The sequence below is a fragment of the Zingiber officinale genome, chromosome 8A (assembly GCF_018446385.1).
Source record: "Zingiber officinale cultivar Zhangliang chromosome 8A, Zo_v1.1, whole genome shotgun sequence".
In the NCBI taxonomy this organism is placed as follows: domain Eukaryota; kingdom Viridiplantae; phylum Streptophyta; class Magnoliopsida; order Zingiberales; family Zingiberaceae; genus Zingiber; species Zingiber officinale.
This window is the reverse complement of record NC_056000.1, coordinates 29,040,233-29,111,806: the sequence shown is the minus strand read 5'-3', so window position 1 is coordinate 29,111,806 and position 71,574 is coordinate 29,040,233. Positions and strand designations below refer to the sequence as shown.

Here is a 71,574-nt window from a genome sequence, read left to right as displayed (position 1 = left end):
TGAGCCGAGCACTGTTGATTTCAAAGGTGCCAGAGAGCTGCTGGGCGGCTAACTGCGAATCTGAATGAAGAGTTACCCGACTGGCTCCCACATGCCGTGCTGCCTGCAAGCCGGCTATGAGGGCCTCATACTCTGCTTCATTGTTTGTAGCTTTATAATCCAGCCGGACGGATAAGTGCATCTTTTCTTCTTGAGGGGAGAGCAACAGTATTCCAATCCCGCTTCCGAGCCGAGTGGATGATCCGTCCACAAATATTTTCCACATAGCTTTCGGCTCTGAATTCTGCACCTCAGTCACAAAATCTGCCAAGGACTGCACTTTGATTGTCGAGCGGGGCTGGTATTGGATGTCAAATTCACTTAACTCCGTCGTCCATTTGATGAGCCACCCAGACGCTTCTGGATTCAGTAATACACGCCCGAGCGGGCTATTGATTTTGACAATGATGGTATGCGCCAGGAAGTATGGACGAAGGCGCCGAGCGGCGAGGACCAGAGCGAAAGCCAGCTTCTCGAGCTCGGTGTAGCAAGATTCAGCGTCTTTTAAAATATGACTAAGAAAATACACAGGCTCTTCTCCGCTCGCCCTCACTAGTGCCGAGCCGATTGCTTGCTTTGTTGAAGACAAGTAGATACAAAGTGGCTCACCCGCAGCCGGCTTGGCTAATACCGGGAGAGAGTTCAGATATGCCTTCAAATCTTCGAACGCCCGATCACATTCTTCATCCCAGTGAAACTTAGTGGCCTTGCGCAAGATTTTGAAAAAAGGAAGGCTCCAGTCGGCGGTCTTAGATATGAATCTGGACAAAGCAGTTATCCGACCGGTCAAACGCTGCACTTCCCTCGTATTTTGCGGAGGCGGCATGTCTTGTAGAGCTTTCACCTTGCTGGGATTTGCTTCAATACCCCGCTCGGTCACTATGTAACCTAAGAAACACCCTCCTTTTTCTCCGAACAGGCACTTCTGGGGATTTAGCCTGACTCCATATTTCTGTAGCGTCCGGAAGGTTTCCTCCATGTCTTTGAAGAGATCGGCCGCTCGGACGGACTTGATAAGAATGTCGTCCACATAAACTTCCAGATTCCGCCCGATCTGCTCCTTGAACACTTTGTTCATCAAGCATTGATAAGTGGCTCCCGCGTTCTTTAATCCGAACGGCATCACATTATAGCAGTAGGTGCCGTCGGCCATCACGAAGCTAACTTTTTCTTGATCTTGCCGGGCGAGCGGCACTTGATGATATCCCTGATAGGCGTCAAGCATGCATATCAACTCGCAGCCGGCCGTAGAATCCACCAGTTGATCGATTTGGGGCAAGGGTAAAAGTCCTTTGGGCACGCCTTGTTAAGGTCCCGGAAATCGATGCACACTCTCCACTTGTTGCCGGACTTGGAAACTAGCACCACATTCGCCAGCCAGCTCGGGAACTGGACCTCGCGTATATGGTCGACCTCCAAGAGTTTCTCCACCTCTGCTCGGATGATGGCATTCTGCTCGGCGCTGAAGTCCCTTTTTCTTTGCTTTACTGGCCGAGCGTCTGGTCGGACGTGGAGCTCATGCTGCGCTATACTTGGTGAAATTTCGGGCAGCTCATGTGTCGACCAGACGAAGACATCATGGTTTCTTCGGAGGCATTGGATCACCTCCTCTTTCTGATTCGCCTCCAGATCGGATGCGATGAATGTCGTGGCCTCCGATCGGGTCGGGTGTATCTGCACTTCCTCTTTTTCTTCATAAACTAAAGAGGGAGGCTTTTCAGTTATAGCATTCACCTCGATCCGTGGCGACTTCCGAGCGGAATTTGCTTCTGCTCGGACCATTTCGACGTAGCATCTCCGAGCTGCCAGTTGATCTCCCCATACTTCTCCCACTTTGTCTTCGACGGGGAACTTGATCTTCTGGTGGAAGGTGGAGACGGCCGCCCGGAACTCGCTGAGCGCCGGTCGTCCCAAAATGACGTTGTATGATGAGGGAGAGTCGACCACCGCGAAGTTTGCTGTCCGCGTCCTCCTGAGCGGCTCTTCTCCCAGTGAGATAGCCATCCGGATTTGTCTGACCGGTAGGACTTCATTGCTCGTAAACCCGTAGATGGGGGTTGTGATGGGCAGCAGCTCGGCTAGGTCAATTTGTAGTTGATTGAACGCCTTTTTGAATATGATGTTGACCGAGCTTCCTGTGTCAATAAAAACGTGATGAATAGTGTAGTTGGCTATTACCGCTTTGATGAGCAGAGCGTCGTCGTGGGGCACTTCAACTCCTTCTAAGTCCCCGGGCCCAAAACTGATTTCGGGTCCACTCGCCCGCTCTCGGCTATGTTAGAGTGTATACTAAAAGCCTAGCTTTTGGTATAAACATTTATCTAGAAATAAGAATCACATTGGTCAAATGTCTACATTTATGATAAATGTAGTTGCTCAATTAATTTATATTGTAGATAACATGGTGTGTGGTGCCACACATAGAAGATCATGTTATCAGTTCCTTATAAATTATAAAAAGTAGCTCACGACCAAGATGGAAAGGAATAAACCATTGGAAGGTCGTAGTGTAATTAGGTATTAGTTTATCTTAACTATATAATTACACTAGTACACTTAGAGTGTATTGAGTAGGACCATTTGAGGTCGTTCCTTTTATACTAACTTTATAAAGGAACAAAGACCTCAGTTATTATGGAAGTGTGCTCTTAATCCTAATATAATAACAAGCACATATATTTGATATTTATTTCTTTAATTTGTCAATGGGTGAGATTTAGTTCGATAAATCAATAAGCTCGATAAGTTGGGAAATGATATCACTTATAGTGTGTGTTGTTGATTATAGAAAGAAATTGTGTCCTAGTGATCTAGGTTGAGAATATCCCCAAGAGGAGCTCATAAGGATTGTCATGTTAAACCCTGCAGGTGGACTTAGTCCGACATGACGATAAAGTTGAGTGGTACTACTCTTGAAGCTATATATTAATTAAGTGAGTTGTCAGTAACTTACTTAATTAGTGGACATTTGTTATCTTAAACACAGGGAGACTAACACACTCATAATAAGAAGGAGCCCAAAATGTAATTTGGGATTGGTGCGGTAGTTCAATAATAGTTCTTTGGTGGAATGAATTATTATTGATGAAATTAAGTTGTGTGTTCGGGGCGAACACGGGATGCTTAATTTCATCGGGAGACCAAAACAAATTCCTCCTCTCGGTCTCTATCGTAGCCTCTAGTATATAGAGATTTATACCTATCGCATACCCACCTTCTTACCCATCTAATGGGGCTGGCCAAGCTAGCTTGGAACCCAAGCTAGGGCCGGCCAAGATCAAGTGGATGAGTTATGTAGGTGGCCGGCCAAAGCTTGGGTCCCAAGCTTAGGTGGCCGGCCACTAGAATATTAGAAAGGATTTTTATTAAAATTATTTCTTATGTGGATATCATGATTTTAAAAGAGAGTTTAAAAATTAAAAATTTCCTTTTATAACTTTCTACAAAAGATTAAGAGAAGAGATTAATCTCTTTCCTTATTTGTAGTTTAAAAGGATGATTTTAATTTTTTGGTAAAAACTTTCCTTATTTGTAAATCATCTACATGTTTAAAAGAGAGTTTAAAATTTGAAATCTTTCCTTATTTGTTGATTAAAGGAGGATTTTAAATTTTAAGAAAACTTTCCTTTTTAACCATGTTCATGATTTAAAAGAGAGTTTAAAATTAAATATTCTCTTTTATAAGTTTCTATAAAAGATTAAGAAAAGATTTGATATCTTTCCTTATTTGTAGATTAAAAGAGATTTTAATTTTTAGAGATAACTTTCTTTTTATCCACATGTTTAAAAGAAAGATTTTAATTTATTAAATTTCCTTTTTATAAACCAATCATAAAGGGATAAAAATTATTGGAGAAATTTTATAAATTTCTGGAAGCAAATAAGGAAGTTTTAATTTGTGTTTAAAATTTTATTTGCTTGGAAATTTTATGGTGTGGCCGGCCAAATAAATTGGAGAAGAAAAATTATTTTTAATTAAAATAAATTTTTCCTTTTCATGGCAAAAGAATTAAGGAAGTTTTTATTAAATTTTCCTTATTTGCCAAGACCAAGGATTATAAAAGAGGGGGTAGAGGAGACTTCAAGGCTAAGGACTCTATTCTATTTTTCTCCCTCTTTTCCTTGGTGGTGTGGCCGGCCCTTTCTTCTTCTCTTCTTCTTCTCTTTGTGGCCGAACCTCTTCATGCTCATGGAGTTTTAATTGGTGGCCGGATCTAGCTTGAGGAAGAAAGAGAGAAAGCTTACATCCCTTGGAGCTTAGTTGGTGGAAAAGATCTTCATCTTTTGGAAGCTTTGTGCTTGGCCGAAATTTGAAGAAAGGAAAAGAAGGTGCTTTGGTGGTTTCTTATCTCGGAAGATCGTTGCCCACACAACGTCCGAGGTTAGAAGAGGAATACGGTAGAAGATCAAGAGGTCTTTCTAAAAGGTATAACTAGTAATTTTTCTTTCCGCATCATATTAGTTATTTTTGGAAATAATACCAAATACAAGAGGTATGCGATTCTAGTATTTCGAATATGTTTTTCGATGTTGTGTTCTTTTGTTTTTTTTCCCTTGTGATTTGATTGTTCTTTTCGGTTAACCTAAAGTTATTTTAGGAAATTAAATATTAGCTTACCATAAAAGGTTTTGTCTAGTCGGTGGTGGTTACTCCCATATCCAAGAAGGTCATGTGCCTCGCCACGTCAGTACTGGGAACCAATTATGAAAATTAATATTTAATGGAATTAATAACTTAAGGTGATTTGGGTCGAACGTGTTAAGTTCCGCAGGAGACCCAAGTCAAAACCTAAAAGAACGAATAGATTAAGTTTTGGATCAAACGTGTTAAGTTCCGTAAGCGATCCAAAATTTAATTTAAAAGAACACATGGTAGCTAGGAAAAGGTTCAGACCTTTGTACAAAATTTTTGTACAGTGGAACCTCTAGGTTTTCCAAGTAGCAACCAACAATTGGTATCAGAGCTAGGGTTTTGCCTCTGTGTATTTGGTATTAGTTTAATTATGCACATGACATACATAATTTAGGCAGGTTAATAGTAGGATATGCTAACTTTGTGGATGCAGGATCCAACTATTATGGCTTATAGTTATTATGTGTGTGATTGGACCCTTGGACATGTCAAGGGCATTTTAATGTGTGTGCATGATTGTATTATAAAATACAGCAGGAGCTGTATTTAGTTTTATTAGGGTTTTATTTTTGATCTAGTTACATGTACATTCCTTTTATAGAATATAGGATCGATGGATGTAAATTTTATTTTATATTCGATCTAGTTTACATGTACATTCCTTCGAGGAATATAGGATCAAAATGTAAAATTCTATTTATGTCGCGGATCGAATCTTGCAAAGCGTGAAACCTTCTAAGGACCAGAGGCGCAGCGGAACTAGGAGCAAGATGGATGCGACAGCTAGACTCGGTGGCAGTGGCCAAATATGGCAGCAGCTTGGGATGACAACACACGGAGGACAACAAGAGATAAAAGCCATAATAGTTGAAAATTAGATTTTCTATTTATTGCTTTTATATTGTGCTGTGTGTGCATGTTAGTTTACATATTTAGTAGGCTAGCATCGTTAAAATTCCTCATTGATAAATAACTAAGTGGGAGAGAGATTTTTAAGTAAATCTCATGGTCTCCATTACTGGTTTGTAAGTGATGCAAACAAGCTTGCGCGTTGGCTCTGAGTGCCTTCCTCCATAACGGATGAGCTTGTTTGTGGATCACTAGAACAGACTTCCATTTTTGGATGACTATAGGAAGTTAATTAAGAGCGTGTGATCTTCCCCAACGGAAGGGGCATAATCTTATTAATGAACTTAGTGTCAAGTAATGGTATACACTTAGACACATCTAATAGTACCCTCCCCATCGGAGTCACTGCTATTATTTGTGTGACCAAATGATACCAACTATTAATTTTATTTGTCAAAAAGTTAGGTTGACAAGATAATAAAATTAATGGCTTAAAATCCTCCTTTTACAAATGTTGAATTTGTATACGTCCACACTAACGTGGCATGCAAAATTCACGGTGTTTGAGGTGTTGGTGAATTTAAATAATATTGTTTGAGGAATCAATTTTTTTTTAAATTCAAAAGTATTTGACCAAATATTTGATCAAAGACAGATCAACTATTAATTTTATTCGTCATAAAGTAAAGTTGATGAGATAATAAAATTAATGAATAAAATCTCCTCTTCGATTTTGTATACGTCCACACTATCGTGACATACAAAATTCATGGGGATTTTTAAGGAGTTGATCTTGACCAAGTATTTTTATGATTCTTAGGATTTAAAATGTTTGTCAATCCCCTAGTAGTCATACTATAAGAAAGACTTAGTAATCCCAATTGTAATGATTGGAAATAGGACTTGGACATTAAGGTAGACTGTCTTCTTAGAACTAAGAACAATATAGGTGTATTTAATTCATTAGTTGAAACATGTTTAGTGGTGTTATCTACCATAACTTGGAGTGTAGATACAGATGCCATTAATCATGTCCGCAATTCATTGCATGGTTCCAGGAAACCCGGCAACTAAATGAAAATTAAAACACCGTCTACATGGGCACTACTGTAAAAATGGTAGTTGTTGCAGTGGGAGATGTTTATCTTTTGATAAGAACAAAACATGGATTTTTGAGTAATTGTCTTTACGCACCAAGTTTAAAAAGAACTAGTTTTCAGTTTCTAAATTATTCAAAGAACTTGATATTCTGCCTCTTTTAATAACAAAGTTGTTATTAAGAAAAATAGGGAAGTTATCTGTTCTGGTACGTTGGTTGGCAATTTATAAATTCAATAACTCTCACGATGCAACAAATGGAAATTAGTAACACATCTTCTAACTTTAAGAGAAAGTAACCTTCGAAAATGAACCAATTATATCTTTGGCTTCTAAGGCTAGGTTATATTAACTTGAGTAGGATTCATTGGTAGCTGATGAACTTTTGGGTTCATTAGTAGTGGAAATCTTTCCAACCTACGAGTCTTACTTGGAAGGAAAAATAACCAAGAAGCTTTTAAGTCTAAGGGGTATGGAGTCAAAGATATATTGGAATTGGTTCATTCTGATTTGTGTGATCCTATGAGCATCCATGCAAGAGGTTGTTTCAAATATTTCATCTATTTTATAGACAACTATTTGAGATACGGATATATTTACTTGATGTGCCGCAAGTCTAAGTGCTTTGATTAGTTCAAAGAGTACGAGGCTGATGTGGAGAAACGACAAAGTAAAAGTATCAAGACACTACAGTAAGATCGTAGTGGCAAGTACCTCTTGGGAGAATTTAGGAGTCATTTATCAGAAGTAGGGATTGAATCCCAACTAACTACACTTGGTACACTCCAACAGAATGGTGTAGGAAAAGGAAGGTATAGGACTCTTATGGAAATAAGTAGATTGATGAGTTATTAAGAATATTATCAAAATCATTTTAAGGATATACTCTGGAAACGGAAGTGAATATAGTACCTTCTAAAGTCAGAACTCTTTACTCATATAGAATTGCTGAATAGGCGTAAGCCTATTTCGAAGCATATTCGGATTCGGGTAGTCCAGCACATATGCAGAAGAGAGACAATGATAAGTTGGACAGGAATTCACTTGTTTGTGGGTTATCCTAGTGAAATGAAAGTAGGTTTATAGTCTTAAAAATTAGAAGGTCATTGTTAGCATCAATGACCGATTTTTAGAAAAGGACTATGTAATAAACATGTGCCCATAAGAAAATTTGTTCTTAAGGAAATAATAAAAGGCATGTCTAATCTAGTACCAACTGTACAAGATGAGATACCACAAGGAAACTGCAACACGTATCACAAATGATACACAATTGCAGAAAGTGCCTTGTCGTAGTGGGAGGGTTGTTAGTCAACCTAAAAAGATTCATGTTTTGGGAGAGTTTTTGGACTCGATCCCTGGAGGACATGAACCTGATCTCCGGACATATGACGAAACACTCTAAGATAAAGATGCAACATCTTGGCAAAGAGTAATGAATAACAGAATTAGAATATATGTATTCTAATAAAATCTGGAAGCTTGTAGAACCACCAAATGGTGTAAAAGCCTTTGGGTGTAAAAAGGTCTATAATAGGAAAAGAGAGATAGAAAGGAAGGTAGTAACTTTCAAAGCAAGGCTTGATGAAAAAGGAAACTTTTTCACTGGTAGTTATGCTTAAGTCTATCCGGATTCTTTTATCTATTTGGCAAGTGGATGTCAAGACAGCATTCCTTAATGGAAGTCTTGATGAAAGCATCCATATAAAGCAACCAGAAGGGTTCATTGCAAAGGGTTAAGAGCATCTTGTGTGCAAGCTCAATCAGTCTATGGACTGAGGCAAAGCTTCAAGGTCTTGGAACATCCGATTTATCAAAGTAATCCAGACCTATGGATTTATTGAGTAAACGGATAAGTCTTGTGTATACAAAAGGTGTGATGGAAACGTGGTGGTATTTCTTGTACTATACGTAGATAACATTTTTTGTAGTTGGAAACAATATCAAAATGTTGTCAGAAGTAAGGGTATGGTTGTCCAAATAATTCGATATAAAGGACTTGGGAGAATGTATATATTTTTGAGATCAAAATAATAAGGGATCGAAAGAAAAAAATATATTTTACTTATCCCAAGCTTGATACATCGGAAAATCCTTGCTCGTTTTAAGCATGCAAAACTCCTCGAAAGGTTTCTTACCTTTTAAGCATGGAGTGTCTTTATCTAAAGAGATGTCTCCGATGACATCAAAGGAGATTGAGGACATGTAGGCAGTTCTTTATGCTTCGGTAGTTAGACAACCTAATGTATGCTATGCACGAGATCAGAAATCTGTTTTGCCAAGGGCATAGTTAGCAGATATCAAAGTAACCCTAGACAAGGACATTGGATTGCAGTAAAGCATATATTAAAGTACCTTAGAGGCGCTAGAGATTATATGCTAGCTTACAAGGCAGTTATTTTGGTCCCTATGGGTTACATGGATTTTGACTTCCAATCGTATAGGGACAATAATAAGTCAACCTCGGGGTTTTGTGTTTACTTTAGGAGGTAAAGTCATAACTATGGAAAAGTGATAAGCATAGATGTTTTTCTGGACTCCACCATAGAAGCTTAGTATATGGCAAGCCTCTGAGGTAGCCATAAAAGCTGAATGACTCAATAACCTCAAGATAGACTTAGATATGATTTCTGGTTTGTCAAAAGATTATTACAATTTATTGTAATAATGTTGGTGCAGTAGCAAACTCGAAGAAACCATAAGTCTATAAGGCAAGTAAAACACAATAGAACACAAGTACCACCCAATACGAGAAATCGTATAAACGAGGAGAAGTTATTGCCACCTAGATTGCATCAGGTGATGACCTATAGATCTTTTCACTAAGGTCCTTAAGGCAAGAGCTTTTGATGGACATGTTGAAGGGTTGGGAATCAGATGTATGACAGCAGATATGGCAGCTTAGTCTTTTAGTATAAGTGGGAGATTGTTAGAGTGTATACTAAAAGCCTAGCTTTTGGTATAAACATTTATCTAGAAATAAGAATCACATTGGTCAAATGTCTACATTTATGATAAATGTAGTTGCTCAATTAATTTATATTGTAGATAACATGGTGTGTGGTGCCACACATAGAAGATCATGTTATCAGTTCCTTATAAATTATAAACAGTAGCTCACGACCAAGATGGAAAGGAATAAACCATTGGAAGGTCGTAGTGTAATTAGGTATTAGTTTATCTTAACTATATAATTACACTAGTACACTTAGAGTGTATTGAGTAGGACCATTTGAGGTCGTTCCTTTTATACTGACTTTATAAAGGAACAAAGACCCCAGTTATTATGGAAGTGTGTGCTCTTAATCCTAATATAATAACAAGCACATATATTTGATATTTATTTCTTTAATTTGTCAATGGGTGAGATTTAGTTCGTTAAATCAATAAGCCCGATAAGTTGGGAAATGATATCACTTATAGTGTGTGTTGTTGATTATAGAAAGAAACTGTGTCCTAGTGATCTAGGTTGAGAATGTCCCCAAGAGGAGCTCATAAGGATTGTCATGTTAAACCCTGCAGGTGGACTTAGTCCGACATGACGATAAAGTTGAGTGGTACTACTCTTGAAGCTATATATTAATTAAGTGAGTTGTCAGTAACTTACTTAATTAGTGGACATTTGTTATCTTAAACACAGGGACACTAACACACTCATAATAAGAAGGAGCCCAAAATATAATTTGGGATTGGTGCGGTAGTTCAATAATAGTTCTTTAGTGGAATGAATTATTATTGATGAAATTAAGTTGTGTGTTCGGGGCGAACACGGGATGCTTAATTTCATCGGGAGACCAAAACCAATTCCTCCTCTCGGTCCCTATCGTAGCCTCTAGTATATAAACATTTATACCCACCGCATACCCACTTTCTTACCCATCTAATGGGGCCGGCCAAGCTAGCTTGGAACCCAAGCTAGGGCCGGCCAAGATCAAGTGGATGAGTTATGTAGGTGGCCGGCCAAAGCTTGGGTCCCAAGCTTAGGTGGCCGGCCACTAGAATATTAAAAAGGATTTTTATTAAAATTATTTCTTATGTGGATATCATGATTTTAAAAGAGAGTTTAAAAATTAAAAATTTCCTTTTATAACTTTCTACAAAAGATTAAGAGAAGAGATTAATCTCTTTCCTTATTTGTAGTTTAAAAGGATGGTTTTAATTTTTTGGTAAAAACTTTCCTTATTTGTAAATCATCTACATGTTTAAAAGAGAGTTTAAAATTTGAAATCTTTCCTTATTTGTTGATTAAAGGAGGATTTTAAATTTTAAGAAAACTTTCCTTTTTAACCATGTTCATGATTTAAAAGAGAGTTTAAAATTAAATATTCTCTTTTATAAGTTTCTACAAAAGATTAAGAAAAGATTTGATATCTTTCCTTATTTGTAGATTAAAAGAGATTTTAATTTTTAGAGATAACTTTCTTTTTATCCACATGTTTAAAAGAAATATTTTAATTTATTAAATTTCCTTTTTATAAACCAATCATGAAGGGATAAAAATTATTGGAGAAATTTTATAAATTTCCGGAAGCAAATAAGGAAGTTTTAATTTGTGTTTAAAATTTTATTTGCTTGGAAATTTTATGGTGTGGCCGGCCAAATAAATTGGAGAAGAAAAATTATTTTTAATTAAAATAAATTTTTCCTTTTCATGGCAAAAGAATTAAGGAAGTTTTTATTAAATTTTCCTTATTTGCCAAGACCAAGGATTATAAAAGAGGGGGTAGAGGAGGCTTCAAGGCTAAGGACTCTATTCTATTTTTCTCCCTCTTTTCCTTGGTGGTGTGGCCGGCCCTTTCTTCTTCTCTTCTTCTTCTCTTTGTGGCCGAACCTCTTCATGCTCATGGAGTTTTAATTGGTGGTCGGATCTAGCTTGAGGAAGAAGGAGACAAAGCTTACATCCCTTGGAGCTTGGTTGGTGGAAAAGATCTTCATCTTTTGGAAGCTTTGTGCTTGGCCGAAATTTGAAGAAAGGAAAAGAAGGTGCTTTGGTGGTTTCTCATCTCGGAAGATCGTTGCCCACACAACGTCCGAGGTTAGAAGAGGAATACGGTAGAAGATCAAGAGATCTTTCTAAAAGGTATAACTAGTAATTTTTCTTTCCGCATCATACTAGTTATTTTTAGAAATAATACCAAATACAAGAGGCATGCGATTCTAGTATTTCGAATATGTTTTTCGATGTTGTGTTCTTTTATTTTTTTTTCCCTTGTGATTTGATTGTTCTTTTCGGTTAACCTAAAGTTATTTTAGGAAATTAAATATTAGCTTACCATAAAAGGTTTTGTCTAGTCGGTGGTGGTTGCTCCCATATCCAAGAAGGTCATGTGCCTCGTCACGTCAGTACTGGGAACCAATTATGGAAATTAATATTTAATGGAATTAATAACTTAAGGTGATTTGGGTCGAACGTGTTAAGTTCTGCAGGAGACCCAAGTCAAAACCTAAAAGAACGAATAGATTAAGTTTTGGATCAAACGTGTTAAGTTCCGTAAGCGATCCAAAATTTAATTTAAAATAACACATGGTAGCTAGGAAAAGGTTCAGACCTTTGTACAAAATTTTTGTACAGTGGAACCTCTAGGTTTTCCGAGTAGCAACCAACAGGCTGCAGCCGATTGCATGGATCTGGAGCTGCCGGACGCTTGCTTTTCTTGCTCGGTTGGAGTCTCCTCCGGTCGGCCCACCAGCTATGATGTTGATCTCGCCTCGGGAAGTATTGCTTCTATTTTCTTCTTCCCAGGCGGAAGGTCGGGGACGTTCCCTAGACATTCGGAGATTCTCCCGCCTCAGAGAGCGATGCCGCTCGGGAGTCTGTTGTTGTCTCCTGTCGGCTACCGTCTAATCGGCTTCACGAGGCCTCTGCCGCCTGTCAGCTGATGGCGACCGACGACCGACGCCTCTGGGAACGGGGTGGGAGATTAGGGGAAGACTGCGGCAATCCTTGGTGTTATGTGTGTCCGTCCGGTGGAAGGAGCAGAACATTGGGGTTCATCTCTTCTTTGTCCTGGGCCGCTCGGCTGCTACTTCTTGGACATGAGGTCTTGGATGAGCTCGAATTGCTTCGGCCCGTGGTCCTCTGGGTGGCTGATGAGCAGCGTGCGACTTCCGTTCGGCAGGGGGAGCCCGCTCGGCTGGAGTTTCTTTTTTCCGGGCTGCTTGCGCTTCCTCCACGTTGATGTATTCGTTGGCCCGGTGTAGCATTTGGTCGTAGTCTCGAGGCGGCTTCCGAATCAGCGATCGGAAGAAATCTCCATCCACAAGGCCTTGTGTAAAGGCATTTATCATGGTCTCCGAGGTGGCCGTTGGAATGTCCATGGCCACTCTGTTGAACCGCTGGATGTAAGCTCGGAGCGATTTGCGGGCTTCCTGTTTGATGGCAAACAAACTAACACTGGTTTTTTGATAGCGCCGACTGCTTGCGAAATGGTGGAGGAAGGCCGTTCGGAAGTCTTTGAACCTTGAGATAGATCCGTCCGACAATCTCCGAAACCACCGTTGAGCCGACCCAGAGAGGGTGGTGAGGAAAACCCGACACTTCACCCCATCTGTGTATTGATGCAGGGTTGCCGTGTTATCAAACTTGCTCAAATGATCATCCGGATCGGTGGTTCCATTATATTCGCCGATCGTAGAGGCACATAGTGCTTGGGCAGAGGGTCTCGTAGAATAGCCTCTGAAAATTGGTGATTAATCCGCTCGGGCGATGCGTCCGCTCGGGGGGCCTTTCCTTTTCTGTCTTCTCGTCTAGGCATTTCATCCGAAGAAGATCCCCGATCTCTATTAGTTGCTGCGGCTTCGGGGGTGCGGAATAGGGCCCGATGAAATGCAACGGTGGCCTGTGGTGCTTCCGCTCGGCCACCAGACGCTGACGTTGCTTGCTACTCCGGCCGCTCGGCTGTTGCTTTCTGTTTCTGCTCCACAAGCTTGGCGGCCCTCAACTCGATCAGAGCGTCGAGTTCCTCCGTGGAAAGCGTCACCGTGTGTTGTCGTCCAGCCTCGTCCATTGTTTCCGTTCGGATGCAGGAGCGTTCCCACAGACGGCGCCAAATTGATCCTGTCCAAATGCTGAATCAACGGACGCTGGACACGTGGCGCTCTCCGGTTGCTGACGTGGGTCTTCGACTGGTTGCACGAACCTCCGGCGAACCTGCACAGAAGTCGGGCCGGGAAGGGGTTCCCGGCGGCGACCCTCCGACGCTCAAGTCAGGTAAGCTAGCAGTGAAAAAAGTGGCTCCAAAGTTGTTGAACGCGTACCTCCGGCGAAGTATAAGGCTTCTTATATAGGGCGGTGAAAGAGCTCACGCACTCCTATCGATGCAAACACGTGTCCTTAACCCATACCTCGGTATGTGTTTGTCAGAAAGCTTACCTGACACCATACTGCTACAGTCCAAGCGCGCTCTCGATGGGATAGCAGAACACCTCGTCGCCAGATTAGGAGTATGACCTAGTCATAGGACTTGACCGCTGTCATAAGATATAAATTGTCCTTTCCCTACCCCATGACGAGGTGTCCGTCCGGCCGGCTGGACGGGGCGTCCGGCCGGCACTCATCTTACACCAGGCCGGACGGCAATCACATCCCGTCCGGCTCTTCGTATGCCTCGGTATGCTGAGTAGATCCTTGGTAAGGTGCTGTGGGGACTGCTAGAAGTATGTCACCTTCTTCGGCCTTCCGCTCGGCCCTTCGCTACTGTTCAATTGAGCGCCGGAACACCAACAGAAGTCGGGGCGCCTCTTGCCATCTGTTATTCACCGGTCGGCCGGCCGGGAGGTCGGCCCATCCTTCTCCGGTCGGCCACCTGGCCTTTTGACTCCCACGTGACATTGACCCCTCAGAATGAGGGTCCCTGTTCTAACCGCCAGATCACATCATAATCCTCAAACTAAGTATTACTTCTCCATTCATTTTACATTCTCTATTCCCCATTTCTATGCCATTCAACTAAATACCCCTTACTTTTTTTTTTTTATCAAAATTAAAATATTATAACATAATATTGATCTTATTGATAGAGATAAAGTAATTATATTTGTAATAGTAGTGAACTATAACTATTATAAAATAATGTTATTAGTATTTATCAGAAGTATATGTTATAGGAATTAGGAATATAAAAATATAAATTTTGAAAATAAAATATACCTACGTGTGATAGGTTGCTGTTTTAATAATAAATATAAACAATATGTTCTTTTATTGATTCTAATAAAAAATTTTATAAAAAAACTTTTGATTTTTAATTTTTTTAATCCTCTATCTACCTGACCATTTGACAGCATCCGCTCAAACAAGCGACATGTGAAAATATAACGATGATAAATTTTCTAAATTAAAAGTAGAAATTTTCTTTTCTCAGAATTTATTAACAATTTTTATTGATAGGAGGAGAAGATTATATAGTTGTTTAATTTATTTTTTTTATTATAATTATATTTTTAATATAATATTAATTTTAATATATTTATTTAATGATAATAGTTTAATAAAAAAAAAAGAAAAATTATTAATGTTAAAGATATTCGATTTGAATACCCAGAGTATGGAATCCAATCTGAACCATAAAAATTTAAAAAAAAAAAAAAACTCTTCTAAATTTTGATTTAAAATTTTTGTTTTTTAGTTTTGTTTAATCCTCTACCATCTGGCAGCATACGCTCAAACAAGCCGCACGACTGTGAAAGTACAGCCATGATAATTTTTACCAAATTTAAAGTAGGATTTTTCTTTTCTAAAAAATTATTAACGATTTTTATTGATGAGGAGAAGATTATATAGTTGTTTAATTTATTTTTTAAATTATAATTATATTTTTTAATATAATATTAATTTTAATATGTTTTTAATGATAATAATTGAATGAAAAGAAGTAAAATTATTAGTATTAAAGATATTTGATTTTTTTAATGGATATGTGTATGAGATGAATATCCAGTAAATATGAATACCAAGGACGAACCCGTACGTCTCTTCAGCATTTAACCGACCGCGGAAGAGACGAACCTGCTCGCCATTAAAGAGTACGAATTGTTTTTCATAACAAAGGGAAAAGGTGATGAGAAAAGAGAAGAAACCAAAGAGAGCACGAAACAGGGGCGTCGAAGAGGAAAACTAGGAGAGGCCAAGGGCAACCAAAACAGAGGAAGAAGTAGAGATGGCAATCGGACCGTAGTAGGATTTGTAGCAGCTATATTGTCCTCAAGCAAGAGCATATAGAAAAAAAAAATTGCAAGTTTATATATGAACCTTACTAACAAAACAATAGGAGAATAGGAATGACTTACAATGCAAACCCGATATTTGTTGTCTTGTTTATACTAATTTATAATGAAATCAAGTAGCAATCACGGAATGCACAAATGTGACAACAAATACAGAGAACTGAGACGCAGAGGCTAGACACATTACACAACCATGCACTCAAAGCTCAGAACAGTAATGTCATCGGATTTGCCCAACACAATCTTTCTAAATACTTTGCAATAATGAGAAAGAATGGAATCACACACCTATTTACTACTGGACTGTTTTATTTGTCAACTTGTGTGGAAGTGGGTTTCGGCGCCTCCAGTTTAGCAGTGTCTGTAGAGGTTCTCATTTTGGAGTCCAATGCTTCCACATCAGATATGCATGAATCACAATTTGCTATCACAGAAGGAATAGATGTCTCCAGTGGTGTAGCATTTATGGTAGCTTCACTAGTATTAGTTTCAGATAACTCAATTGAAGGCTCTACACTTCGTTGAGGTTCTGCTTCCTTTATATAGGCCTGATATACTTCAGTAGGTTCTTCTGTTGCACGTGATTCTTCTTCCACTTCAACTTTAGATACCTCAGTAGGTTGATCTTCTGCCATACATGAAACTTCTTTCATTTGGGCTTTCGATTTCTCAGGAAGTTTTTCTTCTAGATCAGTAGGTTCTTCAGTTTTAGTTGATTCTGCTTCCTTTGTTTTGGCATTAACAACCACTGTACTTTCTCCTTTAATTTCATGGGGTTCTGCTTCCTTAGTTTCTGGTTTAGATGCCTCAGTAGGCTCTTCTCCTGTGTCTTGTGGTTTGGGTTTGCTCATTCCAGCATTAGCTACCTCAGTAGATTGTTTTTCTGCTTCATGTGGTACTGCTTCCTTCATGTCGAATTTAGATGCTTCATTAGGTTGTTCTTCCTTTTCATGTGGTTCCACCACCTTATTTTCTAGTTTGGATAACTCGGTAGGGTGTTCTCCTGTGTTATATGGTTCAGTTTCACTCTTTTCAGCTTTAGATACCTCAGTAGATCGTTCTTCTGTTGAATGTGGTATCACTTCCTTGGTGCCAACTTTAGATACTTCATTAGGTTGCTGTGTTTCATGCAGTTCTGCCTCCTTGATTGCAACTTTAGATAATTCAGTAGATTGTTTGTCCTTCATGTCAACTTTAGATGCTTCAATAGGTACTTCTTCCTTTTCATGTGGTTCCACCACCTTATTTTCTGGTTTAGATAATTCAGTGGGTTGTTCTCCTGTGTTATATGGTTCAAGTTCACTCTTTCCAGATTTAGATACCTCAGTAGATCGTTCTTCTGTTGAATGCGGTATCCCTTCCTTGGTGTTAACTTCAGATACTTCGTTAGGTTGTTCTGTTTCATGCAGTTTTGCCTCCTTGATTGCAGCTTTAGATAATTCAGTAGATTGTCTGTCCTTCGTGTCAACTTTAGATGCTGCATTAGGTCGTTCTTCCTTTTCAAGTGGTTCCACCACCTTATTTTCTGGTTTAGATAACTCAATAGGTTGTTCTCCCGAGTTATATGGTTCAACTTCACTCTTTCCAACTTTAGATACCTCAGTAGATTGTTCTTCTGTTGAATGTGGTATCACTTCCTTGGTGTCAACTTTAGATACTTCATTAGGATGTTGTGTTTCATGTAGTTCTGCCTCCTTGATTGCAGCTTTAGATAATTCAGTAGATTGTTTGTCTGATTCATGTGGTTCTGCTTCCTTTGCAAATTTAGATGCCTCGATATGTTGCTCTTCTGTTTCACATGGTCTTGCTTCCTTGAGTTCAGTATCACATATCTCACTAGGCTGTTCTCCAGTTTCATGAGATTCAACTTCCATAATTTTGAGCTGTTCTCCAGTTTCATGAGATTCAACTTCCCTCATTTCAAGCTGTTCTCCAGTTTCATGAGATTCAACTTCCATAATTTTGAGCTGTTCTCCAGTTTCATGAGATTCAACTTCCCTCATTTCAAGCTGTTCTCCAGTTTCATGAGACTCAAGTTCCTTTTCATGCAGCCCAACTTCCTCCATCTCAGGTTTGAATACCTCAATATGTTCTTTGATATCATGTGATTGTTCTCTGTTTGTTTCACGTATAGTCTTAGCAAGTTGTTCCTTCTTCATTTCAAGCTGTTCTCCAGTTTCATGAGACTCAACTTCCTTCAGTTCGAGCTGTTCTCCTGTTTCATGCAGCCGAACTTTCTTCATCTCAGATTTCAATACCTCAACATGCTCTTTGGATTCATGTGATTGTTCTTCGTTTGTTTCAGGTATAATCTTAGCAGGTTGTTTTGTTTCCTGCTTTTTTGCTTCAGTCATTTCAAGATCAGATACCTTAGTAGGTACTTCTGTCTCAAGTACGACTGTTTTCTCAATTGCCCTCAACTCGACCACTTCTCCTGTTTCATGCAGCCCATCTTTCTTCATCTCAGGTTTCAATACCTCAACATGTTCTTTGGATTCATGTGATTGTTCTTCGTTTGTGTCAGTTATAATCTTAGCAGGTTGTTCTGTTTCTTGCTTTGTTGCTTCAGTCATTTCCAGATCAGATACCTTAGTAGGTACTTCTGTCTCAAGTATTACTGTTTTCTCAATTGCCCTCAACTCGACCACTTCTCCTGTTTCATGCACCCCAACTTTCTTCATCTCAGGTTTCAATACCTCAACATGTTCTTTGGATTCATGTGATTGTTCTTCGTTTGTGTCAGGTATAATCTTAGCAGGTTGTTCTGTTTCTTGCTTTGTTGCTTCAGTCATTTCCAGATCAGATACCTTAGTAGGTACTTCTGTCTCAAGTATTACTGTTTTCTCGATTGCCCTCAACTCGACCACTTCTTCCTTTGCTACTAAAGGTTCTGGTATATGAGGCTCTGATGCAACACTTGTATTGGCTACAGTGCCAGAGCGTTTGATCGTCTCTTCAATCTAAAGATAAGATTCAATTAGTATTAGGTTTCAACTAGGTTATAAGAACATTGTTCGATAACCACATTGAACATTTCATCCTGCAGGTATAAATTTTGACATATAGTGAATCAAGACTTGGTCCATCCAATTTCTAACAAAAGTGAGATTTAGATAAAAATATCTCTAATTGGAAAGCATTTACAATTAGATGGAATAAACTATAGCAAGATAGCTAAAATTTTCTGCGAACTATAGCCTGCACTTGTAATCACACTATTCTCATAAAGGTAGTAAATGTTCATGGTTATAAAAACTGTGCTTTAGTTTATGATGGTCGTAATATATCTCATACCCCATTATGAATGTATTGCCTTTCCATTGACCAAAAAGAGAACAGAAGAATTGTAAAAGTTTGTCAGTCAACATGCCTTTAGATACTCAAAAGTTCCAGGTGCAGAATAGCAATAGTACAGTCTTTCATTTCTTGGCTTCTAGGTGACAGCAGGTAGTAGGATATAGAGAAACCTAAGTAATCAGGAGGGGGCATGATAAGTTCTTTGCTAAGCATGTATCAAGTGCTGGATTACTTGAGTAGGATAGAAGGGAGTTAGAAGTAGAACAAACTTTAGCGTTGTACATGATGGCAAAGTTCAGCACAATTAACATATTCAATAAGAAACATCTATATGACAAACAACAATAGCTGATAGGTGGGCGCAAGAAGTGTTTAGAAAGAAAAAAGTCAATGAGTAGCATTTAAAATAACAAATGAAGCACCAGAAAGCAAGCAGTAAAATGATGGTCAGCAGCCTTTTAGACAAAAAAAAATAAAATGGTGAAATCTTTACAACCCTAAATAAATAAAAAAAACCTCTAATTTTGCATGGTCACACTTAAAGTTTAGAGGACAGCCTGGAGCAATAAACACAACTAGAGCAAATAACACCATTGTTATTCTTTGACGGATATTTATGAGTTGGTAAGAGATTATAAGAGCTATACCAATATTTGTTTACTGCAGGAATAAGCTCATTGGGTCATATAAGAATGAACATAGAAGACTAGCTAAATGCAATTATCTGCATTCAAGCTCAAATAACAATAAGCCTGAACCATAGAATTTTAGGAAAGGAAATCCCACATTTTAACTACTACTTGGATCTATGTAATCAATCTAACTAAAATCCTTGCCCAATATTTGTAGGCCCTTTAACCTTCCAAAAGATTGAAAATAAGAGAGTTCACACGAACAATAGATTATTAATGAATTAAATAGCACTAGAGAAAAAAGTAGAGTGTGGTATACTCATTGGCTCTAGAGTAAATTTTGTGAATCTGTGTACGCTAATAATGACATGTAATATGGTGAGCATTTATTTTAGTACTTGTATTTAAAAGTATAAAATCATGCAACTATGTAAACTCTTACATATAAATTCTGTTAAAATCTCCTATGCCAATTATCAAGAAACATCTTATCATTTTTTACTGAATCAGTTAATGTTGTCCTATTGCTGGGTTTATATGCTCATATGGAATATTATATTCCAGTAATGTTGGAGGAAAATAAAGGAGAAGAAAACTGACTTGTATTTCTTCCGGTATGCAATGAAAGTTCCAAATATGAACTTAAGAATCTTCACCTCAAATCTGTGCTGTTGTCTCCTAGTGACAGGATAGTATCCATCAAGTGGACCGTTTTACACCACAGATATAAATGCTATGTCACCCAAACATACAGATCCAGAAACATACCAAATGATTCAGTGGTTTTGCTTCCAGTTTCAAACGTGATTAAAAAAATGCCCAGCACAAATATGCAAACTATTATTTTCTTAGTATTATGTGAAGTTCTTATTTACTTTCCTGAAGAGTGTGGATTGAGATAGTAAAATATTAAGAACAATATTTAGCAGAACAGTGGATATGCCATAAAACTTTGAAACTTGGAAGTTGGTATCCTTCTCGAGTTCAATTGTTTCATTTGTTAGAATAGAAGCAGAAAAAACAGCTACAAAGCAATTAAAACAAAATAAAACCTTGATGGATATCCATCAAAGCAAAAGAAAGTTAAGATAAATAGGCATGCTCCTCCATTTGGATCATATACCCTTCATAGTTTTACCAATTCCATGATTTTTTTTTTACTTGACGAAGAAATCTACAATGAACAGGGGTCAAGCTACTTTCCGATCATATTATTGTATCCAAAAGCAGTGCGAACCAATAATTCACAAGCATGTGATCTTGCCTAACAAATAAATGCAAGGGCTGACACCAAAATAATTCGCATTTGTCTTTTGTTTTCACAATGTCAGCGGAGTTATTTGCCAACCGGTGGCATTGGGAGGGAAACACAAAGGGATCGAAGTTCGCACACAAATCGACCATTTTTTTCCCCACAATAAATGCGCCGAAATGGTGATCTAAAGAGAAATAATAATAATAATAATAATAAAAGAATGAACAGAACAGAACACGCCAAAAGGCCGCAACCTTTTTTTCGTCCTTTTCGGCCGAAAAAGGAGGCTCTGACAGAGTAGGTGTAACGCACCTTGAACAAATGGTCGAGGGTTTTCCGGCGATTCTCGTCGAGCACCGATCTTGACTTGACCTTCTCGTCCCGGAAGGCATCGTCCTCCGCCTTGGAATCCGGCAAGGGCACCGGCGCCGAATCGTCCGCCTCCGCCCTGGGCTTCGTCGCGCACGCTCCCATGATTCCGCCTCCCTTCGTCGCCTTACGATCGCTCTCCTGCTCTAGTGCTCTGCTACGCCGAGCGAGACTGTGAGACAGAGGGATTAAAGTATAATTTAAGCGAATGTTGGAGTGGCGCGAGCCGCGAGTTAATCCCGCTGTCTCCAGCGTTCGGTCTCTCCAGCGCATCATATTATTATACGCATTATGATGCAGCAACATTATTCCTACTTTATTTTTATTTACCCGCTAACGACACACGCTTTCTTCCCCTGGTGGCCATTGGCCACGCGGGGTCGGTGGCGGAGGATCGGGCTCGGTATACCTAGCCAAAGGTGCAAGGTCCTTTTTTTTTAATGTGGTAATTAATTTTCATTTTTTTAAAACTGGAATGGAGAAATAAGGAAAAGGAAGAATAAAAGAGGAGAGATATTAAGGCGGAGATAAGAAAGATTTTATTAGTTTTTAGAGAGGTTTTGGTAAGAAAATTGAGGGAACTACATATTTTATTTTTATTTTAAATTCACTATCAACCTCTAAATTGAGAGAAAAAGATAAGGAAATAAAGAATAAGTGATAGATTGGTAGTCTGTTGAATTGTTTTATTTAACTCTTTCAAAAAGTTAAATGATATGGATGATTTTATTGGAAAAAATTATATCAAGTAAGGAAAATAAATAAATCAATTCTTCACTAAATTTGGATGCAAAGAAGGTAATTTGATCTCATTTCATTCTTTTAATATTTTCTAGAATTATGTGAAAATTAAGAAAATAGCAATATAATATTTATTTAAATATTACTTAATGACCAATTAAGTAGGAAGATTTTTTTAAAAAATTATTTAATAATTAATTTGGTCTTATTGTCTCTGTTGTCTCTTGACATTTTCCTTTGTCTCTTGAGCTCGTATGATTCATTTTCTACAATTGCACTTGCATGACACACCCCCAAGGTGCAAGCAACATCCTCATAGAGGGACCCCATGTGATTTGCCTTTGTAGCTTGATCGCATCGACAAGTAGTAAAGAGAGCTTTTACCTTCGACGACTTGTCCAGACATCCTCCTTTTGCCCCGAAATTGCGGAGGCGAGCGCAAGAAAGGTCAAGGTTGTTAGGCCAAGATGGTGGTCACATCAGTTGAGTTTCATTCTAACAAATTCCACAATTCATCATGAGCTAGGTCACCATCGAGCACGCGATGAAAGATGAGAAGGCGGAGCTGAAGAAGAAACATGAGGTCACTAATGAAACACAAGTTGATATTGTTGTTGGCTCTTTAAAATGTTTAGTGGTGGCTTGAAAAAGTGCCCTCCCCTACTACATGTAAAGGCATTCTTCAATGTTTAGTGGTGGCTTGAAAAAGTGTTCTCCCCTACTACATAATTCTTCAATGCCATTCCTTGTATAAAAATATTCCAAATGAATATTTGTTTACCATAAAACAAGAGGAAAACAACAATAGAAAGTCGATAAAGTATTTCAACAATAAAAACAGTTAGAACGACGAACCTCTACAACATTCACTATTTTGAACTAACCCATAGCAATTAGGTTGTAGGCTATTTGTTTGTTTCTATATCTATCTGTTCCCAAATTTGTTTTAACAATCGGCTTACAACAGTCTGTTTCTATATCAATGATCGCACAAGTATCAGTTCATCCAAAAGAACATACAACTTGACCACAAAGAACAAGGTTATTAATTCTTTACACAATCAAAGAACAAGGTTATTAACTCTTTTGTTACAGCAGTCATAAGATTTAGATCTGATATATGCACCAAAACTAAAAGATAAAATGGAACTCTAATCCTAGATCCAAGGGCAACAAAAGTGCAAAACTAACAGAAACCATACCTAAGCTTTGATAGGAAAGGAAAACAATTCAATATAGAGGAAGAGAAAAATTTTAAGATACTTCAGTTACAAGGCCATTGGGAAGAAGTTGAAGTTCGAATTTTCAGAAAAGAGTTTCATTGCTATTATAACAAGCCTACTGGTACTTTTACTAGAAAAAAAGTACCCTCAAAGCTTGGCTACAAGTAAATGACTCGAATCACCTATGCTTACCTTATTGGTGGTGCACAATTTCAGTGTCCAAGGAACTTAGCTAGGTCCTCTTTAACATGAGATCCATTTCTATCTCCTTTTGCCTTAACTCAAGGGACATACGTTCATTCTCAAGTTTCATTCGTTCATTTTCCATCCTCATCTTGTTTAGTTCTCTGTCTTTCTTCTTACTAAACCTTTGCCACTTGTAGCGTTGCTTCTCAAGTTCCAGCATCTCAGCTTGAATTTGCAACCGCTTCTCTTCGAGCTGAAGAGAATAAGAATTATCCCATTGTTGTTGTCCTAGTGTGGATTTAGATCCATCTGGCAACACCTGGTTCATATCGACTGCCAAACCTTGAGGTTGGAGGCCTCTACCACAACCGTGTGAAGCTGATGGGTTTCCAAAAACTGCTGCCTCATGGTCCACCCCAAGCTTCATCCTCTTTGGAAAGCATGATACGTCACCACGCACTGCATTATGTTCCTCAGCATCTCCTTCCTCATCATCACTATCAGAACTTTGATCATCTTCATCGACATCTTCGTGTGAGCCCCTCCTTGTGTCGTGCTCATCTCTACTTCGTAGCGCCAGCTGGAGTGAATGTTGAAGTGCTGGGTCAGCGGGTAAATTCAATCGGTTACAATTATGATACGAGCACATCTCCTCATAGAAAAGATGTTTTGAGCTCAAAATCTTCCTTACATCTTCCTTCATCTTTTCAGAAAGGTTATTCATACGGTTCAATAATGCTGGATTCTCAACAACCTTGCAAGATGTGCCCCTGCCAAGAATATCGGTGAGTCTCTTGTACCTTTTATTTAGATCATTGAACTTATCTTCGCATTGTTGAGGCGAAACATAACAACCTCTCTCGGCCATCACTTTTGATATGGCCTTCCACTTCCCCTTTTTCTGTAAGATTGCATACTTCCTCCTCCCTCCACACTCAGAAGTAGCATCTTCGCCTATGTAAGAAACAGCAGTTATTAAAAGCTTCACCATCCTATCAGTCCACTTCATGCGGTGCCATGGGGATCCCTTCCTCCCTTTCCCAGCCTCTTGATGGCCGTCGCCGGCATCGTCATTGAAGCTAGGTTCGTCATCATCGCTCACGGAGGTCTTGTTATGCTGTCCTTTACTGTAATCCATGACAGAAGCCCCTGTTCGATGATCAGATCCTTGCAGGTGATTGCCTGACATCGGGAAATCATCATGCATAGACTGGTGGATCATTGAGCTTTGATGGTTATGCATGTTTCCTTGCAAACCTAGCATACCATAGGAAACTCCTGGGATCATGCTTCCAGCAGGCAAATTCCCCTCCATTTTGTGACTTGAGAAACAGAATCGCCCAACCAAAATATTTTATTTCCTCTCTCTAATACAAGTCAGTGACTTTTCCTTGCAAAAAAGCTACGATTCTTCACAATATTCAGACCTGAAAAGGAACCCCATCAAAATCCCACGTTTCTCGCAGTTTCTACACCAAATCAACCAACTACCTCGGAAAATAACACCAAAACAAAAAACAAAAAAAATCAAATTCGCAACCTCGGTTCCCAGAAATAGGGACCAAAACCCTAGGATGAGAAACAACAAGCACACTAAATTGCAAAAAAAAAAAAAGAACTTTATGCAACACATAGCACGAATTCAGCCTCGACTATTACCGAATCCACGTCCGAGCTCAGGAACCAACTCCGATGCGAAATCCCCAGACCTGACTCCAGATCACAAGCAATGGGAACCGGAGGAGAGTCAAACTTATCTGGACTCAGCGAGGTGACATATCGAAGCCTCCGCCATGCGATCGAGCCAATATCGTGATTGCGATCCGCCGCAGTAGAGAACCGGAATCGAAAGAGAGGCGGCTAATAATTGAAGGGGGAAAGGAGGATGCAGTGTATTTGGAAGATGGAAGCGATAAAAAAACTGACGTCAAAAGGCCAAACAAAAGAAAACCGATACCCAGACAATTACCAACCCACTCAGTACGAATGAAATAAATATTCATGGGTGCGCGTACCACAAAAGCGTATTGTATCGTAGTGAGAAATGGTATATGTTGCTTGTAAAGGCGTGAGTCTAAATTTTTTGTTCTTGAAATAGAAAAAATCTTTCTCTCTTTTTTCTTTTCTTTTGTTTTTTTAGACAACTGCCATTTATTATTATAATTTACTCCTAAAATTTTTAAATTCCGCCCCATAATAATTATACCAAAAATGATTACACTCGTTCATCTCCATATGATTACACTCACTGAGGTGTTTCCTCACCTTTCATCTCTAGATTATATAAAATAGCATAAATAATAAGATCAATTTATAATTAATCATTACTAACTATCAAATAGTTAGGGGTGAATTTTTTTTTTTTTCCTAAGAATTAATCCCTATCTTATTTTTCTAAGGAGATTTTTTCCTAAACCCTAAACCGCCTCTCAGTAATGATTTTAGTTATAAGGGTAGATTATGAGGAATTAACAATATAAGATTTATCTCATCATATATTTAATATCTATCTATTTATATGTACCTATCTCTATATCTATAAAGTCGATACTAGGAGGAGAATGGTAAGAATAGATTAACATATAATAAATTTAGGGGTTAGATAAAAATTTTCAAAGTTGATGAGGAAAATAAGTCTACATGGTCCGTGTTATATTTTAAGTTGGACAAAAATAGAAAATGTATCATTTTTACTGGAATCATCAAAGTGCCCCTTTTATTAATCATCAACTTACTACCATTGGCCAACAACGGTAGCATGTCTTCACAATTTCTCATAGAAAGATTGAGTCCTAATTTTGATAAACTAATGGATATTTTTTTTTAATAAACGGTTGATACAAAATACTAAACTGATAGATTGTTCATTATGAGTACTTTCCGATTTTACCATAGTGGCTAATAAAAATTTTCTATATAATCATCGGAGTAAGCTAAATACTTGGTGTCAACTAGAATAAAGCATCTCATTTTATTTCCATTTTTGATAATCAAATTTTCTCTTAATAGATAAATTTCTTTTAATGAACGGTTGACATAAAAACACTAGATTGATAGACTGTCTATTATGAGTGCTTCCCGATTTTATTATAATGACTGATGAAAAACTTTTATATGATCATCAGAGTAAGTTTAATGCTTGGTTCCAACTAAAAGAAAGCATCTCATTTCATTTCCATTTTTGGCAATAGAATTTTCTTTTATATATATATATATATATATATATATATATATATATATATATATATATATATATATATATATATATATATATATATATATATATATATATATATGTGTGTGTGTGTATATACACAGACATCGATATCGATCATAGCTCTCATTGAATTCGGGTGCTCGGACTCGATGAGAACTGCTCATGATCGCCCATAGACAAAATGTCAAGGGTACCAACCCCCTATATATATATAAAATTTATGTATCAGTTACCATTCATAGCTAATGTAATAGTTATGATTTATAATTATTATAATATAATATTGAATTTGACTTGTGTAAATATTATAGTAATCATAACTAGATGCACATGTATTATCTAATAACATATTATATTTTTTTTAATATTTGAATTATCCAATTATTTGTAAGTACTCATATTAATTTAATATTATCAACTAAGTTAAGTTATATCATATATATTTGATCATTGTGTCTAAATATACAGGAGTTTAGAAATATAAGTAGTCGAGCGAAAAATACAGCGGACGAGAAAGATGACATGGGAATCGAGTTAATAGGCTTGGTGCATCTGAAGGACGAGAAGCTACGGAAGAGTACATTGGTGAAGTGAGAAGGATGCGCATGACGCTTCTGAGGGATGAGAAGTCGGAGCGGAAGACTACTCGAGGAGAAAGCTGAAGTTGGGTTCGGGTGAGCTCAATTTTAGAAGGTTGAAAGATCACCCAAGCGACCGGAGATGAAGCTAGTGACTGGAGAAGGCACCGGACGGTCAACATGTGATTGATCCTGGTGCCTGGACCACCAAGGGGTCGAACAGGCACCTCGTCGCAGAGTCATTATTGTGGATCACCTTCGGGTCCACCCCAGTAATAGTCCAGGCGTTCGGAGATGGTCCATGCATCCAAACATGAAAAACTCTATCGTCTAGTCGTTGCGTAGAGATAGAGTTTGCCCAACTGGGGGCGCCCAGGGAGGGTCCAGCGCCCGAAGATGCCACGTCAGCAAACAACTAATTTTAACTAGTGGACTATAAATAGAACTCTGATCTTCTTCATTCATAATAACACTTTTTGTACTCAAATTTCTTACTCTATTTCAAGTTATGTGCTTTCAACACTATGTACGAGGCTTTTACACCTCCAACTTATGTTGAAGAATGATTCTACTAGTTGAGCTTCATCTTACTTTGGATTAGCAACCTCCCTAGTTGCAAACCAAGTAAATCCTTTTTTTCCTACTTTCTTTTATGCAATTTAGTTATTTTTATTAAAGTGTTTGCCTTATCTAAAGTCAAAAGTTTCAAGAAATGGGTGTTTTTGTCATTTCAGGCAATTCACCCCCCCTCTCTCTTGTCGGTCGCACCGCGACCAACAAATGACATCAGAGCGAGGGTGCTTCAGAAGGACTAGCCGCCAATCGAAGCACACAACAAATGATCGAACCAAGAAAATGGAGTTCGAGGGGGAGTTCACGACATGGAAAAAGAAAATGGAGGTATTTTTAAAAATAAATTTTCATTTATTATTAATAATGAAATATAGTTTTGTAGCATTTAAAGATCAGCAAGGAGCCGATAAAAAAGAATACCCGTGGACAAAAAAGGAGTAAGTCGACTTCATGACAAACGACAAAGCGGAGTTCTATTTGCTGAGTGTTTTACCACCACAAGAAATCAACCAGATCGGAGCCTACGAGTCAACCAAAGAGATTTTGGAGAAGTTTCTAGAGCTGCACGAAGGGACCTCAGAGATGAAACTCCCAAGACGGGATCTATTCTGGAAGCAGATCAGCAACCTCTTTATGGAAGAAGGTGAAACAGTCGTTCATCTACACTCAAGGATTAAGGAGCTGATCACTAAACTCACAAATCTCGGTGAAATACCAGGATTCATTAAGATACGCTGCATTTTCGAGAACACCCTAGTGGACATCCATTGTTGACTCATTTTACATCTCTAAGGACCTCGAGGTTCGTACATTAGAAAACTTGTTTTCTACCTTTGAACTTCACAAATCGAGATGTGAATGCTTAAGAAATAAAGAAGAAAATATGGCTCATAACCTAGCACTGAAGGTTAACCAGAAGTGCGAACCAGATTCAGACACAACACTTGACGAAGACGAGGCTGCTTTTATGGTAAGAGAGTTTGGTAAATTCCTTAAGTCTAACAAGTTTAACAAGTCGCAGGCTAAGAAACTTTCACAAGGAAATGAAAGTTGTCGTACTATAATTGCCAAGAAGAAGGGCACATCAAGAATAACTATCCAAAAATGAAGGAGAATGATAAGTGTTAGAGTGTATACTAAAAGCCTAATTCTTTGTAAACATTTATTTTGAAATAAAGAATCACATTGGTCAAATGTCTACATTTATATGTTAAGTGTAGTTGTTCAATTAATTTATATTGTAGATAACATGGTGTGTGGTGTCACACACAGAAGATCATGTTATCAGTTCCTTATAAATTATAAATAGTAGCTCACGACTAAGATGGATAAAAATAAACCATTGGAATAGTCGTAATGTAATTTGATATTAGTTTATCTTGACTATAAAATTATACTAGTACACTCTGAGTGTATTGAGTAGGACCATTTGAGGTAGTTTCCTTTTATACTGACTCTTTAAAAGAATAAGACCTCTGTTATTATAGAAGTGTGTGCTCTTAATCATGATATAATAATAAGCACGTATACTTAATATTTATTTCTTTAATTTATCAAAGGGTGTGATTTAGTTCGATAAATCAATAGCCCCGATAAGTTGGGAAATGATATTATTTATATGGTGTGTTGTTGATTATAGAATGAAACTGTGTCCTAGGAATCTAGGTTGATGATGCCCGTTGAGGAGCTCATAAGGATTGTCATGTAAACCCTGCAGGTGGACTTAGTCTGACATGACGATAAGGTTGAGTGGTATTACTCTTGGAGCTAGATATTAATTAAGTTGTCAGTAACTCATTTAATTAGTGGGCATTCAATATCTTAAACACAGGGAGACTAACACACTCATAATAAGAATGAGCCCAAAATGTAATTTGGGATTGGTGCGGTAGTTCAATAATAGCTCTTTAGTGGTATGAGTTATTATTGATGAATTTGAGTTGGGTGTTCGGGGCGAACACGAGAAGCTCAAGTTCATCGGGAGACCAAAACCAATTCCTCCTCTCAGTCCCTGTCGTAGCCTCTTATTTATAAAGTCTTATACTCACCTAAACCTGTAGGATCGAAAAAAATTTAGATATCTCCATAATGGTATGATATTGTCCACTTTGGGCCTAAGCCCTCATGGTTTTGCTCTTGGGCTCTCCCCAAAAGGCCTCATTCCAATGGAGATATCTTTTCTCTTATAAACTCATGATCTTTTCCATGTGTTTTCAATGTGGGACTATGTTTGTAACCTTACAACCTCAACAATCCCCCCTCAAACAAAGGACCACAGGCTTTCCACGTTTGATCCTCGACCCACCAGGTCTTCCTGCCCCTCGGTCCACCCGACCTACTAGAACTTCCTTGCCTAGCCACAACTAGGACTTCCTGCCTGGTGTCTGGTCCTCTTGATCCGAACATAGGAGCCCCCCTTTCTTTGTTTGAGGTCAATATTGTATCCACATAGCTCAATCAGATCATAACTCTTGTGCACAGTCGGCGGTTAGTCCTTCTGGCCGTCCAGGCTCTGATACCAATTGTAGGATCGAAAAGAATTTAGATATCTCCATAATGGTATGATATTGTCCACTTTGGGCCTAAGACCTCATGGTTTTGCTCTTGGGCTCTCCCCAAAAGGTCTCATTTCAATGGAGATATCTTTTCTATTATAAACCCATGATCTTTTTCATGTGTTTTCAATGTGGGACTATGTTTGCAACCTTGCAACCCCAACAAAACCCACCTTCTTACCCATCCATAGGTGGCTGACCAAACAAGCTTGGAGCCCAAGCAAGGGTTGGCCAAGATAAGCCTTGGATGGATCAAGTGGTGGCCAGCCCTAGCTTGGAGCCCAAGCTTAGGTGGCCGACCACAATAAAAATAAAAAGAATTTTATTTTAAAATTTTTCCTAATGTGGAAGACATGATTTTAAAAGAGAGTTTTAAAATTAAATTTTAACCTTTATAGTTTCTACAAAGGATTAAGAGAAAGGTTTGATATCTTTCTTTATTTGTAAATTGAAAAGAAGATTTTAATTTTGGAGAAAACTTTCCTTATTATCATCCACATATTTTAATAGAGAGATTTTAATTTATAAAAGTTTCCTTTTATAACTAACATGAAGGGAATTTTTAAAAGAGAAATTTTTATTTAAAAATTTCCGGAAACAAATAAGGAAGTTTTAATTTTGTGTTTAAAACTTTTCTTGTTTGGAGGATTTGATATGGCCGGCCATTGAAAGAATTATAAGGATGGTTTTATTAAATTTTCCTTCTTAGACATTGGCAAAGAAAATAAGGAAATTTTAATTATGTTTTAAAACTTTCCTTATTTGACAAGACCAAGGAATATAAAAGAGAGGGTAGAGGTGCCTCACCTCATAACAATACATCTATTATTCCTCTCCTCTATTCCTTGGTGGTGGTCGGCCCTCATCTTCTTCCTCTTCTCCTTTTCTTCTTCTTTAGTGGCCGACGGCATCAACTCTCAAGGAGATTTTGGTGGCCGGATTTAGCTTGGAGAAGAAGTAGAGAAAGGAGACTTTGTTTCTTAGCGTCCCTTGGAGCTTGGTTGGTGGCCGAAGTTCTTCATCTCTAGGAGATTGTTAGTGGCCAAAACTTGCAAAGAGAAGAAGGAGGCTTGGGTGGATTCTCGTCTCAGTAGATCGTCGTCCACACGACGTCCGAGATAAGAAGAGGAATACGACAAAAGATCGTGAGGTTTATAAGCTACAAAAGGTATAACTAGTTATTAGTTTCTGCATCAAAACTAGTTCATCCTTTTGTTTAGATCTCGAAAAAATACCAAACACAAGAGGCTAACGATTCTAAGTTTCGAATTTATGATTCGAGTTTGTTTTTCTTTTGTTTTTTCGATGTTGTGATTCGATTATTCTTAATGGTTAAACCTAGGGTTACTATAAGGAGATTAAATATTGAATTTCGTTGAAAGGCTTTGTCTAGGAAATGATGGATGATCCCATACCCAAGAAGGCCTAATGCCTCGCCATGTTTAACTTGGAAGCCAATCTCTGAAATAAATATTTAATCGAATTTGTAACATAGGTGGATTTGGATTAATAATGTTAAGCATCGTTTGCAATCCAAGTCTAAACCTCTAAGAACAGATAAGTTGAATTTGGAATCAATAATGTTAAGTTCTGTTTGTGATTCCAAATTTAATTTCTAAAGAACACAATAGGTTGTTATGAATGGTTCAGAACTTGTACAAAATTTTTGTACAGGGGAACCAGTACGATATTCCGAGTAGCAACCAACACTTGACGAAGACGAAGCTGCTTTTATAGTAAGAGAGTTTGGTAAATTCCTTAAGTCTAACAAGTTTAACAAGTCGCAGGCTAAGAAACTTTCACAAGGAAATGGAAGTTGTCGTAATATAATTGCCAAGAAGAATGACACATCAAGAATAACTGCCCAAAAAATGAAGGAGAAGGATAAGAACAAAAGATCATCCTGGACGAAGCACAAGAACCTAAAGGCGGCATGGGACGAAATGTCATCATCAAAGTCGGAGATTGAAGTTTACGTCGGACTTGCACTTATGGAAAGTTACCAAGAAGTAAACTACGAATCAAGCTCATTTGAAATGAGCATCGAGAACATCGATGAAAGAAGAGCCACTTCAAAAGGAAGGAGCTATGCAAGGGGGGCGTTGAATAATGAGATCGACAAGGTAAGTGAGGTACAATCTCTACCTCCTCATAAATTATATAAATTTGTTAAAATGCTTTCTAAAAGTTCTTGCCAATTAGAAACAAAAATGAAAAATGAAAAAATAAAAATGTAGAATTAAAAGTAACTTTAACAAAATCCTGCCGATGAGAATAATTCAATAAATTAAAAATTAAAAATTAAAAATTAAAAAAATAAATAGAGTTATTGAAAAAGAATTATGCAGGCTTACACTCAAGTTCTTCTTAAAATTCAAATTTTAAAAATCATAGTAGGCTTAATTGGTATTTTAGATACCATAAGGGTTAAATTACAAAGGTTTCACAAAAAGTTATTTTAGAAAATATCTAGTTAATCCAATAGGTAGGAACCTATATTGGATTTCAAAATCATGTCCAGTTTAAATTCCTTTTAAATTTAATAGATTTACTACTGTATATTGGATTTCAAAATCATGTCCCGTTTAAATTCCTTTTAAATTTAATAGATTTACTAGATTGAGATTATTTTACTTAGAAAAATATTTTTGTACAAACTTACTGCTAGTATTTTTTGTTCGAAATTTTTTAGTGATAAGACAACAATTTCTCTGTTAGAATGAATAATTTTTAAAATTTCAGGCTTTAATTAATTTTTTATGATTTTTTTTTCAAAATATTAATTTTTAATATTAAAAATGTTCAAAAAGTTAATTTTAAAATTTTAATTTTTATACCGGTATGCTTTCTGTTTTATATATTAAGGGGGTGTTTGGTTGATGGGTTTGACAATGAAGGAATGGAATGATAGTAAAAGATAGTGTTTGGATTGTGGGTTTGGGAATGACAATTTGGGAATTATTTCTAGATTTATGGAAATCAACCAAACCCATATAATTAGGTGGGTTTCATTTTCATTCTCATTCCCATTACACCTTACTATCAAACTCATACCCATAATCATTCCCATCATTTAACCAAACATCATCTAAGAAAAAGTTATAAGATTTTTTTTAGGTTAAAGTCTATTTTTTTTTAAGTATTTTCTTTTATAAATATTTTTTCCTATGTAAAATAATTAATTTTAACTAATATTAATATTATTTTCTTGTGAAAACTTTATCTCCATGTTGGATAAATATGTTTAACAGCTGAAAAAAAATAAATTATTTTTCTAAAATTGATTTTTAAATCATGAAAATTCAGATTTTCTAAAAATAATTCACACGTTTTTTCTAAATTTTAATCACTATTTACGTCACGCTTAGAATTTTTTCTCAAATTTATTTTCAATATTTATCCTTATTTTTTATGTGATCAAAAAGGAAGAAAAAATATTAAGTTTAGGAGAGGAATTGTCATGCCCCAGAGGAGTCCCTACTGAAAAATTTCGACAGCATCTCCCCTGTACCGGTGACAATCTGAGACATATATACATACAAAATACATCAGTCACATACGGCTGGAATATACACACAATAGAAATCACATAACCACACAATTTAATATACTCAGCCTACTCGGTTGGATAACAATGAAATAAACACAACTACGTAGTTAAATAACAGCTCACACGACAAGAAATAAGCACAGCGGAAGACACAAAGAAAGAAAATACAAACGTAAGACCAACAAAGTCACTAACATAACTGCAATCCACCAGACTAGACTCCAAAATCCACATCAACTTATTGGAAAGCAAATACGCAAAGTCACTGTACCACTAACAGAAATAAAACCGAAAAGGGATTGTCCTCGAGTGTGACGTGGGACTGGCAACTAGGACTCTCCAAGCAACTTCTCAATCATCTACCTGTTACCTGGTGAAAGAAAATCAATTTGCGAGGTGGTGAGTATTGGAACTCAGCGGATAAGAAAGGATAGTGCATGAACATAATATACAAATAGAAAGTGAGCCAAGAGTATACAGTCTCATAAGAGGAATAACAGATACTAAAATAAATCATAATGAATATATGCTCATACCTGAAACCATATCCTAGGCTAGGTAATAGAAGGTCAGAAATAGTACTAACCTGCTACAATACTGCTCATAACTATAGAGGTAATAAGTGCGATGTATCCATTTTACCAATAAATAAACCAGAGTCTAAACCCCTACAATAAGTGTATATCTCAACATAAGTAAGCAACAACCACATAAACTAGTGCCAGCAGCAGAAGCAAGCAACAACAAGATAAACTAGTAACAGCAGCACAAGTAGCAACAACAGCATCAGCAGATATAATAATAACAGCGTATGTACGGATGATTACTCCCACCCACCCCTTTGCACCATGACCCCTATATGGTCGAGAGGCCGGGTCAGTGACAGACTGTACAACACTCCAGCTACCACTCCCACGAGTGGCCGAGTGGACAATTGCATAGTAGCTAACTAGCTACATCTACGACGGATGATAGGACCTTTACTATTGGCTAGAGGGGGGGGGGGGGGGGGGGAATAGCCTTTCTTCGATTTTTCCTACAATCTTGTTAGCGGAAGCAAATGGAAATAAAGAAAATACAAGAAAACAAGATAACAATGCTAACTCCTTTGTTTACTTGGTCTCCACCTCCTTGAGGTGACTAATCCAAGGCACACACCCACACAATCAAACTTCACTATAAACTTCTCCTTCACGAATCACAATCGAAGGTGGAGAAACCCTTGCACAATTTTCTCTTCCTCTTTACAAGAATGGAGAGTAGAATCAGGAGGAAGAGAGTGAATATCTGTAGACTTGAAGATCACTTGATGAGCACTTTTTCCAGTTTTGAACAGTGGTCTATCTTCAAGTTCTGACAGTAGCTTTTATAGTTTTCCCGACATCAGTCGACTGGTATACATATCAGTCGACTGATGAGCTTCAACGGCACTAAAGATTTGATAAGATTTTGAGCCGCCATTTTGTGACGGTCGTCTACCAGTCGACTGGTACTAACACCAGTCGACTGGTACTTGCCTCCAATCAGCCTGTCGACATTCTGTTCGTTCTGTGCCTTGGTATCAGTCGACTGGTGTGGGTACCAGTCGACTGGTACCTTATACCTTTGAGATTTACAGCAGTTTGTACAGTTCCAGTTTTACATTATTTACATACTTGAAATACTTTCTTAGCTTAGACTTTATGCCTCCAAGCACCTTCCCTCAGCCTTGCGCCCTTAGGATGCTTCCGTCTCCATGACTCCTCATCCTTGCGCTTGCCTTCAAGGGCTATCATTGGCTTTGTCATGCTAAGTCTCTATTTTGCCAATAGATCGTACCTCCGGAACTTTCCTTGCCAAGTTTTCATACTTGGTCTTCTCTTTATATCTGCTTACTCAATACTTATGTTAGATCACAATTAATGCCTAACTTAAACTCATTTAATCAAACATTAACAATGAGTAATGTCTTGAGCCAGTTTGCTCCAACAATCTCCCCCTTTTTGATGTTTGGCAAAATTTGTTTAAGTTAGGTCTTCAAATGTACCATAACTATAAAGTATGATAATATCCATGAAGCATATAACATGAAGCATATAACATGAAACATATAACATGAAACATATAAAATATCCAACTTAAACTTAAACCATCCAAGTCTCCCCCTTTTTGACATACAACAAAAAGATCTAGAACAACTCCCCCTGAATCCAGAATATCCTCGAAAAGCAAGAGATAGAGATGGACACATGACAAATAATAAGATAAGACACAGCCGGACATAGAGGAACTCACAAGACAACAATAGAAAAATAGAGAAGTATCAGCACATAATAAACGCTAGACAGATAATGCCATAACAGCATACACCCATCATAGTCTGACAACCACGTGTTCGAGATAAACAAACGATATTGCTATCGAAACCAAAACATATCTCGACACTAACAAAAGAAGCAGCATCCTAGTGATCATCATTAGAAGGAGGAGGGGGAGGAGCCTGGTATGTCAGATCCCAGCGCTGCAGCATCGCATACACCTCTGTCTGACGCTGCTGAGACGCAGTCCAATCCTGTCGGAAACCACGAAACTCCTGAAACCCCTGGCGTACTGTCTCCTCCAGCTGAGTTAATCGAGCCTCGACAGTCATAGGGGCTGGATCTGGCGCCAGTGCAGGAGCAGGTACGTCCGCCTCCTCCTCATCGTCAGAATCATCCGCCCCCTGAGCACGCCATACCATCTCCCCCTGGCGTCTCTCAATACCTGCAAGAGATAGCTGGCGGGCCCCTATCTGATCATAGTCCTTAGATAAATGATGTTGTTGACCTCTCATGACATTGATACCCCGAGAGGCAAAGAAAGAAGTCAGGATGTGGCAGTAAGGCATGTACAACTTCTCATGGATAGGACTAGTGAAGTGCAGGATGGACTCAAAGACGTGAAGAGCGATGTTGATGTCAAGCCGGTGCTCCAAAGCATACATCATGACCAGATGGGGCAGCCGAATCTTGGCTTGCCCCCGAGTGACTATGGGTAAGATACACGCAATAACAATCTTATAAAGAATGTTACTGCGGGCAGACATACATGTGGCATCGAAGATGCGCCGCAGAGGAGCTCGAGGGGCATTAAAGTAATACTGATGTCTCACTTCAATCGACAAATGAGAGAATGAATCAGTGAAGGGCTCAACAACTGTAGGAAAGCAAGTAAAGGAGCTATCAGAAGCCCGACACTCTAAGAAGGATCGAAGAATGCTGGGAGAGAACTCAATGTCGACACCACCTACACGAGACACCCATGCACGACCTCCGCTAGCACTAGGATGCAGATTGGTGTAGAATTCCTTACACAAATCCAGATTTACCATATGCATGCAATGCACTAACTTATCCAACCCAAAATATAGAAGAGTATCCATGATATTTGGCACAATCTGAGTAAAATAAGTCTGATTCAGATACCGACAGGGCATCATGGCGAAATTAGTATTCGCAAACCGTTGCCGTGCGGCTTCGGAACGAAACCGATCCACCGAGGGAACGGGAGCGGACTGCCGGGAGGTCCCCTCACCAGCCCTACGTTTTTGCCTAACCCTAAGTGTATGAATGCAATACAAATGATCCAAGGACAGCCCCAAATGAAGAACACAGATAAGATCACAGCAGAAACAACATAGAACAACAAAAATATTAGGGTTTAAATCACAACCGAATCTTTGAGGAAAGCGTGGAAGAGAGATTACCTTCGTTCCATGGCTGAGAAGCAGGTGTGGTGAGGAAATGGACTCGGTACATTCGAGGGATGAGAAGCTGCGGAAGAGTATACCAGTGGAATGAGAAGGACGCGTGTAGCGCTTTCGAGGGACGAGAAGCCAGAGCGGAAGACTACTCTAGGAGAAGGCCAGAGTTGGGTTCGAGTGAGCTCAATTCTGGAAAGTTGGAGGATCACTCAAGCGACTGGAGACGAAGCCAACGACTGGAGGCGAAGCCAGTGACTGGAGAAGGCGCCAGACGATTAGCATGTGGCTGACTGATTAGGGCGTTCGAACCACCAAGGCGTCGAACAAGGGATTCGTCGTAGAGCCATTGTTGTGGGTCACCTTCGAGTCCATGTCAGCAATGGTTCAAGCGCCCAGAGATTGTCCAGGCGCTCGGACATAAAAAACTCTATCATCCAGTTGTTGCGTAGAGATAGAGTTTGCCCTGCTAGGGGCACCCGGAGATGTCACGTCAACAAATGGCTAGTTTCAACTAATGTACTATAAATAGAGTCCTAGCCTTTTTCATTCAGAACAACACTTTCTGTACTCGAATTTCTTATTTTATTTTCAAGTTCTGTGCTTTCAACATTCTGTACGAGGCTTCTCTGTCTCTGACTTGTGTCAAAGAAATAGTTTATTAATTGAGATTTATCTTATCTTGGATTAACAACTTCCTTGATTATAAATTAAGTAAATCTTTTTTGTCTCGTACTTTCTTTAATGTAATTTAATTTTGTTTATTAAAGTGTTTGTCTTATCTAAAATCATAAGTTTTGAAAAAAAAAAGATATTTTTATCATTTCAGACAATTCACCCCTCTTGCCGATTGTACCGAGACCAACACTATTTAATTCCATATAACATGAAGCTCCCGAGTCCCACCATATATCCTGCATGGGGATACAATTTTATACTACTTTTTACAAGAGACTATTTCTATAATTTAAACTCATAATCTTTTAGTAACAAAACAATAATTTTATCATTATACCGAAACTCCTTCAACCTATTCTAGTAAACATAATGTAGCAATTATATCGTCAATATTAGAATATATGTACAAGTGCTTTAATTTTCATACATTCAAACCGACCGGGCAAGAAAAATTAATTTAGATAATAAAAACATGATGAGATAGCATACCAATAATTAATAAAAAGAAAGAGTGCTTTTTTTTCTCATTTAGTAAACGCATATTATAATTCTCCGAATGGTTTGAAATTATAAATCAATCAATAAAATATATTTCAATTTGGCCGCCTTTTAGGAAGCTAGTGGTCACCATGACAACCCAAGGATTTTGTGGGATCATAATGCAGTAAAATTGGGGGAAAAAATGTCCCCAGGCAGAACAAAACGGGGGAAAAAATATAAAGCATCTTATTTTTCTTGGATTTTTTTGTTCAAATAAGTTACCACACAAAAGGTCCCGGACAACAACCTGAACTCAGTCCTGCACTAGTATCTACATCTTTGGCAATGAGAACAATCACTAAGAGATGGAAAGAAGAACTTAAATCGAAGAACTTCAGCAAAATCCCAGATGACTGACTGCTAGGGGGCTTGCTCCCAGCATTCAGTAGTCGTGACAAGCATCAACACATACGGCCTTCAATTCGAGCTTGAATACTAGTCATGGGAGGAGAAGCCAACCCTGCCCTTAGCCTTTCTGATTAGACAAAAAAAATGGCTGCGAGACTGCTCCCAGAATGCGATCAAATTACTCTTGCCGGCAAAGAGGTTTGCTGGAAAATGGCGTGAGGCACGTTGATGTTACCGGCAGCTGGTAGTCCCATGCTGCTGCTTCCAGCTGAGGGCTCTAACTGTTGCATGAGCGAGAGGAATATCTCCATTCGAGTCACATCTCTGTTCGCCTGCACAAAAACATTGAACCTTGTTTTAGCAATTGGATTTGTTTTGATGTGTAAAAGCAGTTGTAGTAGTACTTCCACAGCGAAACGTGCCCAAACTTTGTTTTTGTGTGCTTCCATCACTCCTTTCAATATGGTCAAACCCAATCCTCTGATGAAGTCCGCAATCTCCAGAAATGAACCTCGCTCCTCGCAGAGCATCTGTGGAAAAATGCAACTTGAGGCTCTCTTTGTTGATGAGTAATAGATAGATGTGGAAGCATTTGTAATGGAGTGGAGTATTACGGCTTACCTCTACCAGCAATTGACGAGGAGCATTCAGATCCTCCACCACAATAGGACATGTGATTGGTCGAGTGCCCACCTCAAATGCCCATGTCGCACCACCCTCAAAGTTGTCTTCCAAGAGCAAACCACCCTGATCAGTACTGATCTGCAAGACAATAAAATTATTGACGAATCTCTCCACATGATCCAAAAATCTGATAAAAATGGAAATCACGTTCAGTATGCAACCAAACATGATTTTAAATCTAGAAAAAGTTCAAAATTGTCTCGCCATTTTTAAAAGTCATTTAAAAGTTATTTAGTTTTTAAAAAGTCAATTAAATTTTTATTCAGAGAAACACGAAGTCATTGTCTATGGAGAATAAGTCGTATTGTCATTTGTCAATATATAAAAATATGTTATGATCTCATGCATTAGAAAACTTTAAATTAATAAATTTTCCTTTGCTTCTTTCCCCTAAGTGAGGTTTTATTTTATATTTGTGAGATATTTATCTCCACTTCATCAATATCGTCCAAGTTTGCTGATGGTTCCAAGAATCAATTTTGGACACTCAAATCAACCAGAAGATTGAGACGATACGAGATTGATGAAGCTAAGGGATAAGTATTTCTTGAAGAAAAAGCTCAAGCTCATCGAAAGAAAAAGATTCACAAAGAGAATCAAAAATGGAATTTTATTATTCAAAAGTATCTTAATACATGGGGTCCTAAGCCGTTTTTAAAAATTGACAAAGAAACTTATCCTCTGCAAATAATGACTCATGTTCATGCTTATAAAATCCCAATTATTTTTTTTTCTAAAACCTGAACAACTTTTCAAAAAACTTCCAACTATATCTAGAAATAAACTATAGAATTTTTAAACAACTGAGAAAACTGCGAGCCTTTTCAACACTTTTAAATGGTACCGGCCCTTATGGTTTTAGGCTGGGTAAGTTTGAATTATGCATGTGATAGAGCCTACATATGCCATATATGATGATTTGTTTTCCAATACCTAGGTCCCATTTCTGTGTAATAATATATTACAACATTAAATAAACTGATTATTTGGATAAAATAGCTGATTAATATCAACACAATCCAAAAGTTACTTTGTCAGTCCGGTGCACCAAGCTCCCGTCAATACGGGATGGTCATAAAAAAGAGTCAATCTTTTGTACACAGTCATACCTTGCATTGCAAAAAACTATTTTTGCAACTCAAACCCGCGACGACAAGGTCACACCGCAAATAGGCTTTCATTAGAATGGAAACTCAAACAACCATTGTAAAAATCCTTTCCATTGTATCGTTGTATCATGTATTACAATAATGTTTTGTCTAATTATAGATGTATCAAATTAATAAGTGGTAGCATGAAACGTTGTGTACAATTTACAGAGAGGACAATAAGAGATGTGATAACCATTTTCAAAATTTAATTTGGTTTCATATCTAAAAGAATCATAGATGCTATTTATTTTATAATATAGCAAATGAAAAAAACATAGAGAAAAGAAATAGAATTTGTATATAATTTTCATTGATTTAGAAAAAAATTATGATAGTCCCTGTACAACTATTATTGCAGGTCTTGAAGAAGAAATAAATATCTACTAAATATATTAATGTTATCAAAGAAATGTATAATGTTGTTACTAGTAATAGTGTTACTGAGAGTGTAGAATTTTTTTTACTCCATTTGTGGGTTTACATCAAAGGACAACGCTTAAGTCTCATTTTCCATTAGCATTAGATGAATTAACCACTTATGTTTTAAGCTAAACCTCATTGGTGTATATTGCATATGGAAGATTTTTTACAAATTGATGAATGAAATTAGATTAAATTCAAAACTTCAATCGGAGAAAAAAAAACTTGAGATTTAAAATATATAAGATTGCAACTGAATATATAATATATAATTTCAATAATATGAAAGGAAATCAATGGCATAGTGAAGATGGACTAACATAAAATCTCTGAAAGAATTTTATATATCTTTGATCTATTATTTAACATAGGGCATAATGATGGAAATATGCCCTTAAAGTCAAAATAAAGAATAGATGGTCAAAATAGAGATGAAATTTTATAGTCTTAACCGGTCTCTTAGTTCCTGTTAATTTAAAAGAATTTTTTTATAAGAATGTGAATACAAGCTAGCTACAATCTTTATGGAACAAAGTGTTGGACTATTATAAAGCAACACTTTAAAATGTTAATGATTTACAGATAGAATGCTATGAAGAATGTGTAGAGTTACTAGTAAGGATAGAAAATGACTATCAGCATTTGGTAGCAATTAGGTGTAGCTCCAATACTTGATAAAACAAGAGCAAATAAATTGACATTATGTAAACATGCTCATACATTACCAATAATTAGATAGTGAGAAGAGTTGAATTTACTAGAGTAGAAAGTACTAGTGACAGAAGGACCCTAAAGAAAATATTAGTTAACCCAAAAAAAAAACTAATCTATTTGATCTTAGTAGTTACTTAGACTTACATTGAGCTCAATGGAGGGATTATATTCTTATAACTAATTCAAATAGTTGGATCAAACACCTAATGATGATGACAATGACTGTCACAATTTGTTAGTTTGAAGTTTTGGCAAAAGAAGTTCATCACTATTAGAATATTTAAACAAGCAAATACATAGCATATAATGAGTGAGCATTGAAGTCAGACCTTGGGTTCTCCAGCAACTTTCAGTTTTTCAGCATGCTTTGTCACACTCTGTAAGAAAAGCATGTGTTTGATAGTCTTCTCCAATAATGCATCAATGCTGCACTGCTCCATGACCAACGGCAAGAGGCAAAAGACATGTTAGCAGTGCTCTTACTTAGCAACAAACATAATTTGCAAATTAAGGTTCAGAGCTTCATGTTAAAACAAAGTACCTTTGCACCATTTGGAACTATTTCTCGAAGCTCCTTGATACGATCTTGTATCATCTGTCGATCTTTTGGCCGTGGTCTAGGGCTCTCTCCAGATCTAGACCTCTTTCGGTTAAGCTTACCTATTTCTGAAACCCTTTTACTATTTGAATCAGAATCATTCTTAGCACTCTGACAGCTTTCAACCCACGAGCTGAAATGGGACTTATGAAGCTCAGAATCATGATTGTTCTCTCCATCCTTTTCGCTGCTGCATGATGACTTCCCATAACTTATGCATGAAGGCTCTGCTTTTGCCACTACTGGTGCAAAACCAAAATACTCATCTTTCATGTGCTTTGACAAATGTACTTCACTATGATTCAGAGTTCCAAAAAAATGTGAGGTACAAGGATCTATGAATGTACTCTTACCAGAAGTATTACTATCTGATCCCTGATTGACACCTGGATTGACCTTTGAAATTACTGCATCAAGTAATTGATCACTGTTATTTATGGAAAACAGCCCGGCACAAGAGATTTGTTCATTCAAAGGATCAAAGATGGGACAAGCATCTGATTCTGCTGGGAGACTGGGTAAATCAGTAAAGTGACAAGAATTTGTAAAATTCTTACGCACCACAACATCTGCCAAACTGTCATTTGTCCAATATGTCTTCTGGTCAACATCTAACATATGGAACATATCATTGCTTGAAGCAAACAAAGATGAAGTTCTACTCCTCAATGATTCCTTCATATTTTGTGAACAGTGCATGCTATTGGCAATATTTGCACCACTTTCCTCATAATCAACCTTTTTACACATTTGATCACTAACATGTTTCAGGTCACCTATTGCATATCCATGAAGAATGCTAGGGAGCATATCAGAACAAGAAACTTGAACACTGGGTTCACTAGAATAAATATAAGAAGATTGAACTAAATCATCATTTTCTCTTGCCTTTGCATTTGATTGAGTATATGCAACTTCATTGCATGAGAAAGGATGGTCCATGGAAACCTCTGATGTGCATGTACTTCTGAGTCTGAATGCATGACTTCTTTGGCCTAAATTTGGTAGTGTCCCATTTAAAGATAACTGAGAAGATGAACTTGAGCATCTAGTAATGTTATGTGAATTCGAAGTCGAACCAACATTGCCAATATTAGAAAAGTTGTTTGTGGGCTCCAAAGGTCCAACACCTGAGGTAAACATGAGTTCTTCTTCCAAGATTTTTATCGTATTAGACAATAAAACCGAGTTCAAAATTGCACGTTCAGTTTGACATCTGGAGTCTGAATCATCTGGTGGTACCTGCTGGGTAGGTTGTATGTCTGGTTTACGTAATATGTCATCAGCACTTTGCAAGATAAGCTTACCCATAGGATATGCCATCTTTATATTCTGTTTGGTTGGCACTAATTTAGAAACATTAGGTTGCATTCTATTGAATTGAGATGACACTAAGGAAACATATTCAGAGAAGGATCTTGGAGCAATGGACTTGAGGAACTCAGGGTTGCAACAATCAGAAGTGGCATTTAACCTGTCATCCATATTAAGACAAGCATTTGTAGTTTGTGAGCAAAAAGATGACCCGGATGAAGTATATATTTGACATTCTTCTGTCAAAGATTTCTCGGGACTATCAAATACAAGACCATTTGAACCATAATTTAGGTTTGTAAACAAACTTTTTATATGATAAATGAATCCAATATTTTCAGTAACCTGCAATATGGACACAAATATCAGAACCTGCAAGTTGCAACACCATAGTTCATACTGTAACTAATTTTAGAAATGCTTCCAAATTGAGGCAATAGGACAAATGCGCAAGATAAATCATCAAGTTAGAAATAGGATACCAAATTAGTATGATGGGAATAAGCATACCGTTTGAGTAGAACCAAGTTGTATAACACCATATGGAAGTACAGGAACGACTAAAATGGTCTGCAACACAATCAAATCATCCGAATTCAGTTAAGAATAACAAAATTAACATAAAGTAAGAATTATATTTTAGAATAGTGACTGACATGAATAAAAAAAAATCAAGATGAACAGTCTGACCTGCATACCAGCTGCAATCTGGCAGTTCAACTCAGTTAGACCCTTGTAGAATGAAATAACATCAATCAGGATACATATAAGCCATTACATTCAAAAGGAAACAGTTCCAAAAAAAACAAATTTAGAAGTTTAGGTGCTTAATCAAGGTTACATAAATCAATCTACTGAGGTAGTCATAGATCTGACATGAATACTTATTTATGGACACATCATTAACCATCTATCACATACATTGGCCACAGAGTGAATATACCAGTTATGAAGGCACTAGAGAAGACTTTTATTGAGTTGTTTGCATCTACTAAACAGAGGAATAATGTCAAACAGATTAAGGGTAATCCAATGCAGATTTCAGATCAAAATTGTTGGAGCCTAAATAGTCTATCATAGAAGTCATAATAGATTGCTTGTGCTATCTTAGTGGGTCATCTTCAAGGGTCGAACAGGTAAACAAATAACCTACAACAAACAACAAGATCCACGTCCCAACCAATCAACCAGATGTATACTTGTTGGTAGCTGCCTTATTAGTTAAGAACACAATGATACAAGTTTACAGGAAAGATTTGATACCAGTGAGGTCATAAAGATAGTCTTATATGTTAAAGCTGGCTAGACAACCAGTGTTGAATAAGAATGTTTCCAAAAAGTAAATGTGCATCATAGAAATAATTTAAATTTATATGTTAAATTTGACTATAGAATAAGATATCAGGATATATACCTTAGATATGGAATCAAATCTATCTCTTCTGATCCACACATATTTTCCTGATGAAGCAGCTTGTCCAACGAACCTGAAATATACAAAAGGAGACACAATCAGAGATATGTATGGGAGGATATTATAAAGAAAATATGAATATGAAGAATGACCAGATGCAAATACACACACCCATCTCCAAGAAAATGAACCTGGGATGCCATAATCTTCTCGACCAGAACTTGTATTGCATCATCTGCTTCAGAGCCTAGCTCAGAGCAATTACTTTTGATGGCCAAAGCTTCTTGCTTGGGAGGAAAAATTGAGAGTTTGATGCTTGAAATGTTAGACTTCTGGTTATAGTATCCATCTTCCCAGATTAAATGCCTGTGAAATTTCACAACGGTCTCCATAAAAGAATGCCTTAATATTTAATTCAAATACTTAAAGAGAAGAATCAAAAGAGCCACAAACTTTCACTTATTCTGAAATCACAGCAGAAAGAACAAGCATCACATAAAAGATCAAATTATCAAAACAACATCCAAGAAAGACCGAGCATTAAGATAACACTTTTCCAGTTTCGCCTACCTTACAAATCTTATATATTTCTATATGCGAATAAAAAGGGAAAGAGAACCAAAGAAGCATAGTATGTTACCATAAAAAAGGGTCTTGAACTAAACAAGAATTTATTCTCCACATCTATTCCATCAGTAGGTTAGATACAACTCATCATCACGTAAAAAAGTTAAACTAAATCAGAAGCCTTTCTTTATTTGCCGAGATTTATATAGCCAAGTTAACAAGCCCTATCTCCGCCAAATCTTATCCGACGAAATAATACAACGGAAAGTAATCGAGACATCTTGCTTACATTCGGCTCTGGAAGACGGACGCCTTCCAGAAAACAGCGTAGGACCACTCAGTGTCAAGGCACAGTTGCCTCAACGCCTCCCTCAGCGGCAGCCCCATGAAGACGAACCCAACGAGCGCACTCCGGATCGAACAGAAAACGAAGATCCCAACTTCGCCGCAACGGGAAAGCAAAATGGATAGAGAGAATCAAAGCAATAGCTAGTTAGAGAAACAGAGACGTCGAAGATACGCCATTTCCGCAACCCTAGCCTCCCTAGCTTCAGCAGCAAGAGCCCCACCCGACCTGCATGCTCCGGACCCCGCCGCCCCTCTTCCTTCGATTCCGGCCGCCTTCCTCTCCCCCTCCTCCTCTTCCTCCTTCACCCCTGCTCGCTGGCCACCATCGACGAGCTTATGCACCAGGGAAGCTTCCCGAGCCGCCTCAGAGCGCGACGAAGAGAGCACGTTGAGGAGGAAGAGTCCCTTCCTCGGGAGAGTCACTCTGCTTAAAACGTCGGCTGCCATCATTCATCTCCTATGAGGGCAAAAATGGAAAACCACATCACCCATTTATACCCGACACTAGGAGAGTTAAAAATGTAAAAGCTCCCCATGACATTACCCGTCTTCTTATTCGTAAAACCTGCGGGTAAAAATCGAGCTAATCGATCCCCAAGCGCAAATATTCACCTGAGCGTATCAATTAAACCCAGCCGTCGGATATTTTTTTTAAAAAATCCCTACCGCTCCACGAACTCGTTACACGTGCGCTCTAGATGCGTTCGGCGGATACTCAACGGTGAGATTTAGAGTTTCATACTGATCCTGATGCGGACGGTCGTTGGCCTTATATGCATATGTTCTTGCGCAGCTTCGGGCGGCCGGAGGAAGGACAGAGGTCTGCTTTTCGACCCCGAGGTTAGTAACATATTACGAGGGGAGCCACTGAGGGAAAGGAGTTAAGAGAACGGGCTTTTAAAAGGCAGGTCCTCTTTATCTTTGTATAATCATGTAGTCTTTCAATGGTGGGGAAGGATGGGTTTAATTTTTTCAAAGCAATGTTTGTGGTGGATGGTGAGGTGTTTGCCCCTGGTCGTCTCCTTTTTGCTTTAAAAATTCAGCTCAAGATTTTGGGAGTGGTGTTTTGTTTGCTCACCGCCACTTTCCTTTCATCCTTTTGAGGTAGGTTTTTGATTCTGCTGCTCTTTACTGATTTTTCTTTTCCAGTTGGTTCCCAGTTTTCCCTGTTGATTTATTATCTTCTATCATGGAAAGTTACTTCCTTTTTATGAAGCTTGCATGATTTGTTCGCTAATTAGAACACAATTTGATCATGGTATGTTTGGATGGCAATATCCTATGTCATAATCACTTTTGACTGTTGTTCCTCTTCCACTTTGTAGTACTGTTTATTTTTAAATGGAAGTAAACCACAAAATTGTAGAGAAGGTGATTGGCAAAATGCCAAAAACATGATATTGAAGTAGATTTGACTCCGGAGAGCTATGCACATCTTGTGGTCATTTAGAAGGTGAAGATTTGATTCTACTATGGTTAGGAAATTAATCATCATGGTGGTGGGGATGTGAAGGATGACTCAAGTGCTGAGGGGAGTACTACAGCAAGAGGACAAAGGGAAAATGTGAAAAAGGAAAGAAAGACGCCAGTAAAAGACATCTGTATGAGAATCTTGACATTGCTTGGTAGAGTTTATACACCCTCTCCACAAAAAGCAAATGCTTTGATTTGACAGTAGTTTTTTTTTGTTTGTTTGTTACTCAATCTATGGCCCACTGGTATTAGAGAGGTAATGTGGATTAAGGTCACACCAGTTCATAATTGTGGATCTCACTTTCTTTTTAAGTGAATCAGAAAAGTCTCAGCCAAAAGTGTCTGTGCTTGATGATGACAAACATGACGTGCCTTCGTTTTGTTTGGACATGGTCTAAATGCATTTTCAAAAAATGAAAAATCGTCGGAATTATAACATGTGAAAAATACAGATGAAAGGTCTTCAAATTTAGAATCAGGTTCATAATCTCAAAATGGAGCACAGCACATATGGGATCGTTGAGGGCAGTAAATTATTCTGATATGGCCCAAAACCAAACAGTCAAAGTCAAGATTATGATAGGATTTTAAAAGAGTAAAACTTGTTTGGTTTTTTCATCTTTTTTTCTAATATTTTTCTTGATGATCAGTTTTTAATTATTTTTTTTAGTGGACAGATTAAGACTTGTTTGCTTCTGCAACTCATTCTTGCTGATTTGGATTAGCACAAAGAAACAAGGAAGTAATCAATCAATTGCTGTTTCTTTCTGCTGCAAACTTGCAATCTTCCTTTTGCTTTTTGTCTTTTATTTTTATTTTGCTTCCAGACACTAAAGCCCTTGTGGCTTTATCCCTAACCATTGGACAATCCAGTACAAACTCCCCTACAGGGAAATGTGAGACATGGAGTCAGCTAGAACATGACTGATGGGTAAATGGATCTGCAAAATTTGGATTGACATGGGGAAACTTTAATGGATGAGAATATTTTTGATGATTTCACAAGTGGTCGTTTGTGCAAACAAATATGCAGTAGGCCACACATGGAAGCCACATTTAATATGGGTTTAGTTTTTGTGCTAAAGTTAAGGATCTTGTGAAAACTACAAGCACTTGGTCTAGAGAAAGCTACAAGTCTTAAACAATATCTTGATATATGTACTCATTCAGGGACCATTTCTTCTGCAAGTCAAGGTACTCATCCTCACTGATCAAGCACAACTGGAATAAAGCTTCATTGAAGATGTTAGTGGACCTAGACAAGGATGAGTTGATGACACTTGTGACTAACCTCACTTTTTCTGTTTTTTTTTGTAAAACTTGGTGACCTAGTTAATGCAAAATTATACTTGTCAACAGAAAACAAGCCCTACAGCCAACCAGTCAAGAAAAAAAATCACTTCTAGTTTAATTGTATTGCTATAGACAAAGTAGACAACAAAGTCGTTGGAATATCTCGTAACCCTTTATACAGGGAAGACAGTGACCCCTTTGGTATTGGAAGTAACTATCACTAGGCCAATTATGACCATTTGATAGTAGTTGCATCATATACGGCTTGCCTGTGAACCACAAACTAACTGGTCCATACAAGGCTTATGCTTTGGTACAAATATGACCAACACTAATGAATCTACTGTGTCATTTCACTGTGAGGTGGAAGCTATACTTATTCAAAAGCTATATTAACATTCATTCATTTCGGCTTATTAATGTCGATGTCCGTATTATAGGTTCAACTAATCTCAGTTAGCGAAGCTGCCATCACTTTTTGAACACCAAAAAGGCCTCTATAGTTTAATACCGGCCTCACAAAGCAAACCATAATTTTAATTCTCTTAGCATCACATTCAAGATTTGCCCACTAAAGATCAGTACCATGGATCTAAAGCAAGATCTAATATTGAAAAAATGTGTTCTATTGCTTGTTAGTGCATCCAAAGGTATTAGAAGCATAAAAAAGTGCTTTCTGAGTTGGATGAGGTTGATGCAATCCAATTCCTAACAGAGTTCAAGTCGTCATTTTCAATCTCTCAACTACACAACTAAGAGGCCACTAAGTTGTGATATTGAGGTGTAGTGGTTAATCCACTTCCAAGGCGCACTAGGAAACTTAGATGGAAGCATCATCCACATAATAATTGAGAGTGTGACTTCTACACTTAAAAACAAAGTGAGATGGTGAATGGGCTCTGCATATCTATTATACCTACCATGAGATGTCCATGATTTACTTGTCCATGAATTTCTCTCAAGTTTGTCTCTGGTTATAATTTATATATAGATATGAAATTGTATTAAAAGAGGATATTCACAGGGTGCATTTTGTGCTAATTACAGCTGCCCTGTGCTAAAGGATTCATAAGATTCAAGACAGAATATCTTTGTTATCTCAATCGAATGATGGGACAGGCAAGAGCATAGTTGCAATTTATAATGCACAAAATTTTTATTTTAATTGTGCAATTTGTATTGGATCTATATGTTTCTAGGTGCATAGAGTGAAAGTGAACTAGGATGGTCCACGCAAATCTAAATGGTCATACCTATTTGTAAAATCTATTAGCTAGAGAACACTTTCACAGCTTTTGCTTAGAAATTTTGCCTTGTAGTACGGTCCTTGTTAGTAAATGTTAAGCCTTCCATGGTACATTGATATAAATGCATTAGTAATAGCTCACTTTTTCTAGAATATTTATTTAAATGATGGACTAGTAGAGAAGTTAGGCAAATAGTGTACTACATATTAGAGTGAGTTGTTACTAGCATCTTATTCTTCCTAATAAATGACAAATAACAATATATAAAAACATGGAATTGCATAAAGCAGTAAAAGTGAAACAGGAGAATCATAGCATCTGAAGACTCTGCATATGATGATTATCGCCTCCACTTGAAAGTGAGTACAAATAGCAAAGATTGTTGGCTTCCAACAATGAGCCAGAGGTGAGTCATTCTTCCACAAACCACTACTAGATGCCATGAAATGTTTGAATTGTGAAATAATTTTCTTTTATATTACAACATAGATCATTGGTTCATGCATCTCTGCTGAGAAATCTACCATTGCATTCATCTTTTTGGATCTCATTTGAAAATGCAAGTACTGTCTGGTAAGTGCCAGTGAATCATAGCTTGGTCCCCTGCTCTGCAATGGTCACACAATGGGACCATTTTTTACTTTGACCATCACTAATTTGGTTGGTTCCTTCCAATGAAATGATAAAAGTTTTTGTTTTTTTTGTTTTTTGTTAAATGAGGCTGAAACTTGACAAAGATTTCATGACTCTGTAGTTTGGAAATAGAGCGAGTTCAATCCATTGTGCCTGTGTTCAAACAAAAGGTAATGGAGATTTTTGGTAGTGGCTTTTCCAGAGCTTACTTTTTATATATATATAAAATTTTTTGTTTTACTTTGTGTTGGAATCCTTGTAAATAAAGTTGGCGTTTTAGTTTTCATGAATTTGGTTGAGCTTTATTCAAACCAAAAGAACAAACTAGGTAGGGTGAGTTTGTTTAATTACGTGGATTGAATGAGTTATAGATCAAACAAACCAAGCCTCGGCCATGGTACAATGGCAAGACTTTCAAGCAGTTTTTCAAATATCCTACAGCATGTTGGTCTTTGCAGTGGAAAATTTATGTGGGGCTAGATTGGGGTTACCTTCCTGATTAGTTGGTTCAAAAGTTAAATATGTGGATTATTAAAAGAAAATGGTTGGACAAAGTTGAATAAATTAGGCAAATGAATTAAGTAGAAAAAATTATTCCACTTATACAATTTTATTAATGCAATAATTCTTTCGTTTTTTGCAAAAAAAAAAAAAAAAGAGTCGTTCGATCTTACTATAATTCAATCTCTCCTAGTAGGTCATGTTAACACGGTGCAGTGGTAAGGGACGGTGTAACGGTAAAGCATTCGGTGGATTTATAGAGTATTACGATTCGAAACTCAGCTGTGGCTAAGACGAATTTTATAGTAGGCTGGTTGCTAGGTGAATTGCCATAAGTATTTCCGAATTTATTTGAAGGGTGAATACGGCAGGAAAACTGTTCGAATTAGTCGGGTCTAGATATATGGATTTAAAAAAAGAAGAAAAAATCTTTCCATGGTCAGATTATCATGTATAATTTTAATTACATAATTATCTAATAATCATATAATTATGAGAAATGAAATATAATCAGAGGATGTTTGATTCAAATTATGTAATGCAATAAAATTTCATTTGTTAGAATGTTTTAGTACATAATCTAATCTAATGTGATATTTTATCATATTATCCTTAGTTCAATAATGATAATATAATTATTAATAGTAATATACATAAATAAATAAAATTTGATAATTTTTTTATTATTTTAAAACTTTTTAGATAATTTTATTAGGTTTTAGATTATATCTATTTAATTTATTTCAACTATAATTAAGACTATAATTAAGAGTTGATTAATTTAATAAATTAAAATTTTAATTAAATACCTAAATTCAATAATAAAAAACAAAAAAATACTCTGATCATCTTCCTCCTCTCTCCTGCGTTAGCTGTTGTTAGTTGTCTATCATCACTTGTCGTACGTACCTCGCCCCCATCGTCGCCCGCCATTATCATTGTCATCTTTGATTGTTGTTGCTGTTGCCACCTCCGGTTGTCGTTGCCCACTGCTCGTCGTTGCCACCCACAATCATCCGCTGTTGCTGCCTTCGCAGCCCATTGCTGTTGCTGCTGCCCGTCGCCCAATGTTGCCCGTTGCTTACTGTTGCTATTGCCACCTCCGGTCGCCGCGAAGCTTCGTGTCGATTTGCAAGCATGAAGGAATGCAGTGCCGTTGCCTATCACACTGCCTTGTTGTTGATCTGGCACTGCCTACCGTCCACTGTCGTCACCTACTGCAGTTGTTGCCACCTCCGATCGCCACAAAACTTTGCGGCGATCTACACACATGAAGGAATGTAGTGTCGCTGCTTGCCGCACCACCCCGTTGCCGATCTGGCACCACCTCCAGCCCACTACCGTCAATCGTCGCCCACTAATACTGCCTGCCACTGCCGCCTCAAGCCACCGCTCCATCGCACGTCACATGAAGTTCCCCAGCAAACCTCCTCATCGCACTGCCATGCTATGTTCTAATCTTTCGGGATAATTTCGTAAAAAAAAATTACTTAACCTCTAGAATCGAGAAAAACCTTGGGTGACCCTTGGTTTTTTGATTTCGGGTTCGATGTTGAGATTGATGATGTTTGCTGATGTTTCGGAATCCAGAAAAATCTCGAACCAAACACGGTTATCCTGGATTACCGTTTATGCGGTGATAGAGGGAGGCTTACTTGGCACGGGGTCAATTGTCAACGTGGAGGTCAAAGTCAAGGTGGTTAACGCTCGGGTATCAAAAAGTCGAACGGAGGACAATTGAAAGCGTCGATCGAGCATGGCCCGACTGGCGGAGACATGTCTGAATAGACTACTCGCCTAGTTCGGGATGATACATAAGATAGCCAACGCTCAGTACGGAACAGCAGGACGCCAAAGGAGACTAGATAGCTTGTCCGAACGGAGGAGAAATTCATTCTATTAAACAGTCACCGCACGAAAGGACAACTAAGGTCGATAGAGCGGAGGGGTCTCGACCGAGCGGCTACCCCGTTAGGCGAAGCAGCGGGACTTGGCCAACGGGGCGGGGTCCTGGCCGAGCAGCTATCCTGCTCGGCCAAGTAGCAGGACCATCGCAACCTTTCTTGACATCCTTTTGGGAGATAGTGTTGTTAACATGAGTTATGGTCGATAAGCGGATCGTACAACGGAAGCTTCTACTGTATCGTCAGGCATATGCATGCTCTATTAATGTATGATATTCGAGATATTTTCTTGATACGTCATTTCAGAGGATGTATTGGAGAATACACTCATGCATTGAGAAGCGTGCACGTCGCCCCAGGGCTCTATATAAAGGGGTCTATCATTAGCGGAGATACGTATTATTTACTGTTTACGCATAATTCTACAGTTGTTCCACTTTTCTCCATATTCTGGTGATTGACTTTAGCATTGAAGGTCTAACGCCGAGGACCCCTTCTCTGACTCAGCATTGACGTCACTTGTTTTACATATCGGAGTAAGGTCTACAATTAGTCAGTGAATTTGTTATATTTTCAACTTTTCACCTTCTTATTTTCAAACAGGATCAACCATAGACGAATAACATTCGAGTTGAAATGGAAAAAATGTATTGGATTATATGTTAAAGGAAAAAAAATGGATTAGATTATTCGATAATTCCTTATTAATTCACACGAATTTCATTCAGATTTATATTCATTTATTTCTTTGATAGAGCATTAGAGCCTCTCTTCTAACTACAGTGGGACGGATGTGGTATATATGATCGTGTATATTATCCTGTAATCTCTATAAAATAGATCATTAAATATATAAATAATAAGTTCTATGTGGTCAGTTAAACAATGGATACAAATATAAAGTTAAAATTTTCTAAAATATAAATAGATCGACCATCCGAGTAATTGTCAACATACTCTGGTCTTATATCTTTTAAAAAATATCTTTAAGTTTTTATTAATAATGAAATTCCTCTAAACTTTTAACTCTATTATTAAAATACTCTATATCTAAAATTAAAAAATATTTTTTAAAAAATATTATTTAAAATCACTGAGTATTTTGACAATTTGAAAAAAAAAAATAAAAGATATTTTAATATTATTGCCCCCTTGCGAGTCTCGCTGTCAACCACACCAGTTTCAAATGATTTTGACTCCTATCCAACCCAGTTAAGTCTGTTGACGTGGATTCTAGGTCGATTTAAGCAAATCGAGGCGATTCGGGCGATGACACGTGGAAGAACTTAACCCCGAGGAGCCCAGATATCCTCCACTCTCGCAGCCATCTGACCAAGAGCGTAGGACCCACAAGCAATATTCTCTAACTTGCCGTGTATGAATTCGGGGTAAAAAATAGTAACGGTCTCTTTCTTCTCCGCACTCATCGCTCGTTAGTTATTCATGTAAATTTTTCTATAATATCTTTAAATCACCTATTTTATTAAATTTAAATAACTTTTTACCAGATACTATATTATTATTTTCTTCTATTTTTTTCTCCCTATATATTAGATTCATTCCCTTTATTTTTTTCTCTCTTCAAACTTAAATAATATTTTAATATTTAATGAATTTCATTCCTTAAATTTAAAAAAATATTATTCATGAAATCTAAATTTAGTGAGTGGATAGGATAGTTTCAAACTTAAATAATATTTTAATATTTAATGAATTTTATTCTTTAAATTTAAAAAAGTATTATTCATGAAATCTAAATTTAGTGAGTGTATAGGGTAGTTGATGTAAATATTTTTTATATAAAATTTAAGGTAGGTAAATTTTGTATTTAAGAAACTGATGTGAATACTAAGGCGTGGTTGGTTTAGGAGTTATCATGGATAACCTCGAGTATTCACCGATAGTTATTCATGATAATCATATTTGGTTTAAGATTTTTCTATATTCCAAAGTTTTTGTCAACTAACATCATTCATCTCAGCATCTAACTTGCATGAGAAATCACAAGCTGCCGAAGTTTTTCTTGATTTTGGAGATTAAGCATTTTTTTTTAAATTATCCTCAGAATAATCGGAGCACGATCGGAGTCGTCAAGCATGAGCGAAACTGTGCATGATCAGCAACAGGATGGTGTCAGAGGTGGTAGTAGCAGACATTGTGAAGGAAGCGGCACACTAAGCACGATGCCAGAGGTGGCAGCAATAGGATAGGCGGGCGGTGAGCGACAAACAACGACATTGGACGGCGATAGCAGGAGTGGGAGTAGAAGAAGCGAGAAGAAAGATGATGAATAATTTTTTTTAACTTTAAAACTTAAATAAATTAAAATAAATTTCATAGAGTTGAGATAAATTAAGTAGGTTTAATCTAAAGTATATAAAATAATTTAAAAATTATAATAATAAAAAATCAAAATATTATTCAATTTATTTATATATATATTACATTTAATAATAATATTATCATTATTAAATAAAAATAATATGATAAAATATTATATATTAAAATCTCCTAACAAATTGAACCAAATTAACCTGTGTTATGTTGTAATTTCTCTTTAATAAATGGTGGACCTAATAATAGTGATTGTTAAGATAGGTCTCCATTTGTATTTCTTTAATTTATGTTAACGATCCATGAAAAATTTTCAATTAGACTAATTGACTCATATTCAATCTGAACCCCCCCCCCCTATATATACGATTTTGATATACTGTGCGCGTCGCGTAGTATATCATGATTTTTTTGTTTTTTTTTTAATTTTGATTAAAAAATAAATAAAATATATTTTTTAAGATTTTATTAGTAGGGTTCAAACATCCTAATTGAGATATAATTTTTCAGTTATTTTTTTTTTAAGATTTTATCTGGTTTAGATTTTCCAATTGAATTATAATATTTAGTTAAAAAATTAAAAATGAAATAAATTTAAATATTTATGGAGTATTGTAATATGTTAAGAGGATATTTTAATGTAGCTACTTATATAAAGAAATATTATTTTTTTAATTCAAAATGTCTGTCTTTTGTTTATTGTTTTATAATTAATTTTTGAATTAAAAAAAAAAATTAAAATATTTTTAAAAAATTTTATTTCTAGGGTTCAGGTTTTGGGTTATAGTATCAAAGCTATTTTCGGTTCAAGCTTTGGGTTATAGTATCAAAGTTATTTTTTTTTTAGATTTTACCTCTAGGGTTCAGACTTTGGGTTATAGTATTAAAGTTAATTTTTTTTAGATTTTTACCTCTAGGGTTCTGACTTTGGGTTATAGTATCAAAGCTATTTTTTTTTTTAGATTTTACCTCTGGGGTTTAGGTTTTCCAATTAGATTATAGTGTTTAGTTTAAAAAAGAAATTAAAATAAAATAAATTTAAGTATTTATTGAGTATTGTAATATGTTGAGGAGATATATTAATGTATTAGAGATTTATATAAGAAAATGTTTATTTTAAATTGATTTTTTTAATTTAAAATATTAAAAAAATTAAAAAAAAAATCCGATTGATATCGTGCGCGCGCACAGTCACACACTGTGCGGGCGCGCACGATATCAATCCCCTCTCTCTCTCTCTCTCTCTCTCTCTCTCTCTCTATATATATATATATATATATATATCAAAGGAGATGAAACTTTTACCTTCCCTTACTCCTCAAATGAATTATTTATACCCTCCCTTCCCTTTTCTTTCCCTTCCTAATGTTATTTTTACTTGGAGAGCGAAAAGTAAAATTAAGAAAAAAATTTCACAGGGAAAAAATTTCTGTCTTTATTTTATTAAAATTTTAAGAAGAAAGAGAAACACAATCAATCAGCGATGATATTAAAAGTAAAATTGATCATCTCAAAATCGAATGTAAAATAATGGATAGAAAAAAATGACATAATATATTTTTTTATTCATAAAATTATGCCATTAAGAAAAAATTATCATATATAAAAAATATTATAAGTACTATTTTTAACTCATAAAATTAAATTATATTCTTATAGTATATAACGTAGGTACCATTTGTCAATTATAAAAATTACACCGATCTTTCATAATACATGGTCCATTCCTCTTCCTAGTTGTGTCTATTGGTTAGTCCTAGGAAAACGTATTGGTTCCATTGTATAAAAATTTTTTATACAAGTGTCGAACTTTTCCTTAAATAACCTATTGTGTTCTTTAAAAGTTAAATTAGGAATACCAGATGGAATTTAACATCATTGATTCCAAATTTAACTTATCTGTTCTTAATGGTTTAAATTTGAATCGCAAGCGGAACTTAACACTATTGATTTAAATCCACCTATGTTATTAATTTAATTAAATATTAATTTCCAAAATTAACTTCCAGGACTGCATGGCGAGACATATAACCTTCTTGGATATGGGAGCAACTACCACCGCCTAGACAAAGCCTTTTAAGGAAAGCTAATATTTAATTTCCTTAAATAACTCTATGTTAACCAAAAAGAACAATGAATCACAAATTCGAAAAACAAAGAAAACACAAACTCGAAAAATAAATTCGAAAAACTAAATCTAATGCCTATTGTGTTTGGAATTCATACAAAAAAATAACTAATATGATGCGGAAATTAATTACTAATTATACCTTCCTTTGTATGCAACGACCTCTTGATCTTCTACCGTATTCCTCTTCTTATCCCGGACGTTGTGTGGGCAACGATCTACCGAGATGAGAACCACCCAAGCCCTTCTTCTTTCTTCCTAGTTTCGGCCACCAAAAGCACCTCCAAAGATGAAGAGATTCAACCACCACCAAGCTCCAAGGGATGCTAGAAATATCGCCTCCTTTTCTCTCCTTCTTCTCCAAGCAAGATCCGACCACCACAAGGACTCCAAGGATGAGATGAGGTTCGGCCACAAGATGGAGAGAAGAGAAAAGAGAAGGAGATGATGGTCGGCCACACCAAGGAAGAGAGGGGAGGAAATAGGATAGAGGTTGTTCACCAAGAAGGCACCTCTACCCCTTTTTTATAATCCTTGGTCTTGGCAAATAAGGAAATTTAAACAAAAACTTCCTTAATTCCTTTGTCATGAAAAAGAAAATTATTTAATTAAAAATAATTTTCTTTTCTTAATAATAATGGTCGACCATCTACAATCCCCAAATCAAGGAAATTTTAATTCACACAAGAATTAAAACTTCCTAATTTGTTTCCGGAAATTTATAAAAAAATTCTCCAATAATTTTTCCCTTCATGGTGGTTTATAAAAGGAATTTTTATAAATTAAAATCTTTCTTTTAAACATGTGGATAAAAAGAACTCTAAAAAATTAAAATCTCTTTCAATCTACAAATAAGGAAAGATATCAAATCTTTTCTTAATCTTTTGTAGAAGCTTTATAAAAAAAATATTTAATTTTAAATTTTCTTTTAAATCATGAACATGGTTAAAAAAAGAAAGTTTTCTTAAAATTAAAATCTATCTTTTAATCTACAAATAAGGAAAGATTTCAAATCTTTTCTTAATCCTTTGTAGAAAGATATAAAAGGAAAGATTTAAATTTTAAACTCTCTTTTAAAAACATGATATCCACATTAAGAAAAGATTAAAAATAAAATCCCTGTTAATATGATGTGGCCGGCCACACCAAGCTTGGGTTCAAGCTAGGGCCGACCACACCAACTCAACTCATCTTATTTACTTGGTCGGGCCAAGCTTGTGTTCTAAGCTTGCTTGGCCGACTCCAATAGGATGGGTATAAAGGTGGGTAAGAAGTGGGTATGTGGTGGGTATAAATCTCTATATACAAGAGACTACGATAGGGACCGAGAGGAGGAATTGGTTTTGGCCTTCCGATAAAATTAAGCATCCCATGTTCGCCCCGAACACATAACTTAATTTCATCAATAATAATTAATTCCACTAAAGAACTATTATTAAACTACCGCACCAATCCCAAATTACATTTTGGGCTCCTTCTTATTATGAGTGTGTTAGTCTCCCTGTGTTTAAGATAATAAATGTCCACTAATTAATTGGGTTACTGACAACTCACTTAATTAATATCTTAGTCCAAGAGTAGTACCACTCAACCTCATCGTCATGTTGGACTAAGTCCACCTGCAGGGTTTAACATGACAATCCTTATGAGCTCCTCTTGGGGTCATTCTCAACCTAGATTACTAGGACACAGTTTCCTTTTATAATCAACAACACACACTATAAGTAATATCATTTTCCAACTTATTGGGCTTATTGATTTATCGAGCTAAATCTCACCCATTGATAAGTCAAAGAAATAAATACTAAATATATGTGTTTGTTATTATATTAGGATTAAGAGCACACACTTCCATAATAGCTAAGATCTAGTTCTTTTATAAAGTCAGTACAAAAAGAACTTACCTAAAATGGTCCTACTCAATACACTTAGAGTGTACTAGTGTAATTTATTAGTCAAGATAAACTAATACCTAATTACACTACGACTATTCCGATGGTTTGTTCCTTTCCATCTTAGTCGTGAGCAACTGTTTATAATTTATAAATAACTGATAATATAATTTTCTGTATGTGACACCATATACTATGTTATCTACAATATAAAATAATTGAACATCTACATTTGGTATATATAAATGTAGTCACTTGACCAATGTGATTCTTATAAATATTTATACAAAAGCTAGGTGATCCGGCGGTATAGACAGGGGACCCCCTTTGAGGGGAATCAACGCCACGTGGAGGACAAAAGTCAAGGGCAGTGTTAGGTTCAGCCGACCGGAAAAGGACCGACCGGCCGAACGGGGTATAAGCGGAAGCAAAGACAACCCGACGGGGAGTCGGCTCTCCGACGCTCATGGTGAACAAGGTGGTCGGGCCGAGCAGGTAGCCCGCTCAGCCGAGGCATAAAGCAGTAATGCTATGAACAGTTTCATCCAAGCACACGACCTACAATCTCCCGAGCGGATCAGTACCTACGTCCGGTCGGACGTGATGGGACTGTCGAGCGGCCGGACGCTCGGCGCGGGAACAGAAGAGACAAAAGGACAAGGGAAACATCGGGAAACATCTTCTGACAGCAGGCATGTTCTATGACCAAACCATACGCAGAATCTTACGACAGAAGGTTCCGCCGTCCCATCAGAGAGGTGCTCGGACTGTAGCGGTATGGTGTCAGGCAAGCTCCTCTGACAAACCCATACTGAGGTATGGTAAGAGGACACGTGTTCACCTCGGGGGGTGTGCACTAGCTTCTCCACAGCTCTATATAAGGGTCCTCATGCTTCGCCGGAGGTACGCATTCTCTGAGATTCGAAACCACTTCTGTATTTTCCTCTTGCCTGACTTGAGCGTCGGAGGGTCGTCGCCGGGAACCTCTTCCCGGCCCGACTTCCTTGCAGGTTCGCCGGAGATCCATACGGCCGGTCGGAGATCCACGTCATTAGTCCGGAGATCGCCACGTGCCCAGCGTCCGTTAATTCAGCGTTCGGACAGGATCAATTTTGCACCGTCTGTGGGAACGCACCTGCATCCGAGCGGAAGCAATGGACGAAGCTGGACGACCGTACACGGTGATGCTCTCCACGGAGGAGCTCGACGCTCTGATCGAGGTAAGAGCAGCTAAGCTTGTGGAACAACAGAAACAGAAGTCGCAAGCTGAGCGGATTGAGCAACAAGCGACGTCAGCATCATGAGGCCGAGCGGAAGCACCGCCTGCCACGGTTCCATTTCATCAGGCCCTATTCCGTACGCCTCCTGAAGTCGCAACAGTTAATCGTGATGGAGGATCTTCATCCGATGAGGCGCCCGTGCGAGACAACAGAAAAGGCAAGGCCCCTTGAACGGACGCTTCTCCTGAGCGGATCAATCGTCAGTTTTCGGAGTCCATCCTGCGGGACTCTCTGCCAAAGCACTATGTGCCCCCGGCGATCGGTGAATACAATGGAACCACCGACCCGGACGATCATCTGGGTAAGTTCGACAACACAGCTACCCTTCATCAATACACAGATGGAGTAAAGTGTCGGGTGTTCCTTACCACCCTCTCGGGATCGGCGCAACGGTGGTTTCGGAGGCTGCCGGACGGATCCATTACAAGTTTTAAGGAGTTCCGCACGGCCTTCCTCCACTATTTCGCAAGCAGTCGGCGTTATCAGAAGACCAGTGTCAGTTTGTTTGCCATCAAGCAAGAGCCCAGAGAGCCGCTCAGAGCTTATATCCAATGATTCAACCAAGTGGCCATGAATATTCCAACGGCCACCTCAAAAACGATGATAAATGCGTTCATGCAAGGCCTCGTGGACGGTGACTTCTTCCGCTCGCTCATTCGGAAGTCGCCCCGAGACTACGATCATATGTTACACCGGGCCAATGAATACATCAATGTGAATGAAGCCCAGGCGGCCCGAAGAAAAGAAGTGCCAACTGAGCGGCTAGCCCCTGCCGAGCGGAAGCCTGTCACTCGCCAAGAGCTGCCCAGAGGACCGAGGGTCGAAGCAGTCTGCCCTCACCATGCGAGGTCTCAAGCCGTTCAGGAGGTAGCTGCCGAGCGGCCCAAACCAAAGAAGAAGGTATGGATACCCATGTTTTGCTCGTTCCACCGGACCGACACGCATAACACACGAGATTGCTGAATCCTTCCCTTGATCGCCCACCCCGCTCCTCGGAGTAGCCGTCGTCGATCACCATCATCCGACAGGCGACAGCGATATCATGAGGCCGATCGGCGGATACCCGACAGGCGACAGCAACAGTCTCCCGAGCGGCATTATCCTCAGAGGCACGAGGACAATCCCTGGGTGTCTAGGGAGTGGCCCAGGCCGTCCGCTCGGGAAGAAGAAAATAGAAGCAATACTTCCCGAGGCGAAATCAACATCATCGCTGGCGGACCGACCGGAGGTGATTCCAACAGAGCAAGGAAGGTGAGCGTCAGGCAGCTTCAGATCCATGCGGTCGGCTGCAGCCAAGAACGGGCGAGGGGGCCCGAAATCAGTTTCGGGCCCAGGGACTTGGAGGGAGTCGAAATACCACATGACGACGCTCTCCTCATCAAAGCGGTAATAGCTAACTATACTATTCACCCCGTTTTCATTGATACAGGAAGCTCGGTCAATATTATATTCAAAAAGGCCTTCGACCAATTGCAAATTGATCGAGCAGAGCTTCTGCCCATGACAACCCCCCTCTACGGGTTTACGGACAATGAAGTTCTGCCGGTCGGACAGGTCCGACTGGCTATTTCGCTGGGAGAGGAGCCGCTCAGAAGGACGCGGACTGCCAACTTCGTCGTGGTCGACTTTCCTTCAGCATATAATATTATTTTGGGGCGACCGACGCTCAGCGAGTTCCGAGCGACCGTCTCCACCTTCCACCAGAAAATCAAGTTCCCGGTGGAAGATAAAGTCGGAGAAGTATGAGGAAACTAGCTGGCGGCTCGGCGATGCTACGTCGAGATGATCCGAGCTGAAGCTAATTCCGCTCGAAAGACGCCACGGATCGAGGTGAACGCCATAACCGAAAAACCACCCTCTTTGGTTTATGAAGAAAAAGAGGAAGTGCAGATTCACCCGACCCGATCGGAGATCCACGTCATTAGTCCGGAGATCGCCACGTGCCCAGCGTCCATTGATTCAGCATTCGGACATGATCACTAGGCTTTTAGTATACACTCCAACAGTGCCTCTTCGGATTGGTCTAGTGGCTAGTGCATAATGTGTTGCCACAATGAGATCTGGAGTTTGAATCTCGGTAATACTGAGGTACATACCTCCCTTATGTGCTAGTCATTCCAAAAACTAATAGCCGTCTGTGATTTACCTCCTCCGTGTTGATCATGGGATGGGGCGTTAGGCCTTTTGCGACAATGGTCCACTCCTCCTCCCGGTCCGGTAAATAGAGCATAAATCTTCTCCTCCGTTCCTCGCTTCCGATCAAAGTGTGCGGCATCTCTGACCTCATCGTCCCTCACTCTCTCATATTGGGTGTGCTTTTCCCTTCTCGGTTTTTCTTCTCTTCTATAGAGCTTCTGTTCTTGTTTCTCACTTCGATTTGTTGTTCTTTTATAGAGGAATCAGATACGAATCGCGCGAGACGGCGCGAGCCTTTGAAATTTGTACTCCGAATGAATCCTTCGAGGACCCGACGGGGTGTGCTCGCGGGTGAGTAATTGAATGCAGTTATGATCCCCTTTTGTTCGCGTTTCCGTGTTGTTGCGCTGGTTAAGTTGGGATTTCTTGGGTTGCTTTGAAGAGTGAAGCAGATCGGATCCGCGTTTGATTCTGTTTCTAGTGTTTATTTATCCCTGTAGATTTGATTAAAATTTAGGATGTTTAACATATAGATGAATCTAAAGTCATATTTGATGAATGGTCATAGTATCAAAGGAAACAATGGCTCAAGAATCATTTGAGTAAGATGTCGACAAGAGATCTGAGGTGCATGTTATGCTAATTTGTCTCGTTGGTAAGGTTCAATAACAATCGCCAAAACCATGGTAATTCCAGTTTCTCTCATATGTCAATTTTAATGTAGGATTATACTTGGTGAATCAGGTTGTTATCTTGTAAGCTTGCTTCACAGATTCTTGCTGTAATATCATCAGCAAAGGATCATTGTTTCAGGATTAATCATGCTTAAGGAAAAGCTTCTAGATGTTTTGCATTTTTCTGTTTTCAAGACATTTCTATGTTAGCCAACTATTGGCGACTGTAAGTACCCTGTGCCTACTTCATCAGGTACTAAATATAACATTGTAAACCTTGGCATAGGTTGATTATTCTATTAAATCCTAAAACACTAGAAGGATGAAACTGTCATGGAAGGAAGTGGTACTCTCTTTCGGAACTAGATGCCATTTGCTATTATAACACTGCAGCAAAGTGAAATTTATCTGAGTTTAATAGAATAACTAATGGAAAAATCTAGAGAAAAGAAGAAGATTTGCATATTTCTTTTATTGATGCAATAATTAAATTGTAGTAAGTAATTACATCTATGATAGTCCTACACAACTTTTACCATTTGTTCTTTTTCCTCTTTCAGGAAGGAGAATACGGGATGTAAACAGTTTACATGATTTTGCCAGAAAATCCTTGTGCCAAAAAGCCACCTGATCATTATAACGATTTCCAAGCTGGATTCTATTTAAAAATGCAATAATTGAGAGTGACAGTGAGAAAATTATCGCAATACGATACGATACGGGTAAGTAGGGCAAGGTAAGAGCACAATGTAATTTTAGCCAGTCATGAAGCAGATTAAGGCAAGGTACAATGTTGTTTTCGCATGTCAAGAAACAGATCAAGGCAATGCATAATGTCGATTGTTCCGGGGAACCGGGCATCGCAGAGGAGAGGAGGTCAACTCAAGTCGGATTATGCTTAACAAATATTAAGGAATTTGTGCGCCCGATCAAGGCATCCACAAAAGAATTAATCACATCCGAATGGCTTGTTAGGCAATTCGCGGATCTATCTCAGACTATCTGATACCCACTCCAGCTAACTTCAGAATAGATTGGAGTGGTCTGAAGATTTTCAAAAAAGGATTTGATGATTAAAGTATTTGATCCTGTTTGAAAATTGTAAAGATGACGCGCTGGGTACGGTGGATTGGTGGTTGACTGATAGAAGACCTTTTACTCTACGGAAAAGCTTCCTTCTGCTCCTGCGCACACGGAAACGAGCCAACAAAACGTCAGCGCCCAGAAACCAGGGGAGTCCTTGGCGACCGATAAATGAAGAACAGTAAGAAACGTGCATCTCAAAGTGGAGTTGCTGATATTCAGAAAACATACCTTCACTACTGAAAGGATTTTCCCTTTATATATCACTTCTTAGAACCTTCACAATCATGAGGTGTGACAAAGTGTATAAGAGTTTGTTAGGCAATGCACAATAATTATCTGAGGAATCTTTCTTTTACCGATATGTATACCTCTTTTGTCGTTTATAGCTTCTATTATTGCTGAAGCTGATGAAGAAATATGCTGTTATAAATGATCGATTGACGGGGGATAAGAGGGTCCCTGAAGAAGGTCCAGAAGAATATTCTCTAATATATAATTTGTTATTTTGACAGGTTGTTGTCTGTTGAGTATATCTCGACCGATCTTTAAGTCTGTCCGCCTTTATATTTGTCTTGGTATTAAATAATCAAGCGCATCCCTAAGCCATTAATTCGGAAAATAATATAGTGCCTTGGTTATGTTGGAAGTCCGTCTGAGAAATAATATGATGCTCCCTGTTTCCTGGAAATTCCTCTGATAACCTATACTTTAATGGAAAAACGTCCGAAAAGTAATATAAGGCCAAGTGCTATAGGCCTAGTCATCCTTTTATCCGACCGTGCTTATAATGAGCTGGACCGGGAAATGAAGCTACAGTATGAGCGGTTCAGTTAATATGTTAAGCTGAGTTGTATTCTGCCCGGCCAACTTTCTATATGGCCGAGGCATATGAACTTGTCCGACTTCATAACGGATGGATACACAAACATACTGGCACATGGAAATCCATTAGGGCGGCCAATAATTAAGGTCACCTGGGTGTGTACAGGGAGACTCGTACGAAGTAAGGAGTTTAGCCTTGCCCTTGATCATACCTACGGTTGGTCTATTGTGGAGTGAGTGGTCGTTCCGATCGGCACATAAGGATGACCGTCCTTAACCTCGGTCGGGTTTAAGAGCTGACCATCCCTAGGGCACTATAGGAGCGGGTCACCTTTAAGGCACTAAAGTCACTAGGTTCAATCGACTTAAAGCTTGTGACTCGGCTGGGTTGGATCTAACAACCTTAGCACTGGGCGACCAATCAAAGTTTGATGAAGGGATGTTCTCCTTTTGAAGCTTTGACCGCTATGCTATCTTGACTTTAACTATCACATCATCCTTGGATCTGCTCGTCATAACTCGTATTAGTATTAAAAGAGAGAATGTAAGAACATTGACTTTATAAACACATGATCGAAAGAAGTAATAGGCTTGGGGACAAAAGATGCCACTTCTATTTTCAAATTAGAAATGCAAAAGGACAGAAATTCTTCATCCTCTTTTTTCCAGTTCGTTATTTAGCAGATGGGAATTCGCGCTGCTCACAAACAGAATTTAACTTCTCTTTGTAATTTGTGGTGGTTACTTGCAGTACATTCAGATTTCGCCTGGTGTGCTGCAGTGGTGAACAAAGTATAATTCTCATGAAATTATTGGAATGTACTGATCCAAATTGAAATCGATCCTCTTCGGCTAGAGGAGATATTTGTGCTCTGTATCAGCTGTTGCTTTGTGACCGAACAGAGTCCTTTATTTGGGACGATTGCTCGTATGAGAACATGGTTCAAAAACATTCTTTCCCAGAGTTATAAACCAAGCTATGGTGACTCCCTTCGTGTTATCTGCACAATGTAGAGACATGCACGGGTTGGATGAAAGCTTCCATTCTTCTGGTGGATTACCTTTAAGTAGGCATTTGCTGGCAGTGGCTCTGCATTCTGTTGACTCTTCTCATTGGTAATTAGCTCAGATATCAAGGGAAGATCTTTCATGAAATTGCATCTGATCAAGTTGTAATTAGCTCACATCACATGAACACTAATTTTCCATCCATGGAGACGCTCATGAAGTGAATGCACAGGGAAGGCAGCATTGATTGGTTCACATGGCCACTTGTTTAAGGTCAGTGCTATGCACTCTTAAATCTGACTTTTCCTTTCTTTCACAGCTTTGTATACTGCTCAGCTAGACCATGCTTAATCCAATCCAGTTTTTCCTCCATCAATTTCAAACACCTCCATTTCCATGGAAACACCTGAGCTTTATCCCAATCGCTTTTTAAGCTCCAACAGCCTCTCTTTTCCTGTACAGAATGACCCCTTCCACTTAAAAATCCCACCTTTTTGTTTTCTTCATGCCTTCGTCGCGGAGGAAGTTCGTGCTCCGGCAGACGGTGTCGGTCGATGTCGGATGCAGCTGCCGGCGGCCAAAGCTCCTTCCTTTCCTCTATTCGGCGCCAAAATTCTTGCCGCCGAAGAGCCCCAGCCCTTTTCCCCCTTCCGTCACTGCTTCGCTATCTGAAACAACTGGTACCACCACCACCACGGCCGTCACTTCCTCCCCCTCTCCGCCGTCCTACTGGTCCGAGAAGTCGGCCAGGGGCAGGAAGAAGAGTGTGGCGGAGGGGAGCACGGCGGTGGTGAAGAACTCGTCGAACCCGTACGTGGATTTCCGGGACTCGATGCTGCAGATGATCGTGGAGATGGAGATTTACGCGTGGGACGACCTCCGCGACCTCCTCCACCGCTTCCTCGCCCTCAACGCACCCCGCCACCACCACCTCATCCTCCGCGCCTTCTTCGAGTTATGGAGTGATATCTTCTCGATTGCCTGGCCGCCACCGCCGCCGCCGCCGCCGCCGCCTGAGTTTGCCTTCGGGAAACCCCAATCTCGCCGGTGACTCTCCCCGCAAGTGACCTGAGAAAAGAAAACGAAAGTCGAGATCTTGCTCCCACCTAGTGACACGTGGATACCAAGGCCTAGCGGTAACTTCACGGGTGGTGATAGGATCTCAATCTAAACAAAACACTTCGTAGCTTTCTTTCAATGCGATTTATTAATGTCTTTTTTTTTTCTTTTTTTTTAATGTCTTTTTTTTTAGAAATTAATTTAAGCGATGTAACATTTAAGTGCTTTAATTCGATGTTATTACATTTTGAATTTGAATTTTGATTGGACATGAAAACTCAAAATGCTTTGAATAAAGTACATATTCATTATAAAAAAATATGTACGTTTACTTGACATTAAAGACATTCCTTCATTTATTATAATTGTTGTAGTTTTAGAATTCTTACTTCTTAAGAAGTAATCATCTTCATTAATTAGTTTTAAACTTTTGGCATAAGTAGCTACAAATTTAATATCCACACCATGGTGTTCAAAAATTCCTCCATTGTCATATTTTGTTTCTTAATTTGTTTTTTTTTCTTGTTAAATCATTTTCAGTGTTTTATTTGGAAACATTACAAAAAATTTGTGTCCATTATTTGAACTAAAATACAAAAAAAATATTATTCTCTTTATGTTGTCTCATTCATGACTTTGAGAATTTAGTGAAAGAAGTCTCTTGGATCCTGAGAATCCAACAAGATTTTCTTATTATGCATAGAGAAGTGACAAATGCGGTTGTAGATGTTGGCACTATATATATATATATATATATATATATATATAGTCTTTTTAAAATATAAATTAGGTTTGGATCACTGTTATGAGGAATTTCATCGTTTTTATTTTCATCTTAAATGAAAAATAATTTTACGTGATGTTTACATGTAAAAATTAGGGTTACTGATATTTCTGTATATATGTTATATGTACTTCTTGTTTTTTCATAAAATCTTCAGTAGAAGGTGTAGAAAAGAATAGTGCGTGTGTATGCAGTGCTTCCTTGTTTAAATAAGTCATTTAAGAGACTTAAATGAAATTTTATTTACATTTGGAATTAAGGATTCTTGAATTATACTTGTATCTTTACAATTTAAGTTGGATCGAGCGCTAACTTACAATCTTGAGTTTGAATGTAAATGAGAAAATAAACTTACAACTTTTCTCCCATAATATTCATGAAATAAGACAATTTTGTTGATTAAAGGTGCAGATTTTTGAGGTAAAATACTACATGAAATATCATCCATGTATACGTAATTTGTATTATGCCTTGCATATTAATTAAGTTTAATTTAAAGATGGATAATTACAGACTATTTTAAATTGGCATTTGGTAGCCCTGCTACATATGTTTAAATTATCCCACTACATGAATTTAATGCAAACTAAATGTGGACACTTGAAACCTGTGAGTTAGGTTTTCCCAACCACTTCAACTAATATTATCTCCTTTTTTTTTTCAAAAATATTATTGTTTCATGCAACAAGGTATGATCTGGTAAACTGACTCCATTCAATTAGATAACTCTTTTTTTTGTTTTATTTTGTTTTGCTTTTTGTTGAAGGATAATATACAACTATTGATCAAGTCACAAGTTGCCGCAAGATTTTCTCCAAAAAAAAAAAAAATCAATTGTATGCATAATTAATAATCAAATTTGTTAATGTTTGAAGATGAAAAATAGTTGAAATACCTTTATTCAAATGGATTAAATATGAACATTGATCGAGCTCCTTAATATAGTAGATTAGATTAAACAAGTATATTTTCCTTTCTTTTTTTTTAATAGGTTCAAGAAGGGTTTAGCTAGGCACACGAGTAGCCAAATTAACATGTCCTTCCTCGAGAGGAGTTTATATATTGTCATTTTTATCTTGTTCATGGAATAGTTAGTCTAGCTTTTGGGACAAGAGGAATCGAATGTCTTGTCTAGGTCACCCTAACCCTAATTATTATTGATTATCGACTACGAGCTAGTAGAACCAACTTAAATATGATAGATATCATAATTCTATCATAATTAATATCCATGTAAACTAATTGTATTTTAAAATCCGAAACAATATAGAAGTTTTTTAGCTCCTCAAAAGTATTGGTAGTGTTTTGTATGAAAATAGAGGTAAAAGAATATATCTAAATCTCCTTTTATACACTTAAAAAAATTTGACGTAATTGTTAAAATTCAACTATATTCAAATTTAAAAAGAGCATAATAAACACACGCAGGAAGTTTCCAATTCAAACGGAAATTTCAAATTCATTCAAACTGAACTGGTCCTAAAATTAATTTAATTGCAATGGCCAAACTGTCTATTTGGATGTTATACTATTTTGTCATTCGGTGCCTTAACATTTGAATAATTACCAGCCCGAGGTACTTTTCATAACTTTCATTCACAAGATAGTTATCGTTTTGCGTTCTCGTTGATCTAACTGAACGAGAGGAACTGCAAGCCAACGACATCCAAATCTGAGAGGAAATTAAAGAGACAATCTAGCGATGTACAAAATGATTAACTCAGAAATTAACTTGTAGATGCCGATCGTTAATTAATTTGGCTCATTGGTTTCCTCCTCTGTTGATTCTTCAACCTTGAAAGAATTAGAAGCAGAGGAAGAAGAAGAAGAAGAAGATGATGATGATGATGAAGAAGAAGAGGAAGAAGAAGAGGAAGAAGCAGAGGAGGAAGCGGCAATGGCCGCAAGCAAATCCAGAAAGGCTCCAACTATGAACCCATGCGTCTTCCTCCCGTTCACCCTCAGGTACCAACACAGCAGCTCCTCCAGCCTCTCCCAGTCGCCGGCACCGAGGCCCTGCGCCGCCACCATTTCCTCCATCGACCTCCGGAAGTCACCGTACGGGTTCTCCGACTCCACCGCCACAGCTACGCTGTCCTCGAACGGCGATTCCTCCTCCTTCTCCTCCTCATCAGTGGCCGTCGGCTTCGCCTCCTCCATGATCGAGCTGGTGTCGCCGCCCAGGTCGAAGAAGAGCCGGTCCGAACGCATGCGCAGCACCTCCTTCTCGCCGACGTCTAACTCCTCCGGCCAGGGGCAGTCGAAACAGGAGCCAGGGTCAGAAGAATAGGCAGAGGGGGGAGATAGGCGCGGAGGAAGAGACTTTGGTGAGTCGTCCCTGAGCTTGAAGAAGAGCAAGCCCAAGCCGCCATGCTTCTTCCCCATTAAGCAAGCTCTCTGTTTCACTCTCTCTCTCTCTCACACACACACAGAGACACACACACAGTTGCTTTTAAAACTTGGGCAAAGCATAAAAGCTAGCTTATGCCTTGTGAAAGAGAGGTGAGGTGGTTTAGGGAACGAGAATCCTATGGAAAGTGGTTGCCTTGTTCTATTTACAGGCAACAATTGTTTAAGTAGGTTAGTTATCTATTTGCATGAAGGAAATCAAGTTGATTGGCTGTGCGTTGCAGGACTTGAAGCCAAGAGAGAGAGAGAAATGGCAGGGCAGGCGATGAATTTCAGCCAGTTTGCGCTGCAGCATTTGAACCACTTAACACCGAACCCGTCCCGCTTGCATTGCATTAATGGGAGAGGGAGAGGGAGCCACGAGAGAGATCAGAGAGGCACTTTATTGCTTCACCTG

The 71,574-nt window shown here is 38.1% G+C and overlaps 5 protein-coding genes and 1 long non-coding RNA gene across 14 annotated transcripts; 2 read left to right on the top strand and 4 right to left on the bottom strand.

Moving 5' to 3' along the window:
- Positions 1 to 15,951: 15,951 nt before the first annotated feature.
- Positions 15,952 to 21,681, bottom strand: LOC122008231 (flagellar attachment zone protein 1-like). 3 transcript variants are annotated; one of them, XM_042563883.1, is made up of 3 exons: positions 21,341 to 21,681; positions 17,848 to 18,804; positions 15,952 to 17,763 (listed from the first exon to the last, which is right to left on the bottom strand). In XM_042563883.1, the coding sequence occupies exons 1-3, from the start codon at positions 21,671 to 21,673 to the stop codon at positions 16,153 to 16,155; spliced, it is 2,901 nt and encodes a 966-aa protein (XP_042419817.1). In that variant the 5' UTR covers positions 21,674 to 21,681; the 3' UTR covers positions 15,952 to 16,152. The 3 variants fall into 3 exon arrangements, with proteins under 3 accessions (XP_042419817.1, XP_042419818.1, XP_042419816.1); XM_042563884.1 differs by having other exon boundaries at positions 15,952 to 18,417; positions 18,637 to 18,804; XM_042563882.1 differs by having other exon boundaries at positions 15,952 to 18,804; positions 21,341 to 21,679.
- Positions 21,682 to 23,374: 1,693 nt separating this feature from the next.
- On the bottom strand, positions 23,375 to 25,436 carry LOC122008230. 2 transcript variants are annotated; one of them, XM_042563881.1, is made up of 2 exons: positions 25,207 to 25,436; positions 23,375 to 25,034 (listed from the first exon to the last, which is right to left on the bottom strand). In XM_042563881.1, exon 2 carries the CDS (start codon positions 24,860 to 24,862, stop codon positions 23,594 to 23,596), a length of 1,269 nt encoding a protein of 422 aa, XP_042419815.1. In that variant the 5' UTR covers positions 24,863 to 25,034; positions 25,207 to 25,436; the 3' UTR covers positions 23,375 to 23,593. The 2 variants fall into 2 exon arrangements, with proteins under 2 accessions (XP_042419815.1, XP_042419814.1); XM_042563880.1 differs by having other exon boundaries at positions 23,375 to 24,974.
- Positions 25,437 to 39,123: 13,687 nt separating this feature from the next.
- On the bottom strand, positions 39,124 to 46,744 carry LOC122008229 (transcription factor LHW-like). Of its 6 annotated transcripts, none has more exons than XM_042563875.1 (11): positions 46,456 to 46,741; positions 45,771 to 45,965; positions 45,600 to 45,672; positions 44,876 to 44,917; positions 44,696 to 44,755; positions 43,225 to 44,530; positions 42,815 to 43,113; positions 42,603 to 42,704; positions 39,926 to 40,066; positions 39,709 to 39,834; positions 39,124 to 39,636 (listed from the first exon to the last, which is right to left on the bottom strand). In XM_042563875.1, exons 1-11 carry the CDS (start codon positions 46,551 to 46,553, stop codon positions 39,478 to 39,480), a joined length of 2,601 nt encoding a protein of 866 aa, XP_042419809.1. In that variant the 5' UTR covers positions 46,554 to 46,741; the 3' UTR covers positions 39,124 to 39,477. The 6 variants fall into 6 exon arrangements, with proteins under 6 accessions (XP_042419809.1, XP_042419811.1, XP_042419808.1 ...); XM_042563877.1 differs by having other exon boundaries at positions 42,815 to 43,110; XM_042563874.1 differs by having other exon boundaries at positions 39,727 to 39,834; positions 42,815 to 44,530; positions 46,456 to 46,744.
- Positions 46,745 to 63,407: 16,663 nt separating this feature from the next.
- Positions 63,408 to 65,433, top strand: LOC122011713. The gene is made up of 3 exons (XR_006120014.1): positions 63,408 to 63,509; positions 63,594 to 63,686; positions 64,570 to 65,433. It is a non-coding gene; the product is annotated as an uncharacterized LOC122011713 (long non-coding RNA).
- Positions 65,434 to 66,922: 1,489 nt separating this feature from the next.
- On the top strand, positions 66,923 to 68,248 carry LOC122011479 (transcription repressor OFP8-like). The gene has a single exon (XM_042567873.1). The coding sequence runs from the start codon at positions 67,431 to 67,433 to the stop codon at positions 67,974 to 67,976; it is 546 nt and encodes a 181-aa protein (XP_042423807.1). The 5' UTR covers positions 66,923 to 67,430; the 3' UTR covers positions 67,977 to 68,248.
- Positions 68,249 to 70,483: 2,235 nt separating this feature from the next.
- LOC122011570 (transcription repressor OFP13-like) lies at positions 70,484 to 71,310 on the bottom strand. Its single transcript, XM_042567954.1, has one exon. It carries the CDS (start codon positions 71,151 to 71,153, stop codon positions 70,521 to 70,523), a length of 633 nt encoding a protein of 210 aa, XP_042423888.1. The 5' UTR covers positions 71,154 to 71,310; the 3' UTR covers positions 70,484 to 70,520.
- Between the last annotated feature and the right edge of the window lie 264 nt (positions 71,311 to 71,574).

Bases quoted from the DNA above. Each gene is read 5' to 3' on its own strand.
- LOC122008231 (XM_042563882.1), bottom strand. From the start codon at position 21,673: ATGATGCGCTGGAGAGACCGAACGCTGGAGACAGCGGGATTAACTCGC. The intron at 18,805-21,340 runs GTGCGTTACACC...TCTTATCTTTAG, and splicing joins CCCTCGACCATTTGTTCAAG to ATTGAAGAGACGATCAAACG.
- LOC122011479 (XM_042567873.1), top strand. From the start codon at position 67,431: ATGCCTTCGTCGCGGAGGAAGTTCGTGCTCCGGCAGACGGTGTCGGTC.
- LOC122011570 (XM_042567954.1), bottom strand. From the start codon at position 71,153: ATGGGGAAGAAGCATGGCGGCTTGGGCTTGCTCTTCTTCAAGCTCAGG.
- LOC122008230 (XM_042563881.1), bottom strand. From the start codon at position 24,862: ATGGAGGGGAATTTGCCTGCTGGAAGCATGATCCCAGGAGTTTCCTAT.
- LOC122008229 (XM_042563873.1), bottom strand. From the start codon at position 46,553: ATGGGGCTGCCGCTGAGGGAGGCGTTGAGGCAACTGTGCCTTGACACT. The intron at 44,918-45,599 runs GTATATATCCTG...TCATTCTACAAG, and splicing joins GATTTGATTCCATATCTAAG to GGTCTAACTGAGTTGAACTG. The intron at 42,705-42,814 runs GTACTTTGTTTT...GTCATGGAGCAG, and splicing joins TAGTTCCAAATGGTGCAAAG to TGCAGCATTGATGCATTATT.